Source organism: Coptis chinensis, chromosome 5, assembly GCF_015680905.1.
Source record: "Coptis chinensis isolate HL-2020 chromosome 5, ASM1568090v1, whole genome shotgun sequence".
Lineage (NCBI taxonomy): Eukaryota > Viridiplantae > Streptophyta > Magnoliopsida > Ranunculales > Ranunculaceae > Coptis > Coptis chinensis.
In genome coordinates, this window is record NC_141460.1 from 47,406,719 (window position 1) to 47,478,326 (window position 71,608).

Genomic DNA, 71,608 nt, shown 5'->3' on the forward strand with positions numbered 1-71,608 from the left:
GGAAATGCTCCAAACACAAAAGTTGAGTCGTTTATAGTCGATACTGAGACTTTATCTAAACATATGCATGAACATGCAGTTTATCATATATCAACAGCCGAAATAGTTGTGGATCATTCCATAAATAAATATCACAGAAAACATATCCAAACACAATCAAGCACCAAGATTTCCTATGACTTAAACCTAGTGAAATGAAAGCGAAGTCGGATAACCCTATTACGTAACCTAGCATGTACCTTCTTTTTCATTTTTGAACGAGTGGGTGTTCTAGTAAATAAGTGGGGAAAAGTGAATGGTTGTGGAGAATATGGTGGATATGGATAAGTTGTAGAAGGACAGCATGTAAACAATGAGGATGTGGTTTTAGCACAAAACTCATTCATGGTGTGTGTAGGATTTGTTTTAAGTCTAAAAATGAAGGTGTCAAACGCTTTTGTCTTTCAAGTATTTGTTTACTAGGTGGATTTAAAACTTATGAAGCACGGAAGAAACAAAAGGATCGAAAGTGCAAACTCGAGATTCCTTGAAAAGGGTGGAAGGAGGGAAGTCGAGGTGGATGTTGTGGAAAGTAGTTCTTGATAGGGTGAATTATCACCGCTCTAAGAAACTCATGAATTGCTCATCTAGATTGGTCATATCCTCGTTACTATGATAGTCCTCTACATCTTTGAGAAATTCATCTATCTCATCCTCATCCGTAATATGTGTATCGACTAGTGTAGGGATGGAAATGTTGAGTCTGAACTTCCAAAGGAAAGAAATTTGGGCATATGATTATCGGGGAGCGTGTTGTTGAAATAATCTCGAGCAAAGCTCTCGATCATGCTAACCTCTCCATCCATAGGCTAATCGGGTAATCGTGTCTTTGTTTTTAAAAACATTGACTTCAACAACAAGATGGCCAAAAGACATGGACATTGAACCATCGCGGCAATTAATGAGCGATTGGCGGTTGCGAGGAAAGACGCCCTAAGATGATTGGGACAGAGTCGCTAAGCGACTCCCTCAGACGAGGATGACAAAATCAGCCGGATAGTAAAAATCCTGAACTTTTACCAGAATATTTTCGACCACACCCTTAGGATACTTAATAGACCGATCAGCTAATTGCAACGTCATTTTAGTGGGTTGCATCTCATCTAGACCTATTTGTCTATACAAATAAAATGGGAGTAAGTTAACACTAGCCCCCAAGTCTAATAACGCGGTCGTCGTATAAGAATCTCCTAAGGTGCATTGTACGGTAGGATGACCAGGGTCCTTGTACTTAACAATTCCATTATGTTCAAATAGAGTTGGGAATTGTTCTGTTAAAAAGGCGTCTTTTGGTATATTGGTCGTACGCCTAGTAGTACACAATTCCTTAAGAAACTTAGCATGGTATAGTAGCTTTTTAATAGCTTCGAGGAAGGGAAGGTTTATAGTTAGATTTTTGAAAACGTCCCTAATCTCCTCATAATTAGTATCCATAGTTAACACGGCTAATTTTTGTGGAAACGGTGGTTTCTGTCTATATTTAGCAATGGTATCACCTGGATGTTTAACCGTGGCTTTCTGTTTCTTAGGTTGTGTTGTAACTGGTACCTCTACAGTGGTAGACTCTTCAGTTTCGATTTCGGTATCTAGTAAAATAGCAGGTGTAGGGGCTACTGGTGGGGTAACCATAGGCATAGTTACTTTGTTATCAACCACTCTGCCAGAACGGAGAGTAGTGATAGCATTTAGCTCACCTACATTTTCATATTCATTACTAGTATTATCGGTTATCTCAAAGGCTGTATTTGTTGTTTTAGGATTACGTATTGCGTGACCTGGAAATACACCTTTGGGTTGGGATTTATCTTGAGCCAACTGTTGGGTTAAATTATTAACGGATTGTAGAAGCTGTTGGTTAGATTGAGCCATAGTTTGGAAAAGTTTTTGGCTCACTTGTATGAAGGTGTCAAGACGATCCGGTTGTGTGGGTGTAGTAGTCACGGGTGGTGTGACTGTAACTATTTCCCATGAATTATTTATCGATAGATTTTGATAATTATTATTTACCGGAACGATACCTCTATTAGCATTATAATTATTATAACTACCTTGACTTTGTGCTTGACCTTGTCGAGGTTGCACTTGGTTGTTATAATTATTAAAATTACCCTGACCCTGACCTTAACGTGGTGGAGCTTGGTTAAAACTGTGCGTTGGCCTAACATATTGATTATTGTACCCTGGAGGTGTGACGTGTTGGTTATTTCTCCAACTGAAGTTGGGATTATGTCTCCAAGGGGCGTTAGGTTCACTATTAATGGAACAAGCCTGTTCATAGGCTATAGGACAGTGGGAGTCGGGATGCTCAGGGCTCCAACAGAAACTACATGGATTTGAATTTACGTTCATGATGGGGATAGGCTTTTGTTGAACAGAAATGGCCTCTACCTTTTTAGTGAGTGATTCGATTAGAGTTTTAAGCTTGGGATCGTGTTTAATTTCAAACATACCGGCGGCCTTAACTGTATTTGATGAACTAGCGGAGCGGTGGATATTATCACTACCCGGTTGTTATTTTGCTTAGTTTGATCCTCTAAAATTTATAAGCCTCGAGGCTCCTTTGCTTAAGAAACTACCCCATTCATTATGTCTAGGACTTCTTTATGGTGGTGTAGAAGTCCTTTGAAAAGGCACGAACTAACGTGTCTTTCGCTAAATTATGATGTGGACACTCTATAAGGAGATCGGTGAAACGATTCCAAGCCTCGAAAATGATTCATGAGGATTTTGTTGAAAAAATGAATCTTGGAAAGCATCTCATCCGTCTTTAGGGGTGGGTAAAATGTTCCATAAACGGTGAACAAGTTTAGCCCACGAATCCCGCAAATTAGGCATTTGGGCAAGTTAACCAAAGCCGCCTTATCGGCTAAGGTGAAAGGGAATACCCCGAGTTTAATTTGTTCGCACCAACCGTAGGATGGTGGAATGTTGTTAGGACTTGTTCAATCCACGACGCATGATCGTGCTGATAAGGTTTTCATGGTCTAATCCATGAAAACGGGTAACAAATTAAAAATATTTGGGGATTCGAAATCCCCAATCGGTCCGCTAGAACGATGCAAGATTTGGGGCTATCGCTCAAGGCTTTGTAGAAGTCAAAGAGAGAGGAGTCTCTTCTTCGCCGGGCATTGTGTGGGTGATGTGTGTGAAATAGTAGCTAGAGGTGTAGTGGGTGGTATACTAGATAGACTTGTTTGTTGGCGTTGTTGGGTAATTACGTTCGTGTTTTGTTCGCCGGACCTTAATCTCATACAAGGCTAAAACCAAACTTAGCTAAACACATCAACACTCCAAACAATTCGATATACTAGTATAAACCTCTAATGAGGGAGATGCGAGGTGTGGAAGAAAGGAATACCGATCGTCCTTGCTTGGCTTATGAATAGCGTCTTGTTTACGCGTGTTAGGTGTATATAACAAGTTAGAACACTGAAAAACTTGAAATATCAAAGTTCAAATCAAAACCGTAGAATTCACGAAAAAAATATAGCTTAGTGGGTCTGGTCGCGCCAGATATGCGGTCAGCTCGTGTAATCTTCAAATTACACAGTGTTTTAGTGGGTCAGCTCAAGGTTCCAGCTATAGAGCAGGTGCTCTTCCTTAGCGCCGTCGGCCTTCAGTGTATTTTTCCGGAACTTTTCAACTGAATCGGAAAACCACAAGTAGGAATCAAACAAGGGTGGGTGGGTGAAATAGGACTTTAAGAAAATTACTTACACTACGAAAACAATGCGAAAGTGAAACTAAGATGGCAGCGGCGCCATTTGATAAAATGTAAAAATTGATAGTTTACCTACGAAATGAACGATGAAACTCAAAACGTAAATAAACTAAATCTATCTTACGTGTCTATGTTTATCAAAGATTCTACTCTCAATCCTATGAGATATAGTGGAGTAGAGTGATTCGTTCCACTCCTAGTCCTTCCGCATGCTGTGTTCTCTACGTATAAGTATTCTTAACTCTAAAGTCTGATGAGAGATTTACGAATGGCAACTTGACTACGATGCAACTACCCACAAGATGCAACTAGTCGACTATTAGGACAACTATGGGAATGCTACGTTGATTCTATGATAAGGAGTTAGAGGGGGATTGATTCCACCTTAACTCGACTTAATCCTACTAATGACAAATCGTCGTAATCTGAATTGAACTGCTTCGCAGAACAATATGGTTACTCCTAATCCCTAATTACACATGGCATTTCTACCTATTCATAACTAGTATGTGAACGATTAAACCCATTCTCATGGTGAACTAATCGTTTCTAGAGTGGAAAGGAAATTACGGCGACTCTACGACGATAATCGAATCAAGCTTTCATCAAGGCTTCTCAACCCCCTCAATGGAGGTTTAGCCGAGAATCATCACGCTTATCATTCCCAATGGAATTCAAACAAGACATGATATAAAGATTGAAACTTTGCTTGTTTAAACCCAATTCAAAACTACTAATGCAATAATTGAATTAAACTAATAATGATAATTAATTGAATCTACTTAATTGAAATTAAACAATTAATGGAAATGAAACTAACTTATGGAGAACACTATTTTCTTAATCTAATGAATAATAAAACAATGATTCAAATACTAAATTAATAATCTACTTGTTCTAAAGTAATTAATTTAACATGGAACTAGATCTAAACAATTGTAAATGACCAGAATTGAAATTGACAAATAGCTATTTTATTAATCAAACTAATTAAGAGTAATGATTCTAAGAGTTTAATCTAAAACAAGAATTGAATATAAACTAAATTCAATTTAATTAAATAAAAACTAGATCTATTGTTTTAGGTCTAAAACTAGCTACCTTAACTATCTACCCTATCTACCATTAACAAAGAGCTAAGCTTTTGTTTTTATACTTTCAGATCCAAAAATCGTGCATGGGCTTGGAGCCACGTTTTGGGCCAGAGAATCAGGCCCAAAACCCAATTCTTTCAGTCCAAAAAGGCCTCTTCAGCTGCAGTTGGCTTCAACAGACTTTTCGTCCACTTCTGGTCCTCTTATTGGATTAAGGCTTAGACCATTAGAAAGCTCTTTCAAAGCCGGTCGTTTTGACATAAGGTAGGCCCCATTCCGAGGTCTGAGTCCAAAGATCGACGCCGGAGTTCTCTGACTTGTGTCTTTGTTTTTTACGCGCCGACTTTTCAGCTTTTGACCGGGCTTTAGAAAGGCTTTGTCTTCTTGAAACTTGGCCTTTAATCACAGAACTCCTTAGTAACCGACCTTTGCTCCTTTATCTCGCTAAAGTGGCACATTTCTGCACATAATGGACTTTGAAGCTTGAAATGCATAAAAACACGTAATCAGTGTTAACTCTTAATTATTACTCACATAATTGGTCTAATAGTATGACTGTTACAGGGTTAAAACTACAGTTTTGGGCTCTTATCAAGTATCATATTACTGAAGTACCTAATCCTGGGTTGTATAGGACATGGTTTGAGTGCGACAAGCAAGTAACGGGGTTTCCTAATACTTTGCACTAAAGTTTTGCTTATATAGAGGAAAGACAATGAGCTATAGAAAGACAACGAGCATGGATTCTCTACAATAGTCAACACAGTGCTTCACCGCGCCCTAATTTTCAAAAGGCCACATGCAACTATGTATCGAGCTAATAGGTCACAGGTGCTTCGTGAATTTCCTCCAATTGTCCCAAGGCCACCGAATTTTCCATCAATACTATGTCCTCTTCCAGCTGTGCCTAATCTCATTCACTACATTCAATATGTCATTTTTTGTTCAATACTAACGTATATGCTATATGTAGTAGTTTAACTAAAGTATGCTACAAGTAGTTGTTTAATGGGTAGCTTAGTGATCCAATTTAAACTTCTTCACCCAGTTATTCCGGTTTTGCTCTTCAAAATGTGTGGCTGAAAATCCTGCCCATGCGAAATTTGGGTGCACCCGAGGCACTCTAGACGTCCTCTTTTATTATTATTAAAAATAATTATTTCCATCCTCAAAAAATAATTATTTCAATCCTTATTTAAAAAGCAGTCTTAACAAGCATACTATAAAAGCATAACTGGTCCATTTTAAAACCATGGGTTAGTTATACACCTTTAAAGTAGGCCCAATAAAAAAGCCCGGTTTGTAATTGTTGCAAAAGTTTAAAAGTTAAAACAATGTTCTAAGTATTTTTGGCCAATTTGTTTATAAAAAGTCTGTCCAAATAAAAAGAAATGTAAAGGCCAAATTAAACATTTAAATTAGCAGCCCTAATACCAATTAAAAAAGCCCAAAAACAAAACAATCAGTCTTCTTCTCCGAGTATTCTTCTCCAATAGTTCTGCCTCTCTTTCTCTCTAGTTCGATCTGCTCTCTCTCCAGTTCAAGCACTCCGACCACTTGATCTCTCTTCTCCACTTCTGTTCTCTCTCTTCTCCACTTCTGTTCTCTCTCTTCTCCACTTCCTGCAATTCTCCAAGCGATCATTCACTATGAAACGCTCTTCCGAAGATACCCTCACAACCCCAACTCCAAATTCCAAAAAACCCGTTTTCCTAACCAAAGCCGAACGCGAAAAGATAGCCATCCAACGCCGCCAAGACGAACACGCAGCCGACTTGAAACGCCGCCAAGAACTCCTCCAACAACAAAACGGCTCCACCTCGAAACCCCAGTCCAACCATTCCCCCACTCGTCACCATCGCTCTTCTCGTGACTCGGACCGTCGAACCCGGGACCGGGAACGCGAAGAAGAGAACCGGTCTAGAGAACGAGCTAGAATAGAAAAACAAGCTGAAAGAGAACGGGAGAAAGAGCTGGACGCAATTAAAGACCAATATTTAGGAACAAAGAAACCGAAAAAGAGAGTTATTAAACCAAGTGAGAAATTCAGATTCTCGTTTGACTGGGAAAATACAGAAGACACGTCACGTGATATGAATATACTTTATCAGAACCCACATGAGGCACAGCTTTTATTTGGGAGAGGGTTTCGTGCTGGTATGGATAGAAGGGAGCAGAAAAAGCTTGCTGCGAAGAATGAGAAAGAAATGAGAGAAGAGATTAGGAAGAAAGACGGTGTTGAGGAACGGCCCGAAGAAGCTGCTATACAGAAGCAGAAAGAGGAGGCGGCGGAGGTTTATGATACGTTTGATATGAGAGTTGATAGGCATTGGTCGGAGAAGAAGTTGGAGGAAATGACAGAACGGGATTGGAGGATATTTAGGGAAGATTTTAATATTTCTTATAAAGGCTCTAGGATACCGAGGCCGATGAGGAGTTGGGTGGAAAGTAGGTTGACTACGGAGTTGTTGAAGGCGGTGGATAAAGCCGGGTATAAGACACCTTCTCCTATTCAGATGGCGGCAATACCACTTGGGTTGCAGCAGAGAGACGTGATTGGGATTGCGGAAACTGGGTCAGGTAAAACTGCTGCTTTTGTACTTCCTATGTTGACTTATATATCTAGATTGCCACCTATGAGTGAGGAAAATGAGGCTGAGGGTCCTTATGCTGTTGTTATGGCTCCTACTAGAGAGCTTGCGCAGCAAATTGAGGATGAGACTGTTAAGTTTGCGCATTATTTGGGTATTAAGGTTGTGTCTATTGTTGGTGGGCAGTCGATTGAGGAACAGGGGTTTAAGATTAGACAGGGTTGTGAAGTTGTTATTGCGACTCCTGGTCGTCTTATTGATTGTTTGGAGAGGCGGTATGCGGTCTTGAATCAGTGTAATTATGTGGTACTGGATGAAGCTGATAGAATGATTGACATGGGTTTTGAGCCTCAGGTTGTTGGGGTGTTAGATGCTATGCCTTCTAGCAATTTGAAACCTGAGAATGAGGATGAAGAGCTGGACGAGAAGAGGATTTACAGAACTACTTATATGTTTAGTGCAACTATGCCACCAGCTGTGGAGAGACTTGCTAGGAAGTATTTAAGGAACCCTGTCGTGGTAACTATTGGTACTGCTGGAAAGGCAACTGATCTTATTACGCAGCATGTGATTATGATCAAGGATTCAGACAAATGGCCTAGGCTGCAGAAGCTGCTTAATGATCTTGGCGATAAGACCGCTATCGTTTTCATTAATACTAAAAAGTCTGCTGATTATCTCTCCAAGAATTTGGATAAGGCGGGGTATCGTGTGACTACTTTGCATGGAGGGAAGTCGCAGGAGCAGCGTGAGATTAGTCTTGATGGTTTCAGAAATAAACGGTTCAATGTTCTTGTTGCCACCGATGTAGCAGGGCGTGGGATTGATATACCTGATGTAGCCCATGTTATAAACTATGATATGCCTGGGAATATCGAAATGTATACTCATCGTATTGGAAGGACAGGGCGTGCAGGTAAAACAGGAACCGCAACGACATTTTTGACTCTTCACGACTCAGATGTGTTTTATGATCTTAAACAAATGCTCATTCAGAGCAATAGTCCGGTGGCCCCTGAGCTGGCAAGGCATGAAGCTTCGAAATTCAAGCCTGGGTCAATTCCTGACAGACCCCCAAGACGCAATGACACAGTTTTTGCTCATTGATGTGCTTCTGTGAAGACACTTTAGACAAGAGTTCAACGTAGTGCTTACACTGGTCCTCTGTAGCTGCCCATTCCGAGTTGTACTACAGGCGTAGGGAACTGTTTGTTTTCATCGATGTAAACATTTCAAGAAGTACTTTCATATGATTTTTTCATCGAAAGGAAGAAAAATTAGATTTCATGCTTCAATTAACTATGTGGAGTTTTTACAGTTACCTGATTATGTCATTTGTGGTGTATCTTTCCTTTGTCTTGTCGTATAGTGTGTCCTTTGTACTTGCACAAGTTTTTGTTTGTTTTTCAAGCATTGGCATCCGAGCTTTTTTCTTATTTATTTATATGGCCTTTGTCATTGTTCGTCAATGCTTGTATTCCGGTACCCTGTTAACATTTTATTAACTTGATCTACGTGAGTATGTATCCTGCAGAGTTGATCTTATGCTTGAAATTTAGTTTTACTAACAAATTTTAATTTCTTTTTAGTATAAAATATGTTCTTTCTTTATGTATAGTGTGTTGTCTGTTCTGGTCACGCACACCCTTTTTGGTGGCAGATGCAATGATGCATATGGCATGCCAAAGCATAGATCGGCATTTAGGCTAATAGGCTTAAATGCTTAAATGCTTAATATTGTCATTTCAATTTTGTTTTTGGTCAGATGATTGACCTGTCTCTGGAAAGGGAATGTTTGGGTTTTTTTTAGGTGGACTGAAATGAAGCCTGTAAAGTTTTGATCTTTATATTAGAATATTGGTTGTATGGATTTCTAGTTTCTTTCTTGAGATTAATCAATTTGGTGTTCTTTTGTGGCTTTAGATGGGCCATACACTATCAGTTTATGGCCCCTTAGCTGTTTATGTTTTTGCTGGTAGTTTCATAGAGGGTTATTAGGCAGGCTAGGATTAGAATATCTTTGAAGGGTATGTGTTGGGACATAATAGATGCTTGAGTGTTATCCATGTATAGTTTAATAGAAAGCTTGTAAGTTGAAGAAACGATTGATGTTAATAGGAGGAAGTTAGTACTCACTGATGATATCATCTCATTCCTTTCGATATGCTAATGGGCTAGTTGAAGAACCAAGTCATGAGTATGATTTAGGTTAAAGGCTTGTAGGGGACAGTAGAGTACTCCCAACTTGCTCAGAAATGCCAGCAGGAAACGTGGAGCCTGCTGAGACACATCCATCTGGTCTTACTCACTTGAATATTTCAAAGAAAACTCGGGGATGCTTTGTGAAGCCTCTTTTAAAGGTATCCTCAAAAGGGATTAAACAGCTCTTTAAATTTGGAAGAAACACGATAAAGCATAATGTTGAATTGGAAAGATTGAACATCAAAGTTTCTGCAGTTGACAATCACGCTGGGAGCACGGCATCTTCCAAAGCAGGTAACATAGATCTCATCACACACATACTTGGAATTGACTGATACTGTATCACTTTAATTGTTCAGAAGTATCTTTTAAGATTTTTAATGCAATGGCCTTTCAGGTTAAGAGGTGTTAAACGTGCAACCAGGCCCAATCCATTGTCTATAGCATAGTAGTATTCAAAGGATTTGGTCATTGTCAGTTAGCCAAAATTATCCACATTTAAGACTCTCGGTTCTCAAGCAGAACTTCTAGAGCCACAATCCCGCGACACGAAATGGTGAGATTTTCATTCAAGCTGAACATATTTTCATCTTTTCTTCTCGTGATATTTTTCTTCAACAGCCCAATTTATTAGAACTTGAAGCTCCCATCAAGATCTGTGGCCAGTTTCTTTTTCTTAAATTTTTATACTGTTTTCGATTAAAGTATGAATAATATGTTAGTTGCTGACTGATTATTTAGTTTTTTTTTGTTGATATTTTAGTTAAAGTTCGAATTTTTAATTTTATTTTTTTGCAGCTGTGTTTTGAGATAATTTTGTTTTAGTTAAATAATGTAGTTATTTAAAATGGAATAAACAATTTCTAAAGAAAATTTTGGCTAGTTTGATGGATAGGCTAATATCTTGCTTAGTGAGTTCTAGTGATATGGTGGTTGACTGGTGAGGTTTAATTTTAGTTTGGGTTATTGGAGTTGTAGTGTCTGATTGAGTGATGTGTTCAGTTGAGTTCTTAGGACATAGGGAATTTTTGGAGAGTTGATACTTGTCTTGTTATTGATATACTCAGACGAGGGTGGGAGAAGCAAATGAATGGTGTCATAATTTTTGATTGGCTAGCGTTTGACAAGTGAAGATAGGCCTGGGGATCGGTTTGTGTGGCATCTCATCAAGGAGACTAACATGTGTGTTTCTCATTATTGGATTTCTTGCTGGATTACCCTAAACCTAACATTTTCTCTTGTCCCTAGGAAGAGTTGGTTTCTAACAATTGGTTTAGATTTATATCCCCAAGCAGGCCATATTGGTGTCAGAGGTTTATATTGAAGTCAGTTACATGTAGTCTGCTAGAAGCTTACAATGCTAATGTCTATAACAATTATAAGTTTATAACACATAGTCCTAGAAAGTTTCAGTATGTGTTCTCAGGTTCTGCTACAGTATGCTTTATCCAAATTGACACATTCTTTTGGATGGTCAAAATATGAAATCGACTTTTAATCAACACGGGAGCAAGAGTTTCTTAATTTATGAGACTGTAGTATAGCCCATAATAAGCTGCAGGGGAGCTTCAGGATTTTAGAGAAATCTTGTTAACTGCAGTAAAATTATATTTAGCCATTGAACAAGAGAAGAATAGAGAGTCTGGAGAAGAAGAGAGAAAAGACAATACGGCCTTAATTAGTTTTGGCCTTCTCTCAAACATCCATGTATAAGAAAATAGTATGGTTTACATAATGAAATACATATTAAAATCTTCGGGTCGGGGGACCTGGTCCTTACTCCTTAGGTGCCCTAGGGTCCTAGGGAAGTGTCCCTTGGACCTCTAACAAATGTGACTCCTCTTAAAGGGGAAGCTTTCTAGCTTATACACGTGAAAGAAGAAACTTTTGTTTTAGGTTCATTTACATGTGGAAGATGATGTGGCAGTCCCCATGACCTTATGTCTTCTGCGAATGCAGCTTTCGAGTTCAGAAAATTCTAACACTAGGAACTAAGTAATAATTGTCTAAGCAAAACTGTTCTTTATAGTTTAGAAATTACAGCCTTTTTAGTTTGTTTATTATATATACAGATAATAGTGGCTGTGACTTGAAAGACAGTTTTCTTATCTCCCCCCCCCCCCAAATAAATTGACACGTTCTTTTTGTAAGGAATTTCTAATTACATCTTGTTTCGTTTACTTGTGGTTGCAGGTGACATTCATGGGCAATATGGTGATCTTCTAAGGCTTTTTGAATATGGAGGCAAGCCGATTATTTGTTCTTAGGGGATTACGTAGATCATGGCAAGCTGAGTTTGGAAACTATATGCCTTTTGTTTGCATATAAAATCAAATACCCTGAGAACTTTTTCCTTCTTAGAGGAAATCATGAATGTGCTTCTATTAATCGGATATATGGGTTTTATGATGAGTGTAAATGCCGGTTTAATGTGAGGCTTTGGAAAGCTTTCACGGATTGCTTTAATTGTCTCCCGGTAGTGGCTCTTATAGACGACAAAATCTTATGCATGCATGGTTGTCCTTTCCCCAGATTTGACAAACATGGATCAAGTTAGAAACTTAACTCGCCCAACTGATGTTCCGGACACTGGTTTGCTTTGCGACTTACTCTTGTCAGATCCTGGTAGAGATGTTAAGGGATGGGGAATGAATGACAGAGGAGTCTATACTTTTGGTGCTGATAAAGTGTCAGAGTTCTTACTGAAGCATGATTTGGACCTTGTCTGTCGGGCACATCAGGTTGTTAGTGTTCAGACATACCTTTTTGTCTTGTTATTTATGATTGAGCAATTTCATAAAACCTTGTATTCCATTGCAGGTTGTGGAGGATGGATATGATTTTTTAGCTGACAGACAACTTGTTACAATATTCTCAGCCCCCAACTACTGTGGGGAATTTGATAATGCTGGGGCGATGATGAATGTCAATGAAAGCTTAATGTGCTCTTTTCAAATTCTTAAGCCAGCTGAGAAGAAAACGAAATTCATGGTGTCATCTAAAATGGGATGATTGTCAAAGTTGATACTTCACGTTTCTGAGGTCAGTTCCATATTCTTAGTTATGTCATGGTTTCTGTATCATTGGTTTTATCTCTGGTTATGTGGAAGTCAGCCATTACGTGCTGGTGATTACTATTATCATGATACTTAGGAGTTTACTATATACGTATAGTAATATATACCTGTGGTTTCTCAACTATTTGCTATATCGTACATTGAGATCTGCATGACTTTTTTGTTTTTCTCTGTTATTGTTGTCTGCCTTTCAGTTCTAATTTTGTGTGAGAAGACTTATCAAAAACTAAAATAGAATGGAACCAGGTGTGTCGAGGTTGATATTAAAAGGAACTTTCTGTTATTAAGAAAGTTATACTGTAAGTCTGTAACTATTGTTCTATTAGAATCCCATAGTTCAGAGCTTAAGATTCACTGTTTCTCTATACAATCTGAAAACGACACAAGTAAGTTACAACTCCAGTTTTAACTAGAGATGGTGTTGTTTATCATTTTTCAATTAAAGTCGAACAAAAACAAAAATTGTGTCAATAAATCATTTTCGAAAACTTTCTACATGAATAAGCAGACCTAGAAAGATTTGTCGTAATAACTAACTACTGAGTCCACTTTATCTAAACTTTCCAATTTACCCAAAATAGCTAACTACAGAAACAGAAAAAAAGGCGCGTTTTAACAACTCTTTTATCACCACCACCCTAGCTCCTTCCTCAAACCTTCCCACACCTCCTTCTCTCTCACACCCCCCAGAGAGAGAAGGCACAAACAAACAGAAAAAAGTTCCTTCACAGTTAATATTTATATTACCACTAAAAAAAGGTAAAAATAAAAAGCAGCTTCCACGAACTCTCTCTTTTAGTGCTTTTGCTTGGTCTAATTAGAGAGATGTTGATCTAAAATATTCACCGATTAAAATGTTGATCTAAAATATTCACTGATTAAAACGTTGATCTACTGTAGTAGGGCTCTCTAGAAAGTTAAGGTAGAATACTGTTACTGCAGCTTTCTGGCTACCACATGTTAAAATAGAGTTGATGCTACTTTTACCATTTTCTGTACTTGGACTGTGAACTGTAGTAATCTTTGCAAAAACTTATAGATTAGTCAAGATGTTACTCATTTTCACTAATGCTAACCGATTTTCCTAAATGATGTGGGAGATATTAGGAGTAAGCCTCAGCTCTTTTTAAATTCCGTTTCTGTTCTTATTGGTTGACCTTAGTGAGCTGTTACATGATTATGGGTGTGTGTGTCAGACTATGACACCGTACGAAGTTTCTGACACTGCAAATCCCATATATAGGGTTCGGCTAATCGAAATTATTTTAATAGATTAATTATAATGAATTATAACATTTTGATTATGGACAAGTATTTCATTTTCAAAATGTAGAGACTCAAAAAACACCAATCATGATGCTCTGCCACTCTGCTAGACAATATTGAACTTCTCAAAACATAAATGGACAGGTGTCCTTTATTCATAGAATACCAATTATGATGTTTAGGCTCAACATTTTACCTCGTTAAAATATAGAGTAAGTATATATGATAAAACGTAAAATACCAGACATCCATGTTGTTTTCAAAAGATTGAGGACGGGTGTCTTTTATTTGTAAATAACTTTGAGTACACACTTGATATATGAGACCTGCTTCATGTGGATCTTGATATATTCCCTAGTCATCTGGAAATAGGAACTTAAACATAAAAAGACGTAAAGTCATTTGTCTTTAATGAGAACCCAAGCTACCAAGCTAGTTTTCTGGATTTTCTACTTCAGTCGGAATCGACACAGATCGACTAGGGACTTGGTGCCAAATGTCTTGTACCCATCCAACACAGTTCTGTACTGTCACGAATTTGCTCTGAATCTATTTCCAATCCAAGTCTGAATCCATGAAAACACGAATCAGCTTCAAAGGTCTCGTACTCATGCAACACTGTCATATTTATGCGTGAAGAGCTGAAAGCATAAGGAGGGAATATTCCAATTTATCAAATCATATAGAACTATAGAAGTTAATCGTTCTACCTGCCATAGAGTATTCTGAAAAAAGGTTCAGAACTTATGAACATGGTTTTATAGATTTAGACTAAAGGAAGAGTTAACATTTCATAAGTTGGTGTCAAATACCAAGTGTCTGGTACCACCTCAGAAGAACCAAATGCAGGTTCTGACTATACATTTTTTTTTCTTTGTTCTGATACTAAGTAAAACCCTGAGGGTATTTAATGTAGATCTTACTGGCGGAAGCTTCAGTTTAATTAAATCTACACTTTAATTAAAACACAATTAAAGACGACCTAAAAATCACTCTTTTATTGAATCTCTCAATCACAAATCACACGCCTAAACACAACTACTGAAACCTTAACTACAAGCCCGTTATTTAAAGTAAACCTAGAAAGCATAAACCAATAAGAACGCGACATGTGTTCAACTAACTAATGGACTCGAACCATGGGCCTGGACTCAACTAAGGGGCTCACGCGCATAACATGTAGAGGGAATATAGGCGCATGCCTATGACACTGACAAACTCGACTAATGTTCTACATCACTCTTCCCAACCGAAAAAAATTCGTCATCGAATTTCTAATCAACAAAAACTTCAAATAAAGAGAACCACGTCCACAAGCTTTAGGAAATCGGCCAATACCCCAGCTGAAAGGAATCCCACCATGAATTTTTCCTTTGTAGCAGCTTCCCTAGCTTAAAATCAGTAACCCACAACATGCTCTTGCACACAGATTATGAAAACAATAACTAGAAGATGCACCAAAAATTTTCGGTACCATTGGCTCGTCTTGAAAGCTTGTAACTTCACCAACATATGTAACTCTCTTTAAGGAAATCCAAATCTGCAATCGTACTTTTTTGAAAAACAAATCACTTCGTTTGTCAAGTGAGTCACAAAATTTTTCCAAATCGGATCTTCGTACTTATAAAAAAGAGACTCATCTTCATACTTATCAAAGATTGGTGGAGCGCCCAATAGGGGGGCTACAACACCTGCCGGCAGCCGAGCGGTGCCATCATGGAGTTGTACACCCTCACGTTCCTCATTGAGAGGAGGTTCCCTGTTAGTGTTATCTTTCATGCCAACTCTGTTCTCTCCGTTGTTTTATGGATCTGTAGGCGTAAAAGGGTTCAGAAGAGGGATTGAACTATCAACCTGATATGCATCATCAGTACTAGGCACTGAACCATTATTCTATGGTGGTGGAGGTGGTTGTTGCACCTCTCTTTGGACTGGAAACTTTGCTTCCATCAAGTTCTGGAACATCTGTGTCATGTTCTTCATGCTTTCTTCTAAACAAGACATGCGAATATCCATGGATGGAGGACGACCTCGAGTTGTTTTGTGATTCACCATAACAACACAAAAAAAATTGACTTTTCGAGAAAACAAAAATTCGCTGTGAATAGTGACACGGTGAATAGTATTCAATGAACAGTGTTTTCGGTGAACAGTACCGTGAATAGTAATTCCTGGAATTAATCTGCTCCGATACCAAATAATGTAGATCTTACTGGCGGAAGCTTCAGTTTAATTGAATCTATACTTTAATTGAAACACAATTAAAAGACGACCTAAAAATCACTCTTTTATTGAATCTCTCAATCACAAATCACACACATAAACACAACTACTGAAACCCTAACTACAAGCCCGTTATTTAAAGTAAACCTAGAAAGCATAAACCAATAGAAACGCAACATGTGTCCAACTAACTAATGGACTCGAACCATGGGCTTGGACTCAACTAAGGGGCTCACGCCCATAACATGTAGAGGGAATATAGGCGCACGCCTATGACACTGACAGACTCGACTAATGTTCTACATCAGTATTTTATAGTAGATCAATAAAAAAGTCATTACTTTAGTATATTCAACACTATGGTGCAGGTAGCAGGGTTCAAGTCTCACTTGGAATCAGAAGGTAAACCTCAACTTGTAAGCTTGTGTTGAGGCTTAAGCATTAACTAGGTCAACAAGGGCGTAGGCCTTAGTACTTAAACCCCTATTCAAATGCTCATCTCACTTTAAACACTTTAAATTGGGTTGACTAGGTTAATGTGATTTACCCTTTAAAGGAAGAATTCATACATAGAATGGGTTGACCATCCAGGTTAATGTGATTTGAGAGATAAGGCAAATTCTTAAAAAGGAAGTAAATTGTTTATGCTACAAAAATATTTTAAAATAATAAGCATCCAAAATTATTTAGTGTAGAAGACCATCCATTTTGAGTATTTTTGTATCCGGATCAATATAAAGATAAACTAGGCTGAATGGGCACACAGAAATGAGGAAGATCACAATCATCACATACACTAATTGTCAGTTGTTGTGTGAATTGTACAAAGTTATTAAAAATAATAATGGAAGGAAGAATCCTATGTTGTATAATTCCCATGTGGCGTAATCACCCGTCTGTAAAAAACTAGGTTTTGATATCTGCTTCATCATCATTTTGTTCGTAAGTTGTTTTCACATTATTTGTATGTTGAGGAAGTTAAACTTTCAGTAACACTTTCTTTGAACAGTGCAACGAATAAAACCACTGATTAATGACCAAAATAGTCTGGAAGCCAATTGGTGAACATGTCTTTACAATGATGTTGACATTTCATTTGCTTAAAATCCCAATAATATCTTGCTTGAGAAACCAACAATCATAATACTCGCTTGCCTTTCACTTCAACACAAAATGTCTACTGCAAGGTAACATTGTTAGTTTTCTAGTATGTCGTGAGGATTAGATTATGATATCATCCATGGATTTAGCACAATGTAACTGAAATGTAATAACTCATTTCAGGCAATCAGGTTTGAAAGTGCATTGGTATTACTAGATGAGTCTTAACACTGTTGTAGTCTACCGAAAAAGGTCTTTTGAACGTCACAAAGTTTAGAACTTTAGATCACATTTTTCCTCCGCTAAGGTGATATTTCTTAGACTTTTGTTTCAATTTATTATGAATTACTTGGAAGTTCTGATTTTCACATGACGACATATTAAAAGCAGGACCTTAGTACATGCTCATGATACTCGATGCTTAGAAATTTTGACATTCAAATGCAATATCAGATGTCAATATACACACGTGGCAATGTGGCATAGAGTATTAATTTCTTGATACATCAAATGATGAAATGAAAGCTTCCCATTTTTTTTGAAATGAAATAGTCCCATTTTTATGAAACCTCAGCAACTGAACATGGTTATGCAGGTGATCAATTGATTACTCGTCCGGTTTTTAAGTATGCGGCACTTTTGACAGGTTCATTTAATGATTGCGTTGGGAATGGAAGCAGTAGATGGTCCAGTGCCTCACTCCCCCCTGTGTCTCAGCTGTAAGTACATAATTGAACTTATGTTCTTGATATATTAATTTCACATCTTCACCCACTCAAAAAACATGGAACTTCTCAGGTTTGCAAGCCCTTTAACTTTGGCAATTACTTGGGTTGTTGGCCACCGAAACTCTTACAAGTATAACAGGTTGTGTAAGGTCAGTTTGATGTGGCTCAGATATATCTTGACCTTTCGAAAATGTCATTTTCTATGTCTTTGTTAGGATCATATCATTTCTTGAATTATTGACACCAATTATGTATCCATGTTCCAACTTTGAATATAATAATGCATTCTGTTGTTTGACATAGCATGATCTGAGTCCCGTTGGTCTTTGGTCTATTGCTACAGTGTACAACACTGATGTCGGTTGAGTTTTTTTCTTAACCTTGCTTTTTATGCAAATATAATCATATGCAAGCATATAATTGTTGGCTTCGTTCCATGACACATGAATATTGTTTTCGGAATTTGTCGACCTATACTTTGTAAGTAGTTTATAACTCAATTTTCCAAAACTATCGAGAGGGCTTGAAGCTAAACGTGAGGGCGGATACTATGTTATACATTTAATTTACAAAATAAATTTAGACATTAGTTAAAAATGATTTGCACTTCACAATTAAACCTTCTACTAAAAAACTTGTTAAAGTTGTATTAGTATAAGAACAATTAAATTCATTTCATAAAATATTATAATTAAATTAAAGGTTGACAAACTTAATAGATAAACGATTTTTTTTAAGTGATTTTTAGGTTGGAGGCAGTGATTTGCCTCATTTTGACTTTTGGATGGGCCGGTCGGGCGGGCGGGCTAAGGGTTTAGCCATTTTCTTAACTTTTTGTCAATTTTCCAAAAAGTGTTAGGTTGTTAGGTGGATGGCTTTTGGACTCTATAGTGGTTGTTAGGTGGATGGCTACTATGGTCCTAATCAGAACAGTAAAGATCTAAGGGTGGATTTCTGGCTTGAATTAGATGATATACGTGCTTGGTGTGAGTACCCTTGGTGCGTCGGTGGAGATTTCAATGTTATCAGAGAAGGGGCTGAAAGATATGGAGGCAGTAGACGCACCAAGAGTATGGCAGTTTTTGGGGAATTTATAGACCGCAATCAGTTAATTGGTTTCCCACTACAAGGTGCGATGTTCACCTGGTCTAAGAATCAGGCGCGAACCACTTGAGCAGGTTGAATCATTTTCTGGCTTCTCTAGAATTGGAGGGCCAGTTTCAAAATGCTAAAGAAATTGCACTCCCGAGATATTCCTTGGACCATAAAGCTGTGTTACTGGACTGCACTGTCAAAGAATCAAGGCCAAGGCCGTTTAAATTTGAATTGATGTGGTTTGAGGACAAAGATATTTTGGGGAAGATGGAAGAATGGTGGAACTCTTTTGTGTTCAGTGGGTCTCCGAGTATTATTTGGTGGAGAAAATTAAAAGCACTCAAACAGAAACTTATTGTTTGGAACAAAGAGGTGTTCGGGCGTGTGGACGCTCTTATTGATACACAAGTCAGCATCATTGATGATCTTGATAAGTTAGAAGAGGAAAGGGGTCTTAACCAGGAGGAATTCATAACTAAAATTGAGGCCAATGCAAAGCTCCAAACTCTTTTGAAGAGGGAGGAGGTTTCATGGAGGGTGAAATAAAAAACACTGTGGGCCAAGGATGGTGACGGATGCACTAAGTACTTCCATACAGTGGCCAACGTGAAGAATAGGATCAAGGACATCTCTAAAATCCAGGTGGGCAGTAGAATGATCTCTTGCCTATTATCGTTTTTGTTTGCTGTGAAAGTATTTCATTCACTTTGGTGGAAGCCCAAAAGCTTAGAGAAGCATTTGAAGCAACAAGAGATCAAAGGTACTCCTTACAAATTTTTATATGGTGACCTGAAAGAGTTAGCAGGGCGCTTCAGAGAAGCATATAGTCCAAACCCATCAATCTTACTCATCATATCGTGCCACGCGTCATCCCTTTCATCAACAGAACAGTGAAGATCTATGGTATGTATTCTGAGAGACTTTACTTATATGTTCTTCAGTAACATATACTTCTGTGTGTATTTCCTTCTTTAGTTTTTGCAAATTTTTCTTCCTTGGTGTTGTGCTAGTTTTGATAAGAAATGGTGAGAAAAACTCAAAACGAAATAGAGGCTATTCATCTTAGAAAACGAAATAGGAATCAGTTTAGGAATCTTAAATCGTAACATGGCCCGAGTTATCTTTGTCAACTTCATTGGTTTTTAGGATGAACTTATTTCACATTTTTTTGTCTGTATCATGTGTACATGTAAGTCTCCCAATGCTTTTCTACATCACCTTAGCTGCTATTTCTCTTTTTGTTGTTGTTGTTTAATTGCTCAACATGGATCGGAGAGAAGAAAATAATGAACCTTAAAGAGGTCACGCCACTTGTTAACAATAACTAAGAACCAAAACGAATGCCTTTCTCTCAGTTGCCCTCACTGTACCGATACCTATCTTATATGTTTCTCATTGTATGTTGTTTTATAAGATCCCTTGTGGCACTTTGATTTCGAGAACCTCATTATACTTATACAGCACTGATGTTGGAATATTGGTAATGCAGGAAAAATGTCTTTCTTCTGGATTGGAACAAAGCCTACTCTCATCATCTTAGATCCAGAACTGATGAAGGAAGTCCTATCAGACAAGCATGGTCGCATTCAAAAACCACCGAGGAAACCACATATAAAACTTCTATCGAATGGACTTTCGTCATTGCAAGGAGAGAAATGGGTGAAACAGAGGAAATTAATTAGTCCTGCTTTCCACCAAGAAAAACTGAAGGTTTTCACTCTCTCTTTTTCACGGAATATTAAAGGTTCTCTGATTATCATTGTATACTAATTTCAAATAGCTTTTCTAGTGCATGCCAATAATTTTGACTAACAATATAGATAATTTAAGATAATTTAAGCTAAAACTCACAGGTCAGGTCATATTTCACCTATGACTTATTGCGATGCTATGGTTCAATTTGCACTAGGTTGTGAGGGACAGTTTCAACTTATACTGGCAAAATCTTTAAAATCACAGTGCTATGCGTTGGAATTGATTTAAGCAATCTTGCGTAGATTATGCTACTAAACGTAGGCCAATCCGCCAATATAGTGGTTAGGTTAGGCAGGTACATATAATCGCAGAAACAACAAGACAAAATTTTCTTTTGGGCATCCAATAACTGCTTCAAATGGCAACGAGTAAGGATTGGAAGAGGTAAAATTTGGCGACCAATATTTCTGATCTCTTATACTTGTTGATTTCGTTATTGTAGGGTATGACTCCTGCATTTTTGACTAGTTGCATTGAGTTGATTGAAAAATGGAAGAAGAAAACTTATTCCCAAGGATATTGTGAACTGGATGCGTGGCATGATATTCAAGACTTCACCGCTGATGTTATCTCACGAACAGCCTTCGGAAGTAACTTTGAAGAAGGAAAGAAGATCTTTGAACTTCAAAAAGAGCAGAGTATACTAGTCATGCAGGCTGTTCAATCTGTATACATTCCAGGTTTCAGGTGCATTGCCATTTTTCTTCTAATTTGAGCATGTTCTTTACTTCTTTTAGGTTTTTCTAATTTATTCAGGTTCCCCAAACAATCAAAGTCAGCAACTGGTCCAATAGCATACCAACAGCATCACTATTCAATTTAACATCTTACAGATTTATTCCAACGAAGGAAAACAAGAGAAGAATGAATCTGGATAAAGAGATCGTAGTAAACTTAAGAGATCTGATCCGGAGAAAAACTCTTGCATTGGAAAGTGGAAAGTCGAGCGTTGATGACTTATTAGGCATTCTTTTGCAATGTAGTAGAGAAAGTTCTCAAGCAGATATGAATAATCTTAAAACTACCGGGATGCCAATTGATCAGGTGACAGAAGAATGCAAGCTGTTCTATTTTGCCGGCCAAGAAACAAGTTCAAACTTGCTAACATGGACTATGATTGTCTTAGCTATTCACCCAAGCTGGCAAGAAAAGGCGAGGGAGGAGGTGCTACAAATTTGTGGGAAAAACATGCCCAGTTACGAAGATCTAAACCATTTAAAGATTGTGAGTACATCTCTTTCAAAACTTTTTATCTATAACGGTTTTTATTAGAATCCTAGATTCTGATATGAGAAAACGTCAAACCTTAATCAATTTTTTGGCATCATAGATTCATAGTGATACATTATGGCTTTGTTCTGCTTGCACAGCACCTATGGCTTAGCAGGCATATGTTCGTCGAGAAATAGATATGCTCACTACTTCACTAGCTACATCTGTTTTGACTATGGTATCAAATTCAATTGCAGGTTACCATGATTCTATATGAAGTGTTAAGGCTGTATCCACCATTGGTCCAACAAATTCGGTATACTTGCAAGACAACAAAGCTACTTATTCATCATGATCGTGAATTCTGGGGGGACGATGCAGAAGATTTTAGACCCGAGAGATTCTCAGAAGGAATATCCAAAGTGTCGAAGGATCAAAAGGTAGCATTCTTTCCATTTGGATGGGGACCAAGGATCTGCATAGGCCAGAACTTTGCCATGATAGAAGCTAAGATGGCGTTGGCTATGATTTTGCAACACTTCTCATTTCAGCTTTCACCCTCATATGCCCATGCTCCAAACACCATTACCACTCTTCAACCACAACATGGAGCTCAAATTATTTTACATGCGCAATGAAGCATGCACAAGTTATCACGTACATAGTATAATTCTGTTTAGGTGAATAGAATAAATTTGTAATTCTCAGCCAAGTCACAGAACAACAGCTTGTCACACTTGATGATCTAATGGATTATGGATGCTCTGATGCTCATCAGATTTCAGAATTAACAGTCAATCTGCATGTAATTATGTTTTGCTTGGCATAATTGTTTACAATACAGCACAAGGTATACATCACTGAATTAAATATTAATAACTAAAGTCAATAGGGCTAACCAATGGGCTGTCTTACAAAAAACATGAACGATTTTGGAAGTCTTCAGAATTGCTTGTCTGATCTCTATTGTTTTCTAATAGCAACTTACTTTTTGGTTGTTCTTTAATTTTGTTAATGCATGCTGTTAGGCCTAAAGTAGTCTTTATTGGCAAATCCAAAAGACTTCAAATTGATCTTACTTTTTACTTTTGTAGCTAGTTTATAGTGACAGTGACAAAAAACATAAGCTTTTCAAAGTGCTTTTTTGCAAAGTGATCGAAATTGTTAGACCTATAGGCTATAGCAACTCTTGTCTTTCTTTTCCTCTTTCAGTCTTTCATCTGGTACGTATAAAGGCTTACCACAATACCACAAATACGACGTATAAAGAAGCAAGCAGTTGCGTTAAACACCAAGATTAATAAGTGAGCCAATTTTTGTTTTTGGCTCTGTAGTACACTATATAGACGTTCTGTTTCGGCCTACATTTTATTTCTCACAGAATTTTCAAGAAGAAAATTCAGATTTCCAGATAATTGCTGGATCCATTCTCCGTAACTAGTGTTGGACGCCCTCAAACATATTCTTACTTATATGTTGCGAATTTTTCCTGGTGCCATAATTAAACATCCATTGGTATCTGATTTGCATCTGCACCTCTACTATGAATTCGCTCATATTCGATTGATTGCCTCCTCGCAATATACTTTCCAGCCAACGTCAAACAAAGGCTCGATGTGAGAATCATGATTGCAGCTAGTATCAAACTAAATTGTAAGTTGGCCAGTGCTCTAGCTCTCAGAAAAGCGTCATTCGTCCCACAAGTAACTGCTCCATGCATGTCATTCCCACCCTCCACGAAACTAACCATACAACCCTTAGGAACAAATCTCGGGACCCATAGTATGAATCCCATGTTCAAAAACCAACACCCCTGGAATAGGACAGAGACCGAAAGGACTATAGCTGCTGATACACTGCTAGGGAAGCTGATCATTGCGAGAGCTGATACAAATGAGACTAGCACTATAAGCTGCAAGAGCCAGTGGTAGTGACCTTCAAGACCAACATGGTCTGTAGAGTGAAAATGTAGTAAAAATAACTCTTGGCTAAAGACTGACGCTGCAAGGAGTCCAACGAACCACATAAAAACCTCTGGTAAGTGTGTTAATTTGACAACAAGGGCGATTCCTGCATAGATGGCAAGGTGAAGAAACACGGTTGCATGCTCTAAACTATCCAGCATGAACGAAAACTCAAAGTGATAGAAGTCCAAAACTTGGGAAGATAATGAGAGCCCAACCAGGGACCATGTGTCCTACAAATGTGCCCATAATATTTGATATTTCAAAACCTTCAAGTTTGAGTCCCTTCAACACCAAATAAGATCTAGGTTACATATATATAACTCATGCAAATGACGAAATCTCAAATGTGCTTTCTCTTCGCAACTTTGATCTGTTTCATATAAATTATTTTCATGTACAAACAACAAATACTTAGTAGCCTGTTGACAGCGATTCCACAAAATATGCTTATTGCATTGTTGACTAAGTTTTCCATGAATGTCTATTATGGTGAATGAAGGGACACATAATCCATAGCATCCCTGTAGAATTACAATAGACCAATATGGATGGTCACATAGTTTCATCTTTGGGTGAATCTTAACTAGTTGGTCATTCTGTTTAAATTTCTTTGGGTGAACTCATGGATGTTATGTTCTTTTGTTCTTCTTAGACAGCTTTAGGAATTGAGATTTTGAAAGTTCATACTATTACGATATGCTTTCTCAATTCTCATTATATATCAGTTGCGTTTGATAGTTTGATACTTGAAACACAGGGAAGATCACTCTCTTTTGGCTAGGAACGACTCCTACTCTGATCATTAAGGATCTAGAACTAGTGAAGGATATCCTATCAGAAAAGTTTGGTAAAGTTCAAAAACCACCAGAGAACCCACATATTAAGCTTCTAACTATGGGACTCTCAAGTTGGAGTAGTATGCTCTCAACTATGGAAGGAGAGAAATGGTTCGAACCCAGAAAAATAGTTACCCCTGCTTTTCATATTGAAAAACTGAAGGTTTGTTCCGTCCATCCATATCTACTCATTTTAATGCAGACTTTTGTATATCTACGTCCTCCTGAGTCCTGATACTAACTGCAAGATTGCATAAAAGAACAGACTAATCAGATAAAACTTCCCCATTATTCAAGAAAGAAGGTTAGGTCATATATACTTGTTAAAACATACCACCACACGAGTTACATTTCTATAGGAACTTTCTCAAGCTGCAACGTAGTGCTACTGCCCAGAGACACTGACACTCAAGATAGACAGATTGAGTGGTAATACAGAGAATTAGTAGAGATACAATGAGCGCTCCTGTTCAAAGAAAATATTGACCCTGAAACTGGTAAATCTGTGTGACAATTTAGTAGTTCAAGATGTAACCTTGTCAATGAGTGCAATCATCTATTATCGAGTGAAACTAAGTGTGCCTTCTGGGCAACTGATGCAGTTATGCGAAGCGTTAACTCTCAAACAATCTAAAATAATCAATTTCTAACCTCTCAAACAATCTAAAATAATCAATTTCTAACCGAGAATCGATAAAATAGTCGATCTTTAACCAGATCAAATAAAATAAATTAACTAAAAATGTCTTTTACAAACCCTAAAACAAAGACTGGCGGTGATCTAAGTCCACCGACTGAAAACAAAGACTGACATAAAAAAAGCCCATATGGCGTGCACCCCTTATGACAGACTAAACCAAGGGCGTTCGCCCCTTAACTTAAACACTCGAAATAAAAAACTACCCCTTTATTCCCTATCAGCAACAATCCTGTAAAGATAACAAGTTCAAGAGTACAACTTAATACGACATTGTATTTCATATTTTCCAAGCTAAAGAATGTTTAAATATAACCAAAACTATGATTGAAATTTCCGCACCTCTAGGTTTCGTATCATCTAATCGTGAATTTCTCGACAACAGGGGATGATGCCCGCATTCTTGACCAGTTGTAGCAAGTTGATTGAGAAATGGAAGAAGATGGTAAGTCCTCAAGGATCTCACCAATTAGATGTATGGCCAGATATCCAAACCTTCAGCTCTGATGTAATCTCACGGACTGCCTTTGGAAGTAACTACGAAGAAGGCAAGAGGATCTTTGAACTTCAAAAGGAGCAAGATGTACTAGTCCTTGAAGCTTTTAAATCTGTTTACATGCCAGGTTTTAGGTACATTCTCAATTCTCTTTGAATTATGGCTACTTCATTTCCCTAAGCTCAAATGCTTGCTCACACAAGCTCTCGTACATGTTGACCACACAAACATTCAATTTTTTTTCTAATTAGAAAACCATTACATGACCGATTAATACAGTTTCTAACCATTTCAACCTTTTCTTTTGTAGATTTATTCCCACAAAGAAAAACAGGAGAAGAACGAATCTGGACAAAGAGATCAAATCAAAACTAAGAAATCTGATTGAAAGGAAAGTACAGGCAATAAGAAATGGAGATACAGGCGATGATGACTTGAAAGGCATGCTTTTGCAGTCTAGTAACCAGTACTCCATAGAAGCAACTGATCCAAAAGTTAATGGGATGACAATTGATGAGGTGATAGAGGAATGCAAGTTGTTCTACTTCGCTGGCCAAGAAACAAGTTCAACCTGGCTAACATGGACAATGATTGTCTTACCAATGCATCCAAGCTGGCAAGAGAAGGCGAGGGAAGAGGTTTTACGAGTATGCGGGAAAGACATGCCCAAATTCGAAAATCTAAACCATTTAAAGATTGTGAGTATTTCTCCTTCAATATGCAATTTATAGGGATATCACTAGCCTATTTGATGACTTGTAATAGAAAAGAACTTGAGATGAGAAAGTTAACACAATAAGGTGTCATCAGATACTCATATACAGTACTACACTACTACTAATTAGTCGTTCTTTGGCCTTTTAAAAGTATAAAAATGTTTTATTCCTACGCCATGTGACTGACATACCAACTTCCACTGCAGGTTACTATGATTCTACATGAAGTCCTAAGGTTATATCCCTCTGTGATCCATCAGTTTCGATACACATCCACGGAAATAAAAATTGGAGAATTCTCCCTCCCAGCTGGGGTCCATCTCATTCTCCCAACACTTCTTATTAATCATGATCATGAAGTATGGGGCTATGATGCAGATGAATTCAGACCAGAGAGATTCTCAGAAGGAATTGCAAAGGCATCAAAGGATCATGTAGCATACTTTCCATTTGGATGGGAACCAAGGATCTGCGTAGGGCAGAACTTTGCTATGATAGAAGCAAAGATGGCACTGGCTATGATTCTGCAACACTTTGCATTTCAGCTCTCACCCTCATATGCCCATTCCCCTTATACCATCATCCCTCTTCAGCCACAACATGGAGCTCAAATCATACTACACCGTCTGTAACGAGTATCCCAAGATTGTTGTAGCAACACAACGATATTATGCAAGAATAATGTGATTTGACTCACAGAGTTATACTTGGTCAAATGAGTTGATTTGTTTTAAGTTGTTCCGTTATTTATAATAAAGAAGACATAAGTATGTCACAGCTCAGGATATGGGCGCATGCTACCCCTTTACTCAAGAGAATAACTGTGTTCCTATATCTATTCACGAACAAAAATAACATGGTGACTGATAGCTTTATTGTTTATCAGCTCCAGAAACTTTAACAAAACATGTCATATGCACATTGCCCTTAATATGCTGCACAGTTGACCAACAACCAAGACAGTTTTTTTTTTTTTTTTTTTTTTTTTTTTTTCTAAGTAAGCAAATATTGTATTGATGAGAGTAAAAATAGAAGAGAGGAGAAGGTACATGTGTATCCTATAGTCCACTATAACAGTAGCACTACTAGGTTTTTTAGACAAATCTAAAGTAAACTTGTTGCAGAACCTCCCATGTGGAAATCCATGGTGGTTTTACATCAAAAACTAGTTGTTCATTTGTCTGTAAGTTTGCTGCATATTTGGCCACTTTGTCTGCGGAGAAGTTGCATTCCCTCCATGTAGGTGTTATCTTGCATTACTCTAGCTTCTCTTTACATTTATCCCATCTTTGCTTCATCCCCTATTGAAAAGCCGCCGAATCAACCCATAACTTCTTCCAATTCCTTTGAACCGCATATTCTGCACTTTCAAGTATAGCCAAGGATTCAGCTATATAATTTGTGGCAAGGTCTATGTGTCTGCATACCACAACAACAAAGTGACACCTATTATCCCTAAACACAACTCCATAGCCTGAAGGGCCTGGGTTTCCTTGCGAAGCACCATCCACATTCATTTTAATAACATCTCCATCCAAGGGATACCATTTACAATCCTTGAATATTGGCGCCCTTCCAAGCTTATCCGGTAACCCCCATTTCTTAAGAATTTGAGAATCATGAGCTCCTCTATTCATGTAACCAATAGTCATCCAAAAAGAGTTATGAATATGACTTCTCATCTAGCATTTGCATTGGGTTAGAGTGATCTTCTTGTCTTCAAAAAACCATTTATTTCTCTGCTTCCAGTTAATCACCATACCAACTAATACTGCTGCATCCCACAGTTACTTGATAAGAGGACTATGTTCTCTATTCACTTTAAGAGCATCTGGCATGTTGTTGATGTATTAAAACAAAACTGACTTGCCGTCCATTCCCACAAGAGTTTAGAGTCCTTGCATTCCCACAATATATGTTGTAATGTCTTGGATACCTCACAACCCCTATAACACCTTGAAACAATTCTAAATCCTCTCTTTTGCAGCCCTTCATCAGTAGCAACACAATTTCTCACCAGTTTCAAGCCAGTACCCGCTATCTTTGGATGAATCCATTTGCACCACACTTTCTTGCTCCACCATGTAGTTGCATTTTTCCTTCTAATGGTTTCAAAAGCAGACTTGATGGAGAAAATCCCCTTCATATCTGGCTTCCAAATATCATGGTCCTCCCCTGCCATGGTAGGTAGTTGATTCATATTGTACCATGCATATAGCATTAATTACCTCAAATTAAAGGGGATTGCCCATTCACCGTTAATGATAATTTGACTAACTTTGGATCTACACCCCTCTAAATGTTGTGGCAACAACTGGAGCTTTTGTTTGATTGACTGCTCTCCAATTCACACATCTCTCCATAAATCAAATCTGTCCCCCGTACCAAGAAGCCACCGAGAATTACTAGTCACTTCAGGTAACACCCATTTAACACCAGACCAGATTGTAGATTTAGTGTAATAATCAATGAGCTCTCCATCTCTAGTAAAAAACTTTAGCTTCATGAATTTAGCATAGTCGTCCTTTCTGTAAAGTATATGCCATGCCAGCTTCATTAAAAGAGCCATGTTTAGTTCTTTAATTCTTATAATTCCGAGACCTCCTTCTTCTTGTGGTTTACAAACTTTTTCCCATGATATTGTAACAAGCTTCTTTGTGGCAAGGTTGCCAGTCCACAAGAAATTTTTCATAATGCATTCTGCCTCTTTGATTATGCTACTTGGTAATTTGTAAACGCACATATTGTAAACTGGGATGCTCGAGAGAACATAATTGATGAGAACTCTTCTTCCTTGAAAAGAAAGTAACTTCCCCCTCCAACCTGTAATTCTCTTCTTAATCCTATCAAGTAATGGCGTCAAGATTGCTCTAGTTACCCTGCCCTTAATCAAAGGCACCCCTAGATACTTTTCAGGAAAAACACCCACTTTAATGCTTAGGATTTGCTGTAAGTTCTGCCTTCTATCCATACTCATGCCTCTGACAAACATTCTGCTCTTGTTCTTGTTTACTGACTATCCAGAAGATGCTTGGTATCTCTCCAATAAGTCCGCAATATTTCTCACACTCCTTGCATCCCCTTTGTTAAAAATGATCACATCATCAGCATAGAGAAGATGGGTGGGACTGGCCATGCCTTTGATAACAGTTACAGGTTTAGTTAACCCTGTTACCCTCAAAGTATTAAGCCCTCTGCTGAGAGTGTCTTCAGTTAGAGAAAAAATAAGTGGTGATAAAGGATCACCATGCCTCAAGCCTCTCTCCAGTGTAATATAGCCTATGGGGCCTCCATTGAGCAAAATCGAGAGTCTAGCTGAGCTTAGGAGTGTGTGAACAAGCTTGTTCCAGTGATCTGAGAACCCAAACCTCTTCAACACCTCAAATAAGAAATTCCAGCTCATGGTATCATAAGCCTGGGTAATATTAACTTTGATCGTGATGCTACCTCCATATCTCTTTGTATCCAATTCATTCACCATTTTTGACGCGAAACCAATATTGGCTTGAGAATATATGCCTTTAATGAAACCACTTTGCTCCTTTTACACCAAATCCTCGATAATAGTATTGAGTCTTTGCTGCATGATTTTTGAGAAGATTTTAATGAGAAAATTGCTCATACAAATAGGTCTATAATGAGACAACTTACTTGCACTTTTATCCTTTGGCACCAGTGTGATGAAGCTTGCATTAGCCCCATTTGGAATTATTCCTTCCCTAAAGAAAGATTTGACTGCTGAATTCACATCTCTCTTGATCAAATCCCAACACTTAACATAAAAGTGGCCATTATACCCGTCAAGGCCTGGTGAAATGGCAACATTCATCTCTGTACTATTAACAAAATTTCAGCGTCCGAGGGAATTGCACTGAGCATATTATTACCTGCATCGGTTACTTTATTTGGAATTAAATTGAGGAGTTCAACATCCATGTCGACCTCTTTAAAACTGAATTTCTCGGCATAGTATTGTATAATATACTGAGAAATATCTTCTCGTCTCTGCAGCAATACATCATTTTCTGTCTTTAACTCCATGATAAAGGACTTTGTTTGTTTGATTTGGCAAATCCTGTGAAAGTACGCAGAATTTTTCTCATTATCATTTAACCAAGATACCTTGCTTCTCATCTTCCAAAAAGAACTCTTTGTCTTCATAGCTTGCAACAAGCTCACCTCTTTTTCTTCCATTTCAGTTACATGCAGTTCATTTAAGTGATCAGAATCCGCATCAGCTTGAGCTAGTTCTAAAAGTGCCTGAGCCTTAATTACCCCCTGCTCAATATCACCAAAAACATTAACATTCCACGTCTTAAGAGCCTCTTTCATCATTTTTAGTTTCTTACTAAATTTGAAGATGGGGGTACCCTCAACATAATGAGGCCAACTGATTCTCATGAAGTCCATGAAGTCCCGATGTTCAGTACAGGCTTGATTGAATCTAAAAGGTACATTGTAGGCTTAGGAATGTGTACCTACTTTGTATCTCCACCCTTCAAACTAACCTGAGTACTCTAAAAACCTTTTGCAAGTTCTGAAAAATGAGGAAACAGTGACTCTTCAGTTCTCCAGAAGCATTTTGTGCAAAAAAAACTCTTCAGTTCCCAACACACATCATGATTACACTAAAACCCTAGACTGATAGGTACCCTTATGTAGCGTCTTTTCGAATTCCACAAAATGAGGCAGTTTCTATTTCTATTCACAACTGCTCGCATCCTCACATGTACTACACACGTGCTATCGTTCTCTCTCAGTAGATCGCTCCGCTATACAGAATGACCTACTGAGATGGGGTTGTGTGAGGAAGTAATATTAACATCTAATGAATATCAAGCACGTGTCTAACATAAACAGAACTACCAACCAACCTCAGGTCCTCGTCCTCAGAACTCACTTCATAATGACTTGACTCAGGCAGCCGATCTATTCAACCAATTGACCTCCAACCGATCTCAAGTATTCGTCTTACGAGCTCACTTCAAAGTGACTCGAGTCGGATACACGATCTCGCTCAGAAGTGACCTCCATAACGCTCACTCATCCCAGTCCATAATGACTTGTAACATATATCTTTATTTTGGCTTTCAAGGCCGAAGCTTCAGGCACGCACCTCATTGATTCTCCATAACTCGCCATCATGGCTCACCAATGATGTGGAGACCTGAAATTGACCTGACACCAGAGAGTAGGAGGCGCGGGCATCTTGCCTATATAAAGAGGATGAGGAACGACGTCTGACCTAATTCAAGTCCCCCTAGAGAGAAAACTTGATACGTAGGCAGTTCGTCCATACAAACTCGGTCATATCCAATTCACAATCCCTTTCTCCCCAAATTATCTACATCAGTAAGGTTAACGAAGTCAAACCTTTATAGAACCATTGCTCTGTTCTGATTATTGTAGTTACATTGTCCTTGTCTGAATGTATTTGGTGGTTTGACGTGATTGGTGAACGAATCCTGGAGGTGGTTGGGTTTGTGGATTAGTATTCCATGTATAATTTGGGTGTTGATTCCATAGTGCGTTTGGTATATTGAAAGCACAGACTTCTTCTGGTTGAGGTAATGATATGTTGTTGAGCAAGGAACAATTGGTATCTATGTGGTTTAAGCTGAGATAGAAAGTGCATGGTGATATGGGCGACCTTTAGTAACACATAACTGATCATCAAACCGCCCTTAGAAAAATGGAGATTGTGTACTTCTAAGGGTTTGTCTAGGTAGAATCTATTGCCCGTTTTGTTTTTGGAAAAATCACATAACTATTGATGTATCGAGAATCTTTCATAATGAAAACGGAGAAAAAAACAATTATTTTGAAAAATAAATGTGAAAGAAAGAAAAAGAAAATTGTATACTCACTTCAAAGGATAACACTACTCAAACTACGAGTAAAAAGTGCTAGATATACTAGAATGCATGAGATACATGTGGACTAAGGTTCCAGCGCTTACAACCACACACTCCAAGAAAAGGGCCTGGTTACCTTAAGGATGCATTCCCATGGATTGCATAGAAAAAACATGATATGAACCTTTTATAGTCAGATATCGAAGACTATATGTGGGGTTATTTTAAGTCAGATTCCCCAAGACTATACATAAGATGGATGATATGTTGTTAGCTATAAACTAATAGTCTAAACAGTTGGGGATCAATATAGAAAAACATATTAAAGCATATACCCCAAACAGAATGAAATGATACATTTGGAGTGTAAGAAGCAGAATGATAAGAGAATGCTTATGTAACCCATTATAGAATGTATGCAATAACTCGTCATGTTTGAATTGTCCAAGAGAGTGTGAGTGTGGTAGTAGTTGTCCTCCATGAAGCTCAGATGATTCAAAATAGGACATACTAGGGTTCTCAACTACTGGAATGATAGAGTCTTGAGTTAGTATGTTGAGCAAAGTCTCTTTACTAAGAAAGTTGAGAAAATTATGAAGTATTTCGGAGGCGATTGGTTCAAGTGTGAAATTGAGGTTTCTTTGAAATACAGGAGAGACAGATAGCTTGGTGATGTTAGATGGGTGAATGGCAAGAGGTGTTAACTTGGGAGAATGGTGGTTGGGTGGTGGCTCATCACATACTCTTAGGAACTTGAAAGACTCTTCATCTAGCTTGGGCGTATCCACAGAATTGTGGTTTATTTCAGAAATTGTAAGGATGTCACAAATCTATTCCATTGTTAAGTCTTAAACGACCAAAGTAAATTGAGATCCTCGTTCCACCATAGATTTTATATCTTCTTTTTCGGGTACTTGACTTTCTTTTTCCTCTCTTCCTATATCTTCATAAATTTTCTCAATGTCATTGTCCAAGTTTGTCGAGTTAATCTCCAACACAGGTTCATGAGTTTCTTCTGCCTGAGTGTTCTCATTTATGGGTGGCGATGCATTAAAGTATGTGAGACAAACTGTGACTTTAGGCATGTAATCATCATAAGATCTAGAATTCACACAATAGTCAGGTGGATGGTGATGGGGTTTTAGCAATTGGTTTTGTTATAGAAACACATTATTTCTCTTTTCGGTTGGGTTCTGGACTGGTGAGAAGAGTATTAGTCACAGATGTGACCTCTTTTGAACTAGATTGGAGAAGACACAATGTAGTTGTTATTTGCTGAGTTATTATTGTTTGTTTGGCCATTTCCTAGTAAAGTTGGTTTGTGATAGATGATGTAGTGGGATATGAATTTGATATTGATGGTGATATGAATGGTAATGGACTTTGGTTGAAATCGCACTCTGACTGACCATATGGATACATGAATGGTGGTTGACTATTTGTGGTGGAACTCCATGAACTATTTACATGATTAGAAAACTCTTGAGTGTATGGTGTACTAGGGAAGTTTGAAATTTGAGGTTCGTAATTGTAAAAGTTTCTCATAGTAGGTTCGAACTCGGTATATGACGGGTATTGAGACACCCAATGATAAGGACTACCATAACAAGAACAAGGTTCTGGGTTTGCATTGCAATTCCATGATGGTTGCGATGCATATTGATAAGCCATGGATGCTCAAACAAGGATGATGCACAAACAACGTAAATTCATTTTTTTGAATTTTGGAGTTTTGAAAATGTTTGTTTGGTCTATAGACTACTATGCCCTGTTCGAAACGAACAGTTGGGTGTGAAACTAGGTGGGATCTACTACATGGCTCGAAATAGTAAAATAATGGGTTTTTTAGACTTTGGTCCTATGCATAGTTGGTTTATTAGACTTTGGTCCATAAAAGATTGAATATTAGACTTTAGTCCTAGTTCTGTTTGTTGACTAACAAAACTAGGACTAAAATCTAATATTCAAGTTTTTCTGGAAGTCTAATAAACCAACTATGCATATGACCAAAGTCTAAAAAACCCTGAAATAATCACTTCACCAAGTGGTGTGCTACCAAAAAACTCACTCACGGTGAATCTGGGGGAGGGGAGTGAGGAAAGTAGTTGGTCCACCGGAATATGGTAATTAATTATTTAAATCCTCGTGGCTATATTTTTGTCCTTTTCTAGATGAGCGTGACTATTTTATGCTTTAGTTGATTGATTTTAATTATTGTTTGTCTAGGCCTTAAGTAACAAGCATCGTCCGATTATCTATATTGGGTAATTACCTCCCAATGGTTGTTATTTGGCTAGGGTTTAACCTTATGCACGTTAAAGTAAATACAATGCGGAAGTTAAACACGAAGTCACACAAGCATGCTTTTGTAACCACTAAGTATTCTTTGACTGGGAGTTGCAAGGAGGTTAAGAGCTTACCTCTCAAATCGTGCTTACACGCTGCTTGAGGTGTAGTCGACGTTGGTTGGCACGTGATCTGAGAATCAAGCCCAACCGTTTGAGCGTTTTGTTCAGTTACAAATTTTGACTAACTAAACCCATAAGTTGGGTAGAAAATGTAGCATAGCCAATAATTTACAATTTTGCCTTCGTGGGTTTAACTTAACACAATGTAATTAAAATACTAACTACTTAACTATATAACTACTTAACAAGATTAATGAAATGAACAATGTCAATTATTAGAAATTTAATCTCCAAGTTGATTTGAGATGCGTGAGCGTATTGTTGTACTACTCGCCTCACGCATCCAAATGGTCCAAGTTGATTAAATTTCTAACTCTTGGTAAGTTATGAAACTTCAACCAAAAGAGAAGTCACTTTTCACTTTAGGAAAAGGTTGGTATTATCTTAAACCTTATCCTACTTTATCCTAAACCTTATCTAAGTTGATATTATCCTATTTTTTTTTTTTATATTTTTTTTACTAATTTTTATATATATATATATATATATATATATATATATATATATATATATATATATATATAATTACAACCCGACTCTTAAACGGACTAGTCTGTTTACGGACTTGTGTCTTGAACAACTTATATAGTGTCTTGAACAACTTTTTTAATTTACACTTATTAATTTTTTAATATATGTTTATATGTGACACTATATAAGCTGTGCAAGACATTATATAAGCTTCGCAAGACACTATATAACAAGTCCGTAAACGGAAGAGCCGGGCTATATATATATATATATATATAGGCTCCTAAAAGGACCTTAAATAAGTACCAAATCTAAAACACCTACAACTTCACCTACCAAATGATTTAAACCCTAATCTTTTGTGCATATGATCTACTAACTATAAAGAACATCTTTACAAAAATTCAACTCGTTTGATATTCTCTAACTTACATAAAATTGTTTTCCACTTTTGAAAATATATATAAGGGTCCAGAAATGTCTAGTTTTTGCAATCATCTTTTGCCAGTGTTAAAAATTGTCAAGCGAGTTGAATTTTTGTAGAGATGTTCTTTATAGTTAGTAGATCATATGCACAAAAGATTATGTTTTAAATGATTTTGTAGGTGAAGTTGTGGGTTTTAGATTTGGAACTTATTTAAGGTCCTTTAATATATATATATATATATATATATATATATATATATATATATATATATATATATATATATATATATATATATATATATATAGGTCTCAGGCTACCTAGCTTAACATCTTATTTTGACACCTTATCTTGACATCCAAAACCTAAAAATAAACTTGCACATTAAAGTAAGAGCTGATTTTTGGTAGAGAAGATCTTCTTACTATGGATAGAATCTCTACCAAAACTCGTCTCAATTGGATATGTCTAGCTTTATTAAAAAGAGTGCTAAAATTGTAGACCATTAGATAAATATTGGACTCAAGCACAACTTTTGACAATGTTAGACACGTTCAAATGTCTCGATATTTTGTGGAGATGATCTCTATTGTATGGAGAATATATTCCTAGAAAATCAGCCCTTAGTTCATTGTGTAAGTTGTGGATGTCAAAATAAAGTGTCAAAATAAAATGTCAAAGGTAGCCCGACCTATATATATATATAGGTCGCTAGCTACCTATATATATATATATATATATATATATATATATATATATATATATATATATATATATATATATATATATATATATTATTTTAAACATTAAACATTCAAAATATAACTAGTTTCAAATGGCTAACAGTTTGATTAATCAAACCCTACAAAATTAATCTACTGGAAACAAAAAAGAACTTGTACCGTAAAAGGTGACGCGCAGTCGTGGGAGTGAAGTGGCGCGGTTGCGGCGAACGGAGGCGCGGTCGCAGCTCATTTTTGTCTTCTTTCTCCAAGCTTCTGACAACTTCTTCAGGATGTCTGTCGTGTTTCGATGGTGGGATCCGTTTGATTAAATCTGTAGTAAAACAAGAAAACACGAATAAGTAAGTGCTATAAAATAAAACTTGAAAAGAAATGAAAAAGAATGAAGAAGAAAAGTTTAGAAATGGTTGTTTGTATTCATCTTCTTCCCAAGCTTAGCTTCCCGGCAGCGGCGCCATTTGAAGGTGGTAGTAGTAGCAGTGAGTTTTAGTTTAATGAGTTAAAGTTCATCCTAAATCTTAAGATGGGAAAAATGGTTAATGAGTAAAAACAAGAACTTTTTCAACTTTTCTTATTCATTGTTTTAGATCTAAAGAGGTATTAAAAAACAAGTTGCTTATGAAGGAAAATAGTATTGAAAACATTGAAGTTAATGTGGGATTAAAACATGAAGTGAAAAGAAAGGAAATGAGATGATTTTATCACCAAGTCACACTCATTTGATGGCTTCAAATGAGTGTAACTTGTATTCTTGAGATTTAAATGACAAGGAAATTTATAAACAAGTTTGATTAAAATAACAAGATTGAAAACAAGTATTGAATGCAATGAAAAACTTGAAGAAAAAGAAAAACAAATAGATTGAAATAAAAGAAATAACAATAAAAAAAATTGCAATAACGTAAATCTACCTAAGAAAACATAATAAATTTTGATCTCAATTTTTGGGTTGTCAAAACAAAAATTGGATAACGCTTTCTCTCTCTACTTTTTGCTTTTATTCTCCTACATTTTTCAATGACTGATTTGCTCTCTCCCTCTGCAATTAAGACACCTCGCACATTTGCTTAATTTATTGTACTTTTCCTTTTTCCTTTTTCCTTTTGTTTTTCTTCTTTCTTCTTGAGCAAGCTAGGGTTTGAGCAAGACTACCTTTGAGACAAGGCCATCCATCTTCAGTCTTCTAAGTTAAGGGCATAATTTTCAGTCTTCTAGGTTTGAGTCATTGACCGTTGACCGTTGACTTTGACTTTAACTTTGACTTTTTCAACACGTTTTCATACAAGCTTGAGTCTTCATAAGAAGCGTTAAGAGAGCTCATTTTGGCACTAACATACATATTTTATGATAATTGGTCTGAAATGGCCTGTAACTACAAAAAACAGTAAAAGTTATGAGTTGTCTGTTTATTATGTGTAAGAAAGGTTGTAATGCAATAATACAAAGGGATAAATATGCACATTTGGGAGCTGATCAGATGTCATAATAAACTATGAATGGTTCTTATGAAAGATTAGGGTATGGGGCTTTGTTTTTGTGGTTTTAACTTTGTCTAATGATTAACTAAATGACACTACTATAGAAAAGTTCATAAACCACAGTTAAAAGTCTTTTAGCCACTGTGTTCATACTGTGGTAATAGCTACCGTGACAAATAATCCCAGCAAAACCGTGGTTAATAACTATTACGATTTGTTATGCTCAACGGTAATTGTGGGAAAAGTGGTCACATATACCACGATTTAGTGAGAAACATATACCACGATTTAGTGAGAAACGTGGGTTATATTGTATCTTCTTATAACACTGTTTCTCTGAAACCGTGGTTGTTAGTATATTTTTTTTCAAAAAATTAAACAGCTCCTGATTGTTATTTAATAGAATAAATTTACTTTGATATTCTAATCATATATCTTGAAGATGTGGCCAACCTTAAATACCAAAAATACAACCTGAAAATTGCATCTCATAATTCAGAAATACCAAAAATACCCCTGACACAAAAAGCACCTCCCTTCACATTGTGAATCTTCTTATACAATAACTTTGTCTTTAAAATAGTACAATGCATTTTCCATATAAAAAAACATACTATCGAAAATACAAGCATAAAAGAAAACAAAACAAAAAGACGACATGAGAGCTCCTTTGTAAAATTTCAAACCCAATAATAATGTAGACTCATGACAAATTAACTGCACCAATGCTTCCATCGGATTCCATCATCAAATAAGTGACCTGTTATGAGCAAAAATACTACTTATCCAAACAATGAAATATTACAAATGTTTTAAGAATATATAACTCACATTATGTAAAGCAAATTATCGATTCTACGAAGTCTCATGTAGGAAAATTCAGAACATGAAGAGAAAACAAACCGGCATGCTGATACTATCCAAATTATGGGTTTGAGTAATTCTATCCAAAATGTATAAAGTAGAACCAAATAACTTACAGATATTAATAGATGCCTTGGTATCAAAAATTTGATTTAAATAACCATCTTAATTACCATTGTTTGCATACTCATAAACAAGCTAGCATGCTGATAAATTAAACGAATAAGTAATAAAGGAATTCATCTAAAGATATGTGAACTTACATCCATTAACCAACATAGCCTTGTCTTTAGGTAGACGTCGTACACACATATATACACTTGATTGAAAATGCCTCACGTGGTCACTTACTCACTTCACCGAACAAAGGCAAAAAAATAACCAAAGAAAAAGTTTTCAATGAGTAAACTGAATCCGGATGAGGGTGCTACTTGGTCATTGTTGCCTGCTTCAAGACCAACCACTCCAGCCAACCCTCACATTCATTCTATCAAACAGATCAAGAGCAAGACAAGCGCCTACTACAAAAATAGACATTAACCACGGTGGGTGAAATGATATATACCACTATGTTGTTAATAAGAGTGGCTAATAGTCACTTACCACGGTACAATTTGCATTTGTAGTTTTGGTACATCCAAATACCACTGTTTTCATGACACAGTGGTATATAATATGCCTTATACCACGGTACAAGCAAATATCGCCTAATTTGTTTTTAGATAATCGCATACCCCACTATTTCTCAAAAAAGGTGGTGTCTGTTTTTCAAAAATTTACACCTTCTGTGGATAATAGTGGTCTAGCCAAACTACTCGCTCAAAAAAATTAGAAAATAAAATCGGAAAAAAAAGTCAGAAACTGTCTCTTGCTATATCTCCCTCTTCCAACTTCCTAAAAATCATCACTAGGGATTGTGCTCCCCAATTTCTATTCAATCTCTCCCCAATTTCTACTCGATCTCTCCCCAAATTACTACTCAATCTCTCCCCAATTTCTCCGAGTCCCGTTCATTATTTCGAGCAAGGTTGCTCTATCTCTCTCTCCTGTAGATAAAATTGCAAGGTTGCTCTTTTTATGCAAGTAAGTTGCTTTTTATTGATTTAATTTCTTAAACTTTACTGAATAAATTGCAAGGTTGCTCTTATTAAATTGAAGAACTTTTTCTTTGCAAAATTTGGACTCAAATTTTGGGTATTTTAGTTTATAAAATGGACTTTGTTTCTATGATTTTCTGCCTCTCCATGTACTTTGTTGTTATTGCAGCAAGATGAAGGACATATACACTGCTGGGGTTAAAATTTGGTGCTGGGTAATTTCGGAAGAAATATGGTATGGGTAGGAGAAGTTGGTATTCTGAATCAAGATTCAGTTCTATATGAAGATCCTTGGTCTCATTGTGGAAGTGAAACGCCACCTGATTTTCTTGAGGTAGTGGGCATTTAAGCTTTGAGGACGGATAGATAACCTTCTTTTGAGATGGTTGTTTACTTGTTGATAAGGTAAGTTATTCTTAGTATCTTGCATTTTTGAGAACTTAGGTTATTTTTCTATTTGTGACAACGGTATAAACTATTTTTGGCAGATTCACAGTGATATATATTCTTGGGTTTTGGTAAGATGACTATCCACAAAATTACAACATAGTAATACGAGTTTGCTGATGGTGCATTGCCAATGTCATTGAGTACTCCTTTGACGCTAAGGTGTGGAGAAGTATCCATAAAAATATTCCTTATTAAAGGTTTGACCGTGGTTCTCCGAGTATATTTCGTAGTGGTGCTCTTCATTGGTTAGTGAGTAATGTAGCTGATGTTTCTAATAAACAAATTCTTGCTTAAGGCTATTGGACAAAAGATGGGTTGTCATTGCCTGCATAGAAGTATATAACAACTGTGATTTCCTTATGAGCTTGACAACATTTAAATCAAAGCTTTGTTTAATTTTCTTTAGTGGAAATGTGCAGTGCTTGGTTATAGGTGATGCATGAATATGGTGTAAGCAAGTCTTGGGTCATGCTACAATCATTGGAAATTCCTAAATATGATCACAACAATCCTAAATATGTTGTAATATGTTTCTCTATGGTCAAGAAAAAAAGTTAAGATTTCTTGTAACCGAAAATTATATTCAAGATTTTACTCTAAAGTATACTGATCACTTGTTGATGAGGTGAGGAAATTTCAATTGGTGTATTTTTAGTATCCTTGCATTTTTGAGGACTTAGGTTATTTTTCTTTTTGTGAATTTGTTGAAGGGTTTAGTTAGGTTTTAGCTTGCCTATTAATACCGAAGAATATTTCCAATCATTTCCAAGGGGAATTGGGGAAAAACCTATTGACGAGTCTTGTTATCATGAATCATACTACCCTTGTTGAGATTCTGATGGACGCGGTATGTAACTTTGCAATGAATTACACTGAATCATAATTAAGCACGCATTAATCAAGCTAGTATAATAAACTTCTCTAGTTCTTGTGATAACTAGAATCAGTGGTTGAATATGTTCTCTGGTGTTGTCTCAAGAGCCATCACTCTTGAAGTCTTGTCAACAGGAGTAGCAGGAAATTATAACGGTGCCTTGCAAGTGGTAATTAATCTAACTTAATTACTTTACTCTCACACAATCAAAGAACTACAATCTAATTGTATATCTTGGTCAGATATAAACCTATATCTGACCTGCAATAGTACATAGGTTAGTTAATTTTAGAAAGCTAAAATCCTTTATACTTTTTAGATGACGACATAAACTACATTTGGAAGGAACGTGGGCTGTTGTGGATGTTTCATGGGATCAATTACAACCTTGATACAAGAAATGCCAAATGGCTAAGGTAAATGATCATTTTTGAAATGCATGATGACGATACACCTTAAGAGCCACTTTCTTAACCCTGTGATGCTTACATATTTTCTTAGGTAACATGGGTGGAGCACATTGAGCTAGATGATAAATCTGTTCATAATATGTATAAACCCCTGGTTGAGTCCAGACTCACATTTGGTGCTAAGCATTTGCAACCTTAGATCAGCCGTGTGAATGCCTTGCAAGTTTAATGGCTATCCAACTAGCATTCCTCGTGGAGATATTGGTGGTATGTCTACCATAAATGTTTCTTGCTTCTTCTTGTAATCAACTTAATTTTTCCATCATCTCCTGATCGATCAATATGTAGGAATAATTACAGTTTAACATTTTATTGAATAATGATAACAAGTCGAGATGGCAGAAGTATGTTGAAGCTAGCTGAGAGGATGGTAAGAAGCTTTTGTTCTAGTGTTAATGCTACCACAACTCATACATGGACCACATTATCAGGAACTGGAGATGATGATGTAAGGGTAATGACGAGAAAGAGTGTAGACAATCTAGGAAGGCCTACCGGTCTTGTGTTAAGTGCAGCCACCTTTGCCTGCCTTCCAATTTCACCAAAGAAGCTTTTTGATTTTCTTCAAAATGAGAACTCTCGAAATTAGGTCATTTCAACGAACAAAACCTATGTTTGGATGAAATTCTTATTTTGATTCTTTATATTTCTTATCCATTTAGTTTTCATTTAACAGGATGCTTCTTCACGAGTATGCAACAATGGTGGCCTCGGCAAATTATACGTCACAACCAACTAACCATACTTGAAGAATCTTAAGGAACCAATTATTTAGCAAGGTATCATAAGTGTTTGGTTATAGATTTTCTACATTGTCGTACTCATACTTTTTCTTTATTTTGTAATCACAACTATTTCTTGGTTGAATGTTCTTGGGACGAGAATGTCAGCACAGAGGAGAATGTTCTTGGTGAAGTTATAGAGTTATATTTTGTTTTTGTTTATTTTGTAATTCTTTCATTGCAATACAATTTTGGAATACACAACACGATAGAATAACTTGGTTTGGAGGTTCTTTATAATATATTTGTATTGATTAGAATTTGGATTATTTTCGATTTGGAATGGATTGTTTTCGGATGGTGTTTAGAACTAGTCATGTGGTGTTGGAGTGGAATGTTATAAGCATGATTTTATGAATATTAGGTGATTGGAATATTTAAATAATTAGGGATTTTTTTTAAATAAAAAAAAAATTATATACCACTATTCTGGAAGAACCGTGGCGAATATGTTAACTTTATACCACGGTTTCCCAAAAAAAAATCAGTACTTTGTATTGGTCATATACCACGGTTTGAAAACTTATTACTATGATTCTAGAATAAACCGTGGTTAATAGATACAAGTTTAAACCACGGTTTTACAAGAAGTATTTACCACCCCAGTTGATACCACGGTTTAGAAACAGTGGTATATGTCATTTTTTGTAGTAGTTCGACTATTTAAAGAACAAACAGCCAACCAACTACATTGAATCATCACAAAGGAACAACACAGAGATCGAGAACCTAAATCGCCAAGTACCAACCCTCTCAACACTCCTACAGAAAAGCTCATTAACCATTATACCCCTTTTGATTTTCTTTTTTTTTGCTCGGTAAAAGTTAAATTGTATTAATCAAAGAAAACGTAGGTCAAGATAACCTACCATTACAATGGAAATATAAAAACAACCCAAAAATAAACCAACCACCTTACTCAAGACTCTCTATACATAATATCTTCCCATCTATAGCTACAAATTGTTCAAAATGAATGTTTCTTAGGTCCACAAAATTTTTACTCCAATAACAAAGGAGCCCTTTCATATCTGGTACGACTTTCTAGATCACCATAGCTTTGCCCTAAAAAATATGTCTATTCTATTCCAACCAAATACCCCACATAATTGCAAAAGGTAGCATGTTCCATATTCTCTACCATCTAGATGAAAAGGGCCCTATGTACCACTGAGTAAGGACTGACCCAAACAAAATCAGACTCCCAATGGAAGCAAGACCAAATTGTCTAGGAAAAAGGACAATGCAAAAGCACATGATTAACCGATTCCTCAACCATCGAGCATAAGGGACAAAAATCTAGAGTTTAACCCCTAAAATTTTTATTCCTGAGATTGTCAACAGTAAGAATAAGCTCTAAAGCTGCAGACCAAACAAAGAAAGCAATTCTCGTAGGGACTTTGGAACCCCTTTTGATTTTCTTAGTTAACGAAGGCTCGTGTTTGAAACAAAGTGTAAGTGACTAAACTTCTAAAATCAATTTATGTACACATCAGTCTCGGTATCTTATTCCTTAAGTCCAAATTTTTTTAAGCCATTAAGAAAAACTGTAAACATGAACTGCCCATATAGCATCGCCTACTAAGCCTACAAATATGTTATAAACCTCAAAGATGGACATAAAATAAAATTTCAGCTATACAATTTAAAACCTAATGAAGAATTAACGAAACAAATGAAAACAAATACCTTGCTCGATACAAGTGAATGGGTATCTGCATCTCGTTTGTTACAGGCCATGCAATTTATTCAGTAAAGTTTAAGAAATTAAATCAATAAAAACAAGAGCTTGCTAGCATAAAAAGAGCAATGGAGTGGAAAAGCAAAGAAACTCACCTTCAGGAAGTGATCAAGGTGTTGTTCCTTTAACCACCTTGATATTAGCTTATTGAAAACCTTCATAGAGTCCTGCACCATTTCACAATTATTTTTACAAGTTATAAATAGGACTTAATTCCTAAGTCATAGCATGGCCAGAAACAATGTGCCTAAGATGAATACAACAAAAGACAAAACAAAAGGATTACAAACATAAGCGAAAAACATTGAAGTTAACTATCTAATTAAATTAAAAGAGTAGAAAGAATGGACATTGTGATAACCCACATCAAAGAACTCCTTAACACTGTGTCCACAATTCTGCAGACAATTGAAAACAATGAAGACACACACTTACATAGATCAATTACGTCAATCTAGAAATATTTTTAATACAATTTAATGCACGTAAATAAACTATTAAAGACAAAAGACGAACAAGAAAGTATAGGTATCCATTTCTTGAATAACACAATCACTCTCAGCAAAAATCTTATACTACTTTAACTTTCCATACACTTAAAGAGGGCTGCAAAAGAAAATCCATAAGGAAAAGGCTAAGAAGAAGCATTCAACAAACCAGATTCCTCACCACAAAAACCAATTGTGGCACCAAATACTTTGGAAAAAATTCTAATTGAAATGTACTTAAATTCAGACCGACCAACAAACCCCCCACAAACCAGTTTGCTTGTAGAGGCTTAGTGAAAATCGAACAAATCAAACCATTGATAAAGTGTGCTTCTAAAGTAGTGCTGCAACGATTAGTCAAAGACCTTAGAGAGACAATATTTATTAACCCTTAAAATCCCATACAACTTTTTATCAGACACTTTATAGATCGACAATAAACTAGAGTTGCTGCTTGGTCATTGCTGCCTGCTTCGAGACCACACCATCCAACCAACACAATAATTCTATTAAACATATTAAGAGCAAGACATGCGGCTATTTAGATAAAAACCAACTACAGTGAATCATCACAAAGAAACAATGCAGAGAGAACCTGTAAAGGAGAATTTTAGTTCACCTTTACATACAAGGTAAGAAGGAGAATGGGATTGAAGGTGGGAAAGACCGAGTTCGTTGATGAGCGAACTGCCTACGTATCTTACTCTCGATTCTTGAGGGAGAGAAGAATCAGGTCTGGCGTAGTTCATATGAGTGGTATTTATAGATAATGAGAATGAATCTTCTCCCAACACGTGTAAAGATTAACACATATGTAAGGTGGAGATTGAGAAGGCGTGCGAGAACTGTGTTGATTGACATGTTGTAATGATGGGGATTAGTAGCTGTGGTTAGTAGCTTGTGGCAGGGGTTAGTAGCTTGTGGCAATGATTTATGCAAACACAGCTTTGGTCATGATTGCTTCTAGAAGATAGGCTGAGTCATGATATAGAATGATCTGTGGGGTGATACGATCTGTTCTGGAGGGATCCCGCAGCTCGCTGATTCGAGTTAATGATGTAGGTCGAAGAAATAACGCATAGGTCGGTGTGGTATTTCCACCATGCCGAGCACGTGCTTGATATTCCTGAAAGAGAATATCACTCCCTTACACAGCCCCCTCTCAGTAGGTCATGTGTTTCAATGAAGCGATCTGCTGAGAGAACACAGTGACACGTGTTGGGCATGCATGGAGAGACAAACTGATGTAAATTGAAATACCCAACGAACTATAGAGATCGATCTATGCTATCTGGTGATCTGATAGTTAACACGTGTATGGCACGAGAGAAAATCTGAGCAGCTGCAGAGGAAACGTGTCGCCCCATTTTTTCGGGATTCGAAAAGATAAGACAGTTTGTTGGAAGCCGTGTGCGGCTAGGGCTAGGGTGTAATCATGACGCTTTGGGAACTGGAAGGGTTGTTAAACCAAATCAAATCTGAAGAATTGGAAAGTCATTTTTTGTGTACTTTTTCAACAAAAATGCAAGCTAGGGTTTTTCATGTTAGTGTTTCTGCTGCTGCTGCTTTTCCGTTTTTCTTTTTTCTTTCTGCGGTTCAAGTGTTGTGTGTGTAGTAGCTAAGTCGGTGTTTAGCGTTTGTGGCTTAGTTTTGATATTTGATAAAGAAAAACGAGATGTCCGATTCAGACGATACTCGATCTGATGAGGTTCACGAAGTATCGTTAAGCTGCGAGGAATATGAAGAAGATAGGGAGGAATTGGTGGGTTTTGGGAGTGGTCGAGAGGGTGATGAAGCTGAGGGTAGGTGTGAAGAGGATTATGTGCGATCTAGTGGAATGGGTGCTGAGGCCAGTACTTCAGGTCGTGATGAGGGGTCATTTTCTGGCGAGTTGCCCGTTGGGGTTGTCAAAAAATGTGTTACGAAAGCGTTTGCTGAACTGAGGGAAGTGTACCAGATCAAAGTGGGCGATCTGGAAATACATGACCTGGGTAAAGATGTAAAGGTGTTTACCGAGGAGTACACACCGCCAAACTTGGGGATAGTTGTCTACGAGGGGCAGTTGAGGGTTGGTATGAGGATACCGTTCTCGAAGCTGACTTGCGAATTTTTGAACTTTTGCGGTAAGGTGCCGTGCCAGTTTGTAGGTAATACGTGGCAGCTGCTTAGAGTGTTCGACCTATTGAATGCAAGTGGGGAGTACCGCATAGAGGTCGCTGACATCATTGAACACTTCACTGTGAAACGATCTAGCGCTTTTAACTTTAGCTTGCAAACAGTGACCAGAAAATCAAGCATGTTGGATGGTGTTAGTAATGAGTCATGGGAGAGGAGGCCGCTTCTATTAGTTGGGAACTTCTGTGCCGGCGGAATGAGTTTGAATTCTAGGGTTTGTAACTTTAAGGGTGCATAGGAGTGTATAAGTCTGTTGCTTTGATGTTTTGAGTATTGGTTTAGTATCTGACATGATTTTGTGTGGTTTTTGTGCAGAGCTCACTATAAGAAGGGGGCCTAAACGGGGGGTGATAGAGCGATTCGCCAGATTAAGTTGAGAAGAGAAAAGGGCAAATCTACCTGAAGTAGCGCACTATTTTGTGGAGAGGGGAGGGCGTGTGATCAGGGAGAAGAGGAGAAGTCAGAAAGAAAGGGCTCGGGCTGAAGTTGGTGGTGAACCATTCAGCGTGTCAGTGATGGAGAAGGTGAAGTCAAAGGGTGATCTGGTGACCAGGAAAGACAGAAACCGAAGCCACTCTGGGCCTAAGCGCGCTGCAGGGGGGGCTAGAACGTCAGGGGCTAGTGGGTTGACTAAGTGATCTAATGCTCCCTTGGACTTGGAGGAGTTCTAGTTCAATCCTCGTGAGCGAAGCAGCGTGTTGAAGAGAAAATGTCCTATGGCTGAACTGAGGGCTACCAAGGTTGCGCGGGTAGTTGAGCTGATACTTGGGGGTGACTCCGGTTCTGGTGCTGTGGGAGGTGTGGAGCGAACTGTGGAAAAATCCCTTCATAGCTCCAGGTCGAGGGCTGCGCTTGACCAAGACATTGTTGACCTGGATGCCCTTCAAATCAGTCAGAGCCAGGCGCCAGTTCCTCGAGAACGTAGTTTGACGGGGAAGTCAAAGGTTTCGAGCAAGGTGAGCGGGAAGGCCGCTACGGTTGGAGGTGATCTGGACCGCCAAGTGGTGTATGTGGATGAGGACGGGGTACAACACATGGTGGAGCGAACTGATGCTAGCTTCAAGTCCAGCAAGATTGCGACCTGCATGGTTGATTACATGGCTCTGGACGGCAACCGTTAGGAACTGGATTCCAAAGGCTTGGCTGAGAATCTTAGGCGAATGGACCTGGCTCACTGTCTGGTAAGTGATGCTCTACAGATCTTGCTTGATGGTGTTTCTTTTTATTCTCTGGACTTGATTGTTGCTGTTTATGTGTGTGATGTAGCTTGTGAGCGGGTACCATAAGTTGAAGGAGATTGCTCAGATAGCTGAGACGGACAGGGAGCTGGTATCACAGCTGAAAGAGGAGTTTGAAGAATGTCGGGGACGTCTATATGGCTGACCGCAAGGAGCTAGAGGAGTTGAAGAAGGTGCATCAGGACGTGTGTTTGGAGAAAATGACGATGACTACCGATCTAGAAACGGCAAATCTAGAACTGACTAGTGCGAGAGCAGAGATCGTTAGGGTGACCAAGTACACCGAACGCTGCAAGGGGGTCACCAAGAGAGCTACTGATGCGTACAACATTTTGGAGGAGGATTTTATTGAACTGGAGACGGCTTATAAGGCATTGTAGGGAGATATGCATGTACCGGTGTCGCCCGCAGTAGAGGATGTAGGTGCCTCAGCTACAATTGATCCTCCAGTTGATGTTCCTCATGCTGGCAAGGTCGTTTTTGATGTGCTGTTGTTATTAGGTGATGCTGGTGATGTGGTTATTGCTGCCGGTGAAGGCGCTGCTGGGGGTGGGAGTATGGTGGAAGACGAGTTGAATCCCTTGTCCACCTAAAAAAGTTGTCTAGTCTACCTTGAATTGTGAGTTGAGAGTGGTTTTTCTATTTTTCTATTGTTGATATTTGTTGTGATACTTTAGAGCTGGTTTCCTGGGGTAACTTGGGCAGTTCGTCTTTCCTTTTGGTTGTGAAAGTGATGAACGACTTGGCTTCTAGGAATGTTCTGGGGAGTTCGAGTATGGAGAACTGGTGGCTAACTGAACTGAATTTCATGAGTAGACTCAATAGCTCGGTTAGCCTGCGAACTGAGGCTTGACTATGGTCGTATTGCTTGTATTGAATGTCTGTTTCGCCATTTTGTTCAACTGCTTGATGTTTTGAATATGATATTCCTGATTTTGTTTTGTAAACGTGTGATTATTTACGCGACCTGTGATAAGATTTGGTGAGGCACAGTGACCTTAAGCTTGTTGACACATCATGCTTGTTATTCGTTTTAGCATTGTAGGTTGCACACATCTTTAGGTCGCATGAAGCGCCCTATGCTTTGGAGCAACAAAGGCTACAGTACGTGCGTGGCACATGTAGGAATATGGCGCGGTCGGGAGATATGAAATGATGGTTGCCTGGTGGCCTGACATTTGGCGTCTCGATGCAATTATGACATGCCTTGGGAAGGTATGTTACTTGGGCATAAGTAGAGCTGTTAGGGGAAGCTCAAAGGTATTTGCTCTCCTTCATTTCCAAGTTGTTCTACTCCAAATTTCTTGCGCTCTTACCTTTATTGATCAGCTGAGGTACATGCTCTTCTTTACTTATTTTTTCGTTGGATAAGAATGCTTTGTTCTTGTAGTAGTTCAATAATCTTTTAGTTTCGTTTGTAGACTCGAGTATGGGCAGGCGACATAGAGATGATGCTGGTGGTGACGAGGGGACAAGGGAAAACTCTCCCTTTGTGATGGAGGAGATGGAGTTTAGAACCCATCCTCATGGAAACCATGGTAAGCGCAAAGCTGTTGATTCTAGTTCTAAGAAGGCAAGCGTGCCAAGGTGGAGGTATGTGGGCGACCTGGAGGTATCATGTTCAGGTCTCCCAGTCGTGGAGGGGGCAGCGACCTGAATCAAGAAGAACATGGCAACTGGGGCGAGGTCACAATGTTACTACTTCAATGAGTAACTGCCTAGGGGCGTAGTTCGGTGTTTGGGTAGCCAGGTAAGCTAAACTGTCTATGTGACGATTTTCGTCACGCAAAAAATAGTGTATCGTGGCTTTCTTGAAGGAAGGAAGTAATTGATAAACAACTTGAAGGTATTTAGAAAGGTTACCTTCGTGTGTAGTGTACTTTTTGGCAATCTAGCGAATGACCAGTTGCAAGTCACTAAAGACTTGAAGTTCTTATACACCGAGCTGTAGCACCATTTTAAGCCCCATGATTAATGCCTCGTATTCTACCTCGTTATTGGAGGTCGCGAAGTCGATGGAACTGATTTCTCCATCATTGCTCCATCTGGGGATACTAGGACAATTCTGATTCCACTTCCACCGAGGTTGCTAGATCCATCTACAAAAAGAGACCAGATGGTCTTGTCATTCTTCTTTGTGGGTGGGATAACCATTTTTGGTTCCCAATTGAGGTCATCGATAGGGAAGTCAGTTAGGAAATCGGCAATGAACTGACCCTTCAGAGATGTGCGTGGGACGAACTAGATGTGGTGTTCCCCGAGTTCTTCAGCCCACACTGCCATGCGAGTTGTCTTGTTCTCCTTGTGAAGGATCTTCTTCAGTGGGAGGTCGGTGAGTACTTTGATTGAATGTGCTTGAAAGTAAGGCCTGAACTTCCTTGCAGAATATAACAATGCTAGTACTGCTCTTTCAATGTAAGAGTAGTTCTTTTCAACTGGAGTTAGCGTCTTACTTGTAAAGTAAATCGGTTTTTCTGAGTTGTTATCCTCCTTGAAGAGAACCAAACTGATATTAAAGTCTGATAATGCTAGATAAAGCCCCAGCATTTCGCCATCTGTTGGCTTTGCTAGGACGGGAGGTGTGGTCAGGTACTCTTTGAGGGTGGAGAACGCTTGGTGGCACTAGTCGTTCCACAAGAACTGCTCACCTTTTTTAAGAAGTTGCAGGAATGGTCGGCATTTGTTCGACGGCCTGGATATAAATCGGTTGAGTGCAGCAACTATTTATGACAACTTTTGTATCTGCTTCTTTGTCTGTGGGTCGGGCATGTCCAAGAACACTCGAATTTGGTTTGGGTTAGCCTCAATCCCGCGCTGTGATACCTGGTACCCCAGTAACTTCTCTGGGGACGCTCCAAAAAGGCACTTTTCTGGATTCAGCTTCATTCGAGTTCGGCGTAACTTGGAGAACGCTTGCTCAAGGTGAGTGAGGTGGTCACCTGCTTTCTTGCTCTTGGCGACCATGTCATCAATATAGACTTCCATGGTATCCCCTAACATGTCCTAGAACATGTCAGTTACCAGTCGTTGATAAGTCGCTCCAGCGTTCTTGAGGCCGAATGGGAGTATGTTGTAGCAGTAAATTCCTTGTTCAGTTATGAATGACATTTTCTCCTGGTCTTTTTCAGCGAGCGGGATCTGGTTGTATCCATTGTATGCATCCATGAAGGATAGGAGTTCGCGGCCACAGGTCTGGTCCACAATTCGGTCGATTCAAGGTAAAGGAAAGTTGTCCTTAGGTGTTTCTTGGTTGACATTGGTGAAGTCAACATAAAGGCGAACTGTGCCATTCTTCTTTGGAATGGTGACTATGTTAGCGATCCATTCGGGGTAATCGACCTTTCAGATGAAATCTACTTGTTTGAGTTTGTCAACCTCATCATTGATTGCTTTTTGAAACCGCAATGATAGTCTCCTAGGTTGATGTCGAACTGGACGAGCATTAGGGTTGACATTTAGTCTATGACATGCAACATTAGGATCTATACCTGGTACATTAATATATGACCAAGCGAAAACATCTTTATTCATGGATAAAAAGTTTACAAGCTGGGCCCTGAGATCAAGGTTAGCCCCTACATAGACAAACTTAGGATCGTCTTCGGTTCCTAAGTTCACGCGCTGCCTTTCTTCGGCTTGTACCGTGGCTTGTGGTGGTTGAGCGTCCTCTGGGGGACTATGTTATGGAGTTTCTTTGTCGATCAGATGACTATTAGGAGTGGCCGCAAGAAATGGAGCGTCTTTTGTGGTTACGACAACAGGGTCTAGTAAGACTTCTGTGGTCATGACAACAGAGGCTGAAGTGATCTTCCGAAGCTGTACTGGTTGTATGAGACATGGTGGGGCGATCTCTGGGGTTTTGAGAGGTGGAGCAATGAATGCTGGAGCGACTTCTGGAGCCCTGACTGGTGGATCAACAACTGCTTTAGCAACCTTTAGGTCTGTACAGATGAATAGACCTTATAGGAAGAGCTTCCAGCGTTCTATTTTGGTGTTTTAGCTTTGACTTCAGCGACCAAGTCTTTGGCCATTGTGTAGCTGGTGGGCTCATTCCGTGTGCTGACAAGTGAGTCAGCAGTCTTGTTCGCTGAGAGGATTTGGTTACAATGATAGGCCTTGAGCTGGTTGCTTTAAAGCTCCATCATGCCCCTAGGGACTGGAAAATGGAGAACTTGATGCAGTGTTGATAGTATAGCCTGCATTTGATGAATCCAACGCCATCTTAGGATGGCGTTGTAGGACGACTTGATGTCCATGACGTTGAAATGCGTATTGAAGATGACTTTATCTTCTCGCGATCCTACTGAAACTGGGAGTACGATATCACCAATTGGGTCGGCTCTGGAGCCATTGAACCCGTAAAGAGGAGCAATCGGATCTATGAAGACTGACTTGGGAAAGTTCATCTCCTATATTGTATGGTAGAACAAAATGTTGCATGAACTACCAGGGTCAATCAGAACATGCTTGACTGTCTAGTCGCTGATTTTGACATGGACTAACGAGCGCATCATTGTGCCAGAGGCAAACTTTGTTGAGGTCGGCCTCTGTGAAAGTGATATCCCCTGTGTTGCGACTTGAACTTTGCGGGGCAGGTGTTGCTTGTGAAGAAAAATGGTAAACTTCTTGAAGGGCACCCACGCGCCTTCTTTTCTCTTTGGACGAGCTAACTGAGTCATCTGGGAAAGTGATCATATAAATAGTTCTTTCATTATCGCGATCTAATGAGTGTTGACATCGCTTATGACGGGAACGGTCTCTGGGATGTCCTCTGCTATAGGAGCGATCCGGACATCGTGGCGATCCGGACGAGGTGGAGATCTACTGTGCACCCTTCGAGCCATAAGTTTATGGCGAAGATCGCCATCGGTGATGTTAGTGTATTGCTTGATATGGTGTGCTTCAATGAGGTCCTGGAGGTAATGCTTTAGCCCCCAGCACGCATCAGTCTTGTGATATTTTGCTCGGTGGAAAGCACAATAAGGCTTGTCGGGTCGATCTGCTGGTTGCCGTACCTCAGGTCGGTAGTATGCAGCTCGCTTGATCTTGTCCAGTATGTAACTGGGAGATCGTGTGAGGACAGCGAACTCTCGGTTATTGTTTGTTCTGTTCCCTGACTTCTGTTCTTGCGGTTTGGACTGCTTTTTGGTAGGTGGGGCATCGTCGGAGATCGCTGCTACTTTCTATTCCCTCGTTAGGCCGTGAAGTTTTAGGCTTTCTTATAACTTAATGTACTTGTCTACTCGAGTATATAGCTCAGACAGCGTTTTCGGTTGTTCTTTCATCAGCAACCTGGAGAGGTATGTGTTGCGCACTCGACAGGCGTTGGAGAATGCTAGTGTGGCAAAGGACTCTTTAAGACCACTTTCCATGCATAACAGTTCAGCTTTGAACCGACCGAGAAACTGGCGAATGGTTTCATCTTCGCCAAATGATAACTGGAAGAGTGAATCAAGATCAGCTTTCTTACGTCTGTTGTGGACGTACTGACTAGCAAACATATCGGTGAGTTGCTCGAAGGTCTTTATCGAGTCTGGCTCGAGTGAAAAGAACCAATCGAGTGTGCCATCTTTGAGACTGGCGGGAAACAAACGACAATGAAGATGATCAAACTCCGTTGCACTATAGAGTGCTACGCTTTGATGTAACGAGCTACGTGTTGACCAGGACACGTGCTGCCATCATACATTGGAAAATGTAAATGTACAAAATCTGGAGGAGACGCTCTACTAAGTACCTCAGAAGTAAACGGGGACGAGTGGTATGTCTTCAACATTTTTTGGACGATCTGAGTGGCGTCTTTCTTGGCTGTGCTTTGGTCGATCCGTTGTGACAGTTCGTTAATATGTTGATTAACCTCGTTGATGTTGTCTTCTGGTAAGGTACCTGGCGGATTCTGCGTGTCCACTTACGCGCGGATTGTGACATTCTCCTGCCTGAGCATGGTGATTTGTTCATTCATCGTTCCTAGCTGACTTTCTAAACTCTAGATTTGAGCTTTGAGGCTTGCCATGCTTCGTGGGCTTGAGTTCTATTCTTTTAGGATTAAGGATTTGTGAAGTGGTTTCTCAAGAGATCGAGACCACAGACGGCGCCAATGTAAAGGAGTATTTTAGTTCACCTTTACATACAAGGTAAGAAGGAGAATGGGATTGAAGGTGGGAAAAACCGAGTTCGTTAATGAGTGAACTGCCTACGTATCTTACTCTCGATTCTGGGGGAGAGAAGAATCAGGTCTGGCATAGTTCATATGAGTGGTATTTATAGATGATAAGAATGAATCTTCTCCTAACACGTGTAAAGATAAACACACATGTAAGGTGGAGATTGAGAAGGCGTGCGAGAACTGTGTTGATTGACTTGTTGTAATGATAGGGATTAGTAGATGTGGTTAGTAGCTTGCGGCAGGGGTTATTAGCTTGCGGAAATGATTTGTGCAAACGCAGCTTTGGTTATGATTGCTTCTAGAAGATAGGCTGAGTCATGATGTAGAACGATCTGTGGGGTGATACGATCTGTTCTGGAGGGATCCCGCAGCTCGCTGATTCGAGTTAATGATGTAGGTCGGAGAAATAGCGCATAGGTCGGTGTTGTATTTCCACCATGCCGAGCACGTGCTTGATATTCCTGAAAGAGAATATCACTCCCTTACAGAACCTAAATCGCCAAGTATTTAACCCTCCCAAATTTAATTGGTAAGAATTCTAGTAAGAATTTCTCAAAGGAGTAGGGGTGTGATGACAAACATAGATTAAATACCAAAAATTTCGAACTGAAAATCAGAAATTCTAACTAATAGACTTTACATGCGTAATAAAAGAAACACACTTCGAATTTTGAAGCATAAACAAGAAATTCTTACTAGAAGAGAATGAAGAAAATTCAGAAAACGAATCAGCAAGATCTTGTGAAGCATGAAATGAGAAGCTCACAACCTGATCTATTGAAGTTCGGGTTTACAAATTCGGCCTTTTTAATGAAAGTTGTAGAGAAAAAATTGAAGCTTGAGTGCCGACAGTTTAGAGCGAGTGGAGCTTCTTTCTTTCTTCTTTTTTGCTTTTTCTTTTTCTGTTTTGATATAACTTCTACCCCCATGGAATTATAATTTGCCGAAATATAAACCACTGTTTGCCAGTAAACTGTGGGATACCCCATAACTGAAAAGTGGAAAATAAATGTGCCGTGGTATAAACTAACAAGATGCCACGGTTTTCTAAAATTAGTGGTACAAACTAAGATTCAAAAAATCAGATGAATTTTAACTGTGGTATACAAATATTACCCACTGTTATTACAAAAACAATGGTATATATACTCACACATACCGCGGTATATGTGTATTTATGTAGTAGTGTGAAAACATGTTGAATGATATTTGAAAGATTAAACTAATGATTTAAAACACGTTTTGAATGGTTTGTATAGGGTATGGAAGGCTAGTGATCAAACATAATAGGAATGGTTGTAATGAATGAGAAAATGTTTATGAACGTACAAGTTCCAATAATTTGATGGATTTGCAAATGATTAGAATATGTTTTGTGAAGAAAATATGTTTGAAAACAAGTTGTAGTAAAGAACTAATGATTGAAGCAAGGTTGAAATAAAGAAAAGAACTTTGTATTCGAAATAAAGCTTGAAGCTTGAAAGGGTAACAATGGAAAATAAGATAAAACAAATAAAATTAAAAACTAAACAACTAATTATCTAACCTAGTTCTATTCCTAAAACTGTAAAGACTATTTTCTCTCTTCATATTTTCCCTTTTTGTAGGGAACCTTTACATGATTACAAGTTTGCCCTCGTCTATCATCTTTGTGACAACACATCACTTTACTTTTACTTTTACTTTATGTTTTATGGATTACTTTTCAAATGGAAACACTAGTTAAGATTCAAATGAATTCATCTTGTAGACTTTTGAGATGAGGAAAAGTCTTCTAGGCCTCTGAGAATTAATCTTTAGTCTTTGGTCCTCGATCTTTGAGTTGACTGTTGACTGTTGACTGTTGACTTTTGACTTTTTGGCTTCTTTTCAAATAAGTTTTAGCCTTCGTAAGATGTCCTATTTAGGCTCCTTTTGGCGCTAGAATTTCTTTTTTAAGATATTTCATCCAAAATAGGCTTGTAACCTGAAAAAGCAATAAGAACATAAATTTTCCACATTATTGATCGTATAATATGACTAAAATGAAACATTATAAGAAAATAAAAACACATATTTGAGGTCTGATCAACTACCTCCAAACAACATTTTGCTTGTCCCACTATAACAAAAGGGGTCTAGTTGCAACGAACTCTTTCGCCACGCCTTAAATTTGTTGCAATAAGTCATCTTTTACAACACCGTGTGGCATTTCTAAAGGTCATCCGTCTTAATAGAATTTTAATTTTAGGAAATACCTAGAGCGACGCCTTGAGCGTTGCAAAAGCGTTCGCTTAAATTTATGAAAAATAAGAAAAATAATTAAATTAAAAATGTTTATTGTTGGCAACGAGTGTGGTGCTGCTATAGATTAAATATCTATTGCAACCCCCTTGCCGTCATTGGTAATTCCGGGATAGACTATGTGTATGCCCTTGTTGTGACGTTTGCGGTGTTGCCAATGGGCTTTGGTTTGGGCAGATATATTCTTTTTGGCTGCAAATATTTTTCGCGCTCCAGTTTTCATGTTCCCGCTGCAAGTCATAACAAAATTAGAAATACCATAAAAAAAAACATATTAAAACCCTAGATTGTTGTCTCTCTCCATCTAAACCAAAACTTTTTTCCTTCATCTCCAAAACTCATCCTCTTTCTCTCCACATCTTCAAAGCTTATCTCTCCTCCACCCTCAACCTCCACTGTTTCTGACTTTACTGAGGTGAGAAGAATTGAAAAGCCATTGAAGCTACAACAAAATCAAAAGCTTTGTTTTTTTGTTCCCTGCCCTAGTTAAAATCGTTTTTTTTTTTTGTTTTTTTTCTCGTCTTGATTGATTGTTTTAGCTTTAAAGTATGATTTTTGGTGTTCTTTGCAGTGATTTGTGGAGCCAGGTAGAATTGCTCGAATTGGGGTTCTCTACAGTGGGTAAGATATATTGCTTTGCTTTTAATTTTGGGTATTTTGTTTTTGTTTTTGATTTTTGATATAAAGAACAAATCTTTATATTTCAATTTGAAGGAAAGAGGCGAACCACTTAAAAAAAAAAAGGCAATAGTATTGTTTTTGTTGGTTTTGTAAGGTATTAATCTTTGCCAGGGTAGTTTCGTTGGTTTTGTTGTTTCTCGGTCAGATTTTTTGCAAGCATCTTGGGTTTGATTTGCATGTTGGATCTAGGTGTAATGTGTTGTGGGTGTTAGTATAGTTAGATCATATTAGATTTATTGTATATTCTGTTGGGATGTAAGTGTTGGGTTTGATAGCTACTATAATATTGTTTTGGGGTTGAGAAACTTTTTGTAACTGGTTACAACCCAAATTAATGCTAAATAGGATGATTTTAAACATCTCTAGATTGCAAGTTCTTGAATATGACTAACTTAGAACTTTCATTATTCATTTAACTTAAAAACTACTTAGTTATAAAATTGAACTGCTAGCTAATTATTACTACTGTTGTTTCAATGATATTTATGATGTAGACAGTCAAGAATGTTGTATATTACTAGATAGGAAAATAGAGCAAAGAATTCAAGTACATTACTTTTATAGAATTCCTTTTGAGAAAAAGGTTGCATATATCCTGCTACTGTGTAGCTTCTTTTTGTTTTAATGTCCTGGTGACTGGGAAACAACTCAAACAAGGAACCTTTCCTAACATTTCCCTGATGAGGGAAGTCATCAAGAACATGTGTGAGTGCGAGAGATGGTATTTGGATCCATCTTCACGGGGTGGGACTGCTATGTAAGGATATTTACTCAGTTGAAATAAAGCTCAGTGCTACTCAATAGTATATAGTCTTTACTATTAGCAGTGTTGAAGAAATGAGGGAGAAAACTTTTGGATCGTTCACAGAGGGAATTTTAGTGTTTAGTTGTTATAACATACACTGTCAATAAGCAACTGATTGGAGATCAAAAAGGAAAACTCTTCCTTTTGATTTGGGAAATATTCTACCCTTGTTGCGTATTTCTATTAGGATAATCTCTTTTGTGAAAACCTTCTACTTTTTCGGTTTTGAGAGTCTGTTTAGTCTGGTGGGATAATCTCATGTTAGATAAATGGCATACATGGACTACAGATCATCGTTGATATCAAGTTAGAATTCCTGGACGACCAATTTAATAAGTCAAGAACATCAGTCTCAAGTCCTGCTTCAAGTCAAGTATGACCTTGTAAGCGATCACCATTGTCAGACCTTATCATGGAGTCCTGGAGTCATCTCAAGTCATGTACTGTATGTAGATACTTCACAGACTTGTTTCACTCAAACTAATCTTTCATATTTTTATCTAGCTTCGTCAAGTTCTTCCATGGTCCAACTCTAAGATTCACCATTATCCATCAGTGGAAGTTCCACCACATTTATTGATATATATTTGGTTTAGTTTCTAGTGTTGGTTTAGAAGATTCTTGAAAAATTGTACTTGAGAATTTGGTATCGGGGCTTGAATAAGATTTTTAGATCTGCGAGTCTGCTTTCCAATACAATTGGATTCATCTTGTTTCGATATCTACACAGTAAGCTACGACTGTTTCAGTACATAATGGTCAGCTTGGATTTTTCTGATGAAGTTTTATGTTTGGTAGCGTTCTGTGCATTTTCTGTTGGGAAACTCCTTTCATGGCTTGAAAGTTAGTTGTAGACAATTTAGTGTAGTTTCATACCAAATTTACCTTGTATTAATCCGAGTTATACAAATAAAGTTATGACAGTTTTAGTGCAGATAGGTCAACCAGGATTTTGAATGTTTTCAAGATTATTGTAGTTTTTATTGTTGTTTTAGTGAATGCAACAATGGTTTATGTGTTTGAGGGAATTCTCTATTATTATTGTTAGACAATATTATATATGAGTTTGCAGGTGCATACAAGTGTTTATACTCCTAAAACATGGTAGTTTTTGTCTTTTTTATTTTTTTTTTATTTTTTATTTTGGCTAATTTTGTTGATTCCTTGATCTTTGCAACTTAATGTTATAGAGTGACGGTAATGTAATAGAGTGTGTTTGAAAACTTGATTCAGGTCCTCAACTTAAACACCTGCAACAAGGAAAATAGGTTGAAGTTGTAAACTTATTTCAGGTAGCCTTTTCATGTTCTCTAGCTTGTATATTTTTTAGATTAAAATTGAACTTTTGTTTGCTGTAATGCAATTTTGGTAGTTTTGAACAATTGATTGCTATATTTTAGAATTGAACTTTTGAATGATTGATACCTATATTTAAGAAAGGTCTCGAGTTTTTTTTAGTAGTTGTAGATTATCTAAAGGCAAGGTCTGATATATTTCTCTAGTAGTTTCTCTACGGGAGATCTTAACTGAACAAGACCCAATCTAGGCATTCCCTGTCTTTGGAATAACTCACCAGATAAGTTCCAGTAAAGCTTTTCGAACATTCGAAGCTGGTGGAGGCTTGTGGTAGCCTTTCTTTAGTGATATTACAAAACTAAGTTTCTAAACTTAAGAGAAAACTTATAATTAGTTGCATGATGTTTTGTCTCTTGAGACTTATTTGGATTGGTAGAACTTGGTTTCTTTTATTTGTTTTGCAGGCTTAATGAGCAATATATACAAGCCTTTATGATATTATATATGTACATGGATTGAATGTTTGTTTCTTTTGTTTAGAGGAGTTTGTTTTACCCTGCCTAGATATGGTTTTATACTTGGATTAGTATGTTGCTTCAGTTTCATTGTATCGGTCAGTTTCATTGTATTGGTTAAAAAATGAACTAGTGCTTGGACTGTATAGTTTTTGTCTCACCACAAGAATATATAGGTCTTGCTTATTCATACAGACTCGCTCCTCATGATTTTGCATTGTTATTATTTTTCTTTTGCAAAAAATGCACACCAGCTGATCACACATTGATTATAGGGTGTAAAACAGCAGGACTATGTAAAAAGTATTCAATGTCAATGTCATTCTGAGCATCTCTATCCATTGAGCATTAGTTGAACAGTTCAATAGACCAAATTTAGTAAATAAAAGACATTCAATAAGACCAAAAAGCATAAACCTATAATTAACTAACGTACCAAATCTTAGGGTCATAAGTCGTAACTTGCCTAGTAGAACGGGGAGTACAACTAGTAAAGACAATGTAATAAAACCTTGAAAGTTTATTAGTTGTTGGTAGCTAATTAAAGGTAACGACATCTATAGGTTTTTCTGTGACGTCACATACAACAACTAATTAAACTATGTAGAAGATTAGGGGTAAAGTTGAAAAGTTAAAAGTGAGATGTCTTATATTGCAGTTTGTCTTTTCTTGAAGTGAATGTCAAAAGTACCCTTCATTAAGTGACTTTCACTTTAAGGTTAAGGGTTTGAAAGTTTATTAGTTGTTGTATAAGTGAAAGTTTAAGTTATAAGTTGGTGTGGCATGTGTACTGTTTTCGTTTGTGATGTCAAAACTAATTGTACAATTATTACCTTTAGTTGGAAACACGGAAATGGATAAGAGTTGGATACAATTGCCAAATAGGTTTTGGCCAGCGTATAAAAAAGGAATTCGGGATTTTATTGATATTGCTCGTGGTCATGTAGGCAGTCTTGCGGGTGAGGGACTAGGTGTCCATGCAAAGAGTGCAAAAATAGGAATTACAAGCACATCAATGAGGTAAATGATGATCTAGAGAGGTTAGGCATGGACAAGAAGTACACTCGTTGGGTGTTTCATGGAGAAGAATATGAGGAATTAAGTGATGATGATGATGACGACGATAATGATGGAAATGGTGGTCAAATGGTAAATTTTGATGGATTAGATGACATGATTGAAGATTTGCAAGCTTTAACAAATGTTGATAATTTGGAGCCTCACATGGAACATGGGGAATCCGGAGATGATGATGCATTGAATGCAACATAAGGTGAAGGTGGCTTTAACAGCAATGGAGGAAATTTAGATCCATATGATGACCTTTTGAGGGAAGAACGCCAACCTTTGTATCCAGGTTGTAAGATTTCTAAGTTAGATTATCTTGTGAAATTGCTTCACTTAAAGATAATCAATCGCTGGAGTAACAAATCGTTCACTATGATTCTCCAATTGATTAAAATTGGATTGCCTGAAGGTGATACATTGCCAAAGTCTCATTACGAGGCGAAGACATTAATGCGTAACCTGGGACTTGGTTATATTGTAATACATGCATGCAAGAATGATTACATGTTGTTTTGGAAAGAAAATGACAGTCTTCAAAATTGTCTCGAATGTGGTGAGCCAAGGTATAAAGTTTGTGAAGGCAAGACTAAAAAAATACCACAAAAAGTGTTGCGTTACTTTCCACTTAAACCAAGGCTCAAGAGGTTGTTTATGTCGAGGGTTACTGCTGCAGATATGAGATCGCACAAAGAAAAACATGATCGGGAGGAGAATGTACTCAGGCACCCAGCAGATTCTCAAGCTTGGGGCGATTTTGATAAGGAACATGAGTGGTTTGCCAATGATCCTCGTGATTGTTGTTAAGGGTCTTGCAACTGATGGATTTGACCCATTTGGCAATATGAGTAGCCAATACAGTATGTGGCTTGTAATGGTGATACCATATAATTTACCACCGTGGGAGTGTATGAAAGAACCGTTCACCTTCATGACATTACTTATTCTAGGACCTTCATCACCTGGGAATGATATCAATGTCTATTTACGACCTTTGATTGATGAACTTAAAGAGTTGTGGAAAGATGGGGTAGAGACTTATGATGCAGTGGCAAAGAAAACATTTCGGTTGCATGCTGTAGTGTTATGGACTATAAATAATTTTCCCGCATACGGTAATTTATCTGGTTAGAGTACCAAGGGCAAACTAGCTTGCCCTAATTGTAACAAGGATATAGTTTCCATGTATTTGAAGATTGGACAAAAGTTGTGTTATATGGCAAACCGTTGTTTTCTGTTGCTAAGGCATGCTTGGAGAACTCATGGCAAACAATTATTTGATGGAAATAGGAAGAGCAGGTTGCCACTTAAAGAGTTATCTAGGGATGAATTGTTATCACAAGTGAACTATGTAGAACCCCTTCAGAAATTTGGAAAGCCTAAAAAAAAGAGAAAGCGTACCGAGATGGAGTTGAACTTGACAAAGAAGTGCATAATTTTTGAGTTACCCTATTGGGTGCTATGCATGTTGAGAAGAACATTTGTGACAATGTTGTGGGGACATTGCTAAACCTAGATAGCAAAACAAAAGATTCATTAAAAGCTAGATTAGATTTGGCCACATTGGGTATAAGAAAAGAGTTGCATCTAATCCCAAGAGGTGATAAGTTTGCAATACCCTCGGCATGTTACACATTGTCATCTTCAGAGAAAAAATCTTTTTGTGAGTGGCTGAAGTTGATGAAGTTTCCTGATGGTTATGCGTCTACCATTTCTTGATGTGCAAATTCTAAAGATGGTAATATAACAGGAATGAAAAGTCATGACTGTCATGTGCTCTTGCAACTTCTCCCGATTGCACTACGTGGTTTCTTGTCGAAGGATGTAGCCATTGCATTGGTTGAGTTGGGCATGTTCTTCAAAGAGTTATGTTGCAAGACGCTAAAATTGGAAGTACTTGAGAAGATGGAAAAAAGACATTGCAGTTATACTTTGTAAGCTCGAGCAAATATTTCCTCCTGCATTTTTCGATATAATGGTTCATTTGGTTGTCCACTTGCTGAATGAGGCGATACTTGGAGGACCGGTGCAGTATAGGTGGATGTATCCTATTGAAAGGTAAGGCATATGACTTGCAATTCATTTAACGTGAAGTTAGCATTTTAAAGTTAAATTTTTTATTATACATTAATCATATATGTGTGATTTGTAAATAGGTATCTACACACGCTAAAACAATATGTTTGAAATAAGGCTCGCCCCGAAAGTTCAATTGCTGAAGCATACATTGACAATGAATGTCTCACGTTTTGCTCCATGTATCTTCAAGGAATTGAAACTTGGTTCAATCGTGAAGAAAGAAATTATGATGGTGGTAATGAGAATCAAAAGACAGGATTTGATGTTTTCACACAGAATGTTCGACCATTTGGAGCTTATACAAATATCATTCTCAAACCAAAGGATCGAGACAAGGCTCATTACTATGTGTTGAATAATACAGAGGAGTTATCAACTTATTTAGAGTAAGTTCTACTGCATTTAACTTATCAATTTTGTTTTATACATTTTAAGCCACTTTAAGTCGTTAAGTTTATGTGTTTGATATGCATGTAGTCAACACATGATAGAGCTTCAAATGGAAAGCTCACGCAACTTGCCTGAGAGACAAGAAATGTTGTTTCCTAGTTGGTTTGAAAAATGTGTAAGTGTTCGTATTGTTTATTTTAATGTTATTGTTATGAACCGGAATAGTATGCTAATTATGCTTTATTGATTTGGTGTACATTTTTAGGAATAGATGCAAATATTACGCAATGAGAACTCTCCTGAAGCTACCGATGAATTGTATTCATTGGCATGTGGACCTGATACACGTGTGAAATGTTATAGTGGTTGCATTGTTAATGGGATTAGGTTTCACACCAAAGATCGAGAGAAAAATCTTCGAACCCAAAATAGTGGTGTTACTATAAAAGGAGAACACCAAGGAAAAGAGACTGACTTTTATAGTATTTTGACCAATGTTTTTGAAGTCAGTTATCTATTCGGGAAGAGAGTTTATCTTTTCAGATGTGATTAGTATGATGTTGGTAATAGAAGGACATGGATACAAATGGATGGTTTTTTCACTAGTATTAATACCTCCAAGACATGGTATAAAGATGACATTTTGTCTTAGCCACACAAGCATGTCAAGTTTTTTATGTCGATGATACCAAATTGGGTAGTAGTTGGCAAGTTGTGCAAAAGATAAAGCCTAGAAATGTGTTTGATGTTCCAAAGAGGAAAGAAGAGATTGAAGCAGGAGGCACTGATGAGGCATATCAACAGGAGGAGCATACTGGGATGGATTTGGATAATGTCCAACATGATGAAACACATGAAGCTAGTAGCAGCGGAATCCAAAATGAACCTATAACACCCATACAACTAAATAGAGATGATATGGACCCAAATGAAGTTGATGCCAATGAGGTTGTGACTACTATGGAAAGTTGCCTTCATGACAATACCATTGTTGATGAGGAAACTGAAGAAGAAGATGATGATACATTAATGGATTATTGTTTAGAGGAAGAAGCTGTCATATCGAGTGATGATGACATGGATGTAGATTGAATATGTTTTTAGTAACTTCATTATCCATTTTGTTATTGAATGGAGAGCTTTATCTTAGATTTTATCTTGTTTTTCCATTGAGTAGAAATACTATATTAAACCTGATTTTTCTAGCATGTGTTTCATTTTTGGATATGTTGCATACTATATTAAACTTGATTTTTATCATTCATGAATTTTTTTCTTTCATATTCATGCTATATCTGTTTCTATAGTTATGGTACCTGGTCTAAATCGACCCTCGAGGGCACAATCTATTTCACAACCTCAGTCTGTGGTTAACGAGGTGAATGGTTTGAGTGTCGGTAAGATTATAATTAATGGTTTTGTGTAATTCGTTGGTTAGTTCAAATAAAATGTCGTGGAAGCTCATACTTTTTTATTTAATAGCTCCATTTAATAAGAAAAGAGGTAAGACTGTGAATCAGAAAGTCATAGACTACAAAGACGTTTTTGGTCAGACACCGAGGATAGAAATTCAAACAGGTAATACTAGACCTGTGGGGAAGTGGAGTGCTCAATTTGTCAGGGAGATTAGCCTAGTTACGTGTCGACACGGTCCTCTTACTGGCCATGATTGGAGTAAAGTGGGAGAGGAAGTGAGAAAACCATTACGTGACCATATACTGGTAATGAAGTTTTATGTTTTAGCTATATGATATACCATAATTATTTTATGTAACTTTAAACTATATTTCTTGTTAGGAAAAATTGGATGTGGATATGCACCTTCCACATGTGAAGTACACTGTGGACGCAATATTAGGGGCACGTTTAAGAGGATTTAGGTGTAATCTTCACAAGCATTGATAAGAGCCCAAAACTGTAGTTTTAACCCTTTAACAGTCATATTTTTGGACCAATTATGTGAGTAATAATTAAGAGTTAACACTGATTACGTGTTTTTATGCATTTCAGGCTTCAAAGTCCATTATGTGCAGAAATGTGCCACTTTAGTGAGATAAAGGAGAAAAGGTCGGTTACTAAGGAGTTCCGTGATTAAAGGCCAAGATTTAAGAAGATAAAGCCTTCCTAAAGCCCGGTCAAAAGCTGAAAAGTCGACACGGGCTGAAACAGCACACAAGTCAGCAGAACTTCCGAAAGCCGTATCTTTGGACTCAGATCTCGGAATTGGGCCTACCTTATGTCAAAACGACCGGATCGGAAAGAGATTTCCAATGGTCTAAGCCTTGACCCAATCAGAGGAGCAAAAGTGGACGAAAAGTCTGTGGAAGCCAACTGCAGCTGAAGAGGCCTTTTTGGACTAAAAGAATTGGGTTTTGGGCCTGATTCTCTGGCCCAAAACATGGCTCCAAGCCCATGCACGATTTTTGGATCTAAAAGTATAAAAACCAAAGCTTAGCTCTTTGTTAATGGTAGCTAGTTAGACCTAAAATAATATAGATAATTCTAGATCTGTTTTCATTAATTAAATTAAGCTTTAGTTCCATTTTCAATTCTTGTTTTAGATTAAGTCTTTGAATCATTGTTCTTGATTGATTAGATAAATAAAATAGTTGTTTTCTCAATTTCGAATTGTGTTATTTCAATTTATAGATCTGATTTTTAATTCTTGTTGATTATCATTCCGTAGTTTAAATAGATTGAACCATTGTTAGTTAATTTAGTTAAGTTAGAATTTTAATATGATGTGTAGTTATAATGAAATGGGAAATGATGGTTTGATGACTCAAGGCTAAAACCTCCATTAGAGGGGTTGATGAAGCCTTGATGAAAACTTAGTGGTATAGTGTAGAAACATTGTAGAATCTATTCCAATCTAGAAGGTCGTGATTCGCCATGAGAATGGGTGGACGACCTCACATGCTAGTTAGTACTCGGTAGAAATGCCATGAACACTAGGGATTAGAACTCAAATTTCTTGCCGTAAGAACGTAAGAATCGAGATACAAGAATCTATGTTAGGCTATTAAGTTGGATTCGAGGTGGATTCAATTCCCCTCTAATCCTTTATCTAGATTCAAGCACAATCATATTTCCATAGCATTCGTAGTTAAATTCAAGTAATCAAATTCAGTAAGTATCGTAGTATATCACCTTCGTAAAGCTCTCATTGACTTAAGACTGAGTAATTAGATTAGAAAACATTACATGCTAGAGCACTAGGAGTGGAACGAATTCGTTACTCCACTCTATTTCGATAGACTTGAGAGTAGGAAACTTTGATAACATAGACACATAGATAGTTTTAGTTTACTTTCGTTTTGAGTTCATCGCTCATTTCTTAGGTAGACTAAACAATTTTATCGTTAATCAAATGGCGCCGCTGCCATCTTAGTTGCACTTTAGCATTGTTTTCATAGTAGAATTAGTCATTTTTAAGTCCCATTAAACCCACCCACCCTTGTTTGATTCATACGCGTGGTTATTCGTTTTTGCGTTGAAAAATTCGGGACACAAATTACCACGAACGCGATCGCCTATAAGGAGCGGCGCTGCTATAGTCTGGACTTCGAGCACGACCTGCCCTCACTTACTGGACTTCGAGCGCGACCCGCCCTCATACCAAAAGCGACCCAGCCACTTCATCTGGACAAGGAGAGCGATCAAGGCTTTATCGCGGCGCACTGCGCTCTAAGCAAAATTTTATGGATTTCTCTGAGTTTGTTTGAACCCGATTTTTGGTTTTTCAGTGTTCTAACTTGTTATTTATTAATGAACACGCGTAAACAAGACGCTATTCATAAGCGAAGCAAGGACGCTTATCAGGTATTCCTTTCTTCCATACCTCGATCTCCGTTAGAGGTTCATACTAATATATCAAGATTGTTTGGATTGTTTTCGTGTTTAGACTTAGACTTGCATGAGATTAAGGTCTGGTCGTAGAAAAACACCGAACGTAATTAACCGTCAACAAACAAACATATCGAGTATACCAATCACAACACCTCTAATTACTATACCACCAACCATACCTGACATAATGGGTGAAGAAAGAGAGACTCCTCTCTCCGACTTCTACAAAGCTTTGAGCGATAGCCCTAAATCTTGCATCGTTCTAGCAGACCCAATGGGGAATTTTCGAATCCCCCCAAACATATTTAATTTGTTACCTGTTTTCCATGGTTTAGGCCATGAAAAACCTTACCAACACATGCGTAGGATTGAACAAGTCCTTACAACATTCCATCATCCTACGGTTGGTGCGGAACAAATTAAACTGAGGGTATTTCCCTTCACCTTAGCCGATAAGGCAGCGTCTTGGTTAAGCGCCCAAGCCTAACTCTCATGGACTCGTGGGCTAAACTTGTTCAGCTATTTATGGAACATTTTACCCACCCCTAAAGACGGATGAGATGCTTTCCAAGATTCATTTCTTAAATGTAACCCTCATGAATCATTTTTCGAGGCTTGGAATCGTTTCACCGATCTGCTTATAGAGTGTCCACACCATAACCTAGCAAAAGACACGTTAGTTTGTGCCTTTTTCAAAGGACTTCAACATCACCATAAAGAAGTCCTTGACATAATGAATGGGGGTAGTTTCCTAAGTAAAGGAGCCTCGGAGGCTTACAAATTTTTAGAAGAACAAACTAAACGCAATAACAATTGGGGAGTGATGATATCCCCCTCCGCTAGTTCTTCTTCAACAGTTTAAGGCCGGTATGCTTGAGATGAAACCCGATCCAGAACTTAAAAATTTAATCGAATCTCTAACTAAAAAGTAGAGGCTATTTCTATTCAACAAAAGCCTATTCCGTCATGAATGTCAACTCCAACCCATGTAATTTCTGTTTGAGTCCCGAGCACCCGACTCTATTGTCCTCTCACCTATGAACAACAACAATTAGAGCAAGATAATGTTTGCTCCATTAATAACTATCCTATTCCTAATGCCCCATGGAGACAACATCCCAACTTTAGTTGGCTTAAACAATCAACAAGTTACAACTCCGGGCTTTAATAACCAAAATGCTAGGCAAACAAACAACTATAATCAAGCTCCACCTAGGCAAGGGACAGGCACAAGGTCAAGGAAATTATAATAATTATAACAACCAAGCGCAACCACGACAAGGTGTACCACAAGGTCAGAATAATTATAATAGTTATAATACCAATAGAGGTATCGTTCCGGTTAACAATAGTAACTATCAAAACCCACCCATAAATAATCAACGTGAGATAGTTCCGGTCGCACCACTGTGACTACTACACCTACACAACCGGACCGTATCGACGCCTTTATACAGGTTACCCAACAACTTTTCAAATCAATGACTCAATCAAACCAACAGATATTACAATCCATAAATCAGGGCATACAACAGTTAGCCCAAGAGAAAACCCAACCAAAAGGCGAGTTTCCAGGGCAAGCGATACCAAACCCTAAAACAACAAACACAGCCTTTGAGGTAAACGGTAATACTAGTACGGAAACGACAATAGTAGGTGACCTAAATGCCATCACCACTCTCCGCTCTGGAAAAGTGGTTGATAACAAAGTAACTATGCCTATAGTTACCCCCGTGATACTCCTACACCGGATATCGAACTAGATACTGAAATAGAAACTGAAGAACCTACCACTGTAGAGGTACCAGTTAAACCACAACCTAAGAAACAGAAAGCCAAGGTTACACATCAAGTCGAGCCATACGCTAAATATAGAGCGAAACCACCATTCCTTCAAAAATTAGCCATGCTAACCAGAGATACCAACTTCGAGGAGATTAGGAACGTTTTCAAAAATCTAACGATAATCCTTCCTTTTCTCGAAGCTATTAAAAAGCTACCTAATCACGCTAAGTTTCTTAAAGAGTTGTGCACTACTAGGCGTAAGACCAACATACCTAAAGACGCCTTTTTAACTGAACAATTCCCAACTTTATCGGAAAATAATGGAATTGTTAAGTACAAGGACCCAATTAGGTCGCCCCATCTTGTAAAATGCACCTTAGGAGATTCCCCCACGGCACGACCGCTTTATTAGACACGGGGCGAAAGTGTTAACTTACTCCCCGTATTACTTGTATAAACAAATAGGTGTACAGGAAATGCAACCTACGAAAATAACGTTGCAATTAGTGGACAGGTCTATTAAGTATCCTAAGGGTGTAGTGGAAAACGTGCTTGTTAAGGTTCAGGATTTCTACTATCCTGCGGATTTTGTTATCCTCAATACAGAAGTCGCTAATGACTCTGTACCGATCATCTTAGGGCGCCCCTTTTTAGCAACTACCAACGCACTTATTAATTGCCGCGATGGTAAGATGTCCTTATCTTTTGGCCATCTCACAGTTGAGGTAAATGTTTTTAAAATGATGAAATAGTTACCAGATTCGTCTATAGATGGGGAGGTTAGCATGATCGAGAGCTTAGCTCAAGATTATTTTAACAACACGTTTCCTGAAAACAATATGTACAAATTCCTTTCTTTTGGAAAGTCAAATTTTGTAAATGACTCCTACTTAGAGGAAGTCAACACCATCCTTGAGTCCACACCAATTGTAGACACTTCGGTTGCTCCACATATTGAGTATGAAGACTTGCTACCTAAGCAAGTATTCATTATGCAAAATGAGGACCCCGACGAAACATCTATTGATTTTCCTTCCACCCCAGTGCTTAAACCCCTTCCCCCAGAGTTAAAATATATTCAACTCGATCCGGATGGTAGTCATCTAGTAATTATATCTTCTCTATTATCTAAGGATAAAGAGACACGTTTAATCCGGGTGATTAGGGAACATCGGTCTGCGATTGGTTGGTCACTAGCTGACATTAAGGGAATTGACCCTAATGTTTGCACTCATCGTATCCATTTGGAGGATAACACGAAGACTTCGTGAACCTCGCGTCGCTTGAACCCCCGCCATGAAAGAGGTGGTTAGGGAAGAAGTCTTACGACTTTCGATCGCGGTATCATATACCCAATCTCTGATAGCGAATGGGTCAGCCCCATTCATGTAGTTCCTAAGAAATCAGGAGTTACCATGGTTTGTAACGGAAAGGGTGACTATGTTGTCACACAAGGTCCTATGAAATGGAGGATCTGTATTGATTATAGACGTTTAAATGCTATGACACGAAAGGATCACTTTCCTTTACCTTTTATAGATCAAATGCTCGAACGCCTAGCTGGTCATGCTTTTTATTGTTTTCTCGATGGCTACTCAGGCTATTTTCAGATTATTATTGATATTGATGACCAAGAAAAGACTACATTCACATGTCCCTTTGGAACGTATGCCTATAAACGAATGCCTTTTGGCCTTTGTAATGCTCCTGGAATCTTCCAGCGGTGTATGCTTCATATATTTAGTGACATGGTAGAGCTTTATGGAAGTTTTCATGGATGATTTTTCTATCTATGGAGACTCCTTCACAGACTGTTTGTCTAACCTTGTCTAAGGTTTTGACAGGTGTGAAGAAAAGACCTCGGTTTTAAACTGGGAAAAGTGTCATTTCATGGTGAAAAAGGGCATAGTACTAGGTCACATTGTATCTAGTGATGGCATCGAAGTAGATAAGGCCAAACTAGATAAGATAGCGACTCTGCCTAAACCACGGACTGTCCGTGATATTAGAGCCTTTCTAGGCCATACAGGTTTTTATAGGCGATTTATTAAAGAGTTCTCGAAAATAGCTAGGCCTTTAACTAATCTGCTATTGAAAGATGCAATCTTTGATTTTAATTTTAATTGTAAGCAGGCTTTTGAAACTTTAAAAGCTGCCCTAACCTCTGCACCAATTATACAGCCTCCCGATTGGTCTAAACCTTTCGAACTCATGTGTGATGCTAGTGACTATGCAGTTGGTGCAGTCTTGGGACAAAAAC

The 71,608-nt window shown here is 37.9% G+C and overlaps 5 protein-coding genes, 1 long non-coding RNA gene and 1 pseudogene across 13 annotated transcripts; 5 read left to right on the forward strand and 2 right to left on the reverse strand.

Annotated features, from left to right (window-relative positions):
* Window positions 1-6,260: 6,260 nt before the first annotated feature.
* On the forward strand, window positions 6,261-8,766 carry LOC147497706 (DEAD-box ATP-dependent RNA helicase 21-like). Its single transcript, XM_086560048.1, has one exon. It carries the CDS (start codon window positions 6,504-6,506, stop codon window positions 8,550-8,552), a length of 2,049 nt encoding a protein of 682 aa, XP_086416174.1. The 5' UTR covers window positions 6,261-6,503; the 3' UTR covers window positions 8,553-8,766.
* A 141-nt stretch (window positions 8,767-8,907) lies between these two features.
* LOC147497707 (serine/threonine-protein phosphatase PP1 isozyme 4-like) lies at window positions 8,908-18,546 on the forward strand. 5 transcript variants are annotated; one of them, XM_086560053.1, is made up of 7 exons: window positions 8,908-9,941; window positions 10,045-10,203; window positions 11,841-12,078; window positions 12,180-12,388; window positions 12,468-12,689; window positions 17,910-18,033; window positions 18,113-18,546. In XM_086560053.1, the coding sequence occupies exons 4-5, from the start codon at window positions 12,191-12,193 to the stop codon at window positions 12,657-12,659; spliced, it is 390 nt and encodes a 129-aa protein (XP_086416179.1). In that variant the 5' UTR covers window positions 8,908-9,941; window positions 10,045-10,203; window positions 11,841-12,078; window positions 12,180-12,190; the 3' UTR covers window positions 12,660-12,689; window positions 17,910-18,033; window positions 18,113-18,546. The 5 variants fall into 5 exon arrangements, with proteins under 5 accessions (XP_086416179.1, XP_086416175.1, XP_086416177.1 ...); XM_086560049.1 differs by having other exon boundaries at window positions 11,841-12,388; XM_086560051.1 differs by having other exon boundaries at window positions 11,841-12,388; window positions 17,961-18,033.
* Window positions 18,547-18,961: 415 nt separating this feature from the next.
* LOC147497708 (cytochrome P450 72A397-like) lies at window positions 18,962-22,945 on the forward strand (annotated as a pseudogene). Its single transcript, XR_015195218.1, has 5 exons — window positions 18,962-20,040; window positions 20,627-20,847; window positions 21,335-21,579; window positions 21,726-22,116; window positions 22,362-22,945. The product of XR_015195218.1 is annotated as a cytochrome P450 72A397-like (transcript).
* Window positions 22,946-23,264: 319 nt separating this feature from the next.
* On the reverse strand, window positions 23,265-24,364 carry LOC147497709 (uncharacterized). The gene has a single exon (XM_086563725.1). It carries the CDS (start codon window positions 24,227-24,229, stop codon window positions 23,606-23,608), a length of 624 nt encoding a protein of 207 aa, XP_086419851.1. The 5' UTR covers window positions 24,230-24,364; the 3' UTR covers window positions 23,265-23,605.
* A 279-nt stretch (window positions 24,365-24,643) lies between these two features.
* LOC147497710 (cytochrome P450 CYP72A616-like) lies at window positions 24,644-27,629 on the forward strand. The gene is made up of 4 exons (XM_086560054.1): window positions 24,644-25,070; window positions 25,990-26,234; window positions 26,411-26,798; window positions 27,023-27,629. The coding sequence occupies exons 1-4, from the start codon at window positions 24,966-24,968 to the stop codon at window positions 27,446-27,448; spliced, it is 1,164 nt and encodes a 387-aa protein (XP_086416180.1). The 5' UTR covers window positions 24,644-24,965; the 3' UTR covers window positions 27,449-27,629.
* A 2,203-nt stretch (window positions 27,630-29,832) lies between these two features.
* Window positions 29,833-30,297, reverse strand: LOC147497711 (secreted RxLR effector protein 78-like). The gene has a single exon (XM_086562985.1). It carries the CDS (start codon window positions 30,295-30,297, stop codon window positions 29,833-29,835), a length of 465 nt encoding a protein of 154 aa, XP_086419111.1.
* Window positions 30,298-39,920: 9,623 nt separating this feature from the next.
* LOC147497712 (uncharacterized) lies at window positions 39,921-43,041 on the forward strand. Of its 3 annotated transcripts, none has more exons than XR_015197183.1 (6): window positions 39,921-40,202; window positions 40,386-40,621; window positions 40,705-41,956; window positions 42,042-42,217; window positions 42,442-42,599; window positions 42,687-43,041. It is a non-coding gene; the product is annotated as an uncharacterized LOC147497712 (long non-coding RNA). The 3 variants fall into 3 exon arrangements; XR_015197182.1 differs by having other exon boundaries at window positions 40,705-41,709; window positions 41,860-41,956; window positions 42,042-42,599; XR_015197181.1 differs by having other exon boundaries at window positions 42,042-42,599.
* The last annotated feature ends 28,567 nt before the right edge of the window (window positions 43,042-71,608 follow it).

What these genes read in the sequence shown, in the direction of transcription:
- LOC147497706 (XM_086560048.1), top strand. Translation starts at nt 6,504, where the DNA reads ATGAAACGCTCTTCCGAAGATACCCTCACAACCCCAACTCCAAATTCC.
- LOC147497711 (XM_086562985.1), bottom strand. Translation starts at nt 30,297, where the DNA reads ATGGTGAATGAATTGGATACAAAGAGATATGGAGGTAGCATCACGATC.
- LOC147497709 (XM_086563725.1), bottom strand. Translation starts at nt 24,229, where the DNA reads ATGCTGGATAGTTTAGAGCATGCAACCGTGTTTCTTCACCTTGCCATC.
- LOC147497710 (XM_086560054.1), top strand. Translation starts at nt 24,966, where the DNA reads ATGGGACTCTCAAGTTGGAGTAGTATGCTCTCAACTATGGAAGGAGAG. An exon ending in TTCATATTGAAAAACTGAAG is followed by an intron (nt 25,071 to 25,989) that starts GTTTGTTCCGTC and finishes TCTCGACAACAG; the next exon opens with GGGATGATGCCCGCATTCTT. An exon ending in GTTTACATGCCAGGTTTTAG is followed by an intron (nt 26,235 to 26,410) that starts GTACATTCTCAA and finishes TTTCTTTTGTAG; the next exon opens with ATTTATTCCCACAAAGAAAA.
- LOC147497707 (XM_086560050.1), top strand. Translation starts at nt 12,161, where the DNA reads ATGGTTGTCCTTTCCCCAGATTTGACAAACATGGATCAAGTTAGAAAC. An exon ending in TTGTCTGTCGGGCACATCAG is followed by an intron (nt 12,389 to 12,467) that starts GTTGTTAGTGTT and finishes ATTCCATTGCAG; the next exon opens with GTTGTGGAGGATGGATATGA.